Source organism: Protopterus annectens, chromosome 9.part0 (genome assembly GCF_019279795.1).
Source record: "Protopterus annectens isolate FY-2018-M chromosome 9.part0, PAN1.0, whole genome shotgun sequence".
In the NCBI taxonomy this organism is placed as follows: domain Eukaryota; kingdom Metazoa; phylum Chordata; order Ceratodontiformes; family Protopteridae; genus Protopterus; species Protopterus annectens.
The window spans coordinates 1,723,678,804-1,723,750,892 of NC_056743.1; positions in this window are offsets into that span (position 1 = coordinate 1,723,678,804).

Below are 72,089 nucleotides of genomic sequence, written 5' to 3' on the forward strand. Positions count from 1 at the left end.
TATGTGGCACACACATACCTCATGTGTGCATTGACATTACTGATATAATCTATGTCATACAATATTAAAAGCAACACCCCACACACATGGACAAACTGTGTGACAAAAATACACATGGCATCTGTAGGATTCAAACCCCTACCTAGCTATGTTATGACACTTGAGAGAGACACATTAGCAGAGTGCGCTATTGGCATTACTTGAAGGTTTCTCTTCTCCTGCTATACTTATAGGGTGCTGACGTTATCAGTGTTTAGAAAGAGGAATGTGCATCATGTAGTGTGTTCTTCTAGTTGCCAAAAGGGACATTTCTTTCATATAGAATTGCCCACACACTAACCCCCCTCATCCAAACGCACACATACCGAGCATTTGCAGGATTCAAACCCCTACCTAACTATGGTATGACATTTGAGAGAGACGCATTAGCAGAGTGCGCTATTTGCATTACTGGGAAGTTGCCCTTCTCCTGCTGTACTTATAGGGTGCTGACATCATCAGTGTTTAGAAAGAGAATTGTGCATTATGTAGTGTGTTCTTCTAGTTGTCAAAAGGGACATTTATTTCACACAGAATTGCACACACACTAACCCCACACGGAGTATTTGCAGGATTCAAACTCCTAATTAACTATGTTATGACACTTGAGATAGCCGCATTAGCAGAGCGCACTATTTGCATTACTGGGAGGCTTCCCTTCTCCTGCTGTACTTATAGGGTGCTGACATCATCAGTGTTTAGAAAGAGGAATGTGCATCATGTAGTGTGTTCCTCTAGTTGTCAAAAGGGGCATTTTTTTCACACAGAATTGCACACACACTAATCCCCCTGACCCAAACATACACTGAGCATTTGTAGGATTCAAACCCCTACCTAGCTATGTTATGACACTTGAGAGAGACTCATTAGCAGAGAGCGCTATTTACATTACTGGGTGGCTTCCCTTCTCCTGCTGTACTTATAGGGTGCTGACATCATCAGTGTTTAGAAAGAGGAATGTGCATCATGTAGTGTGTTCTAGTTGTCAAAAGGGACATTTCTTTCACACACACTATCCCCCCTCACCCAAACACACACACTGAGCATTTGCAGGATTCAACCCCTACCTATGTTATGACACTTGAAAGAGACACATTAGCGGAGCGCGCTCTTCGAATTACTGGGTAGCTGCTCTTCTCCTGCAGTATTTATAGGGTGCTGCATCATTATTTATAAAGAGGTATGTACATCTATTACTATCTGTCAGTTAGGGGGATAGCATATATATGCATTAACAGCTGCCTACTTCAGGGTCAGATATGCACATCAGCACTGCCAGGTTATGTTTTATACCATGCTTCATGACCACAGGACCTGTAACACACAACACAACCAGTTCAGACCACCCCTCCCATATCCAGGACACACACTTTGCTTCCCTGGGAACAGTGTAGGATATGAAGGTGTTCACATACACCATTACAGTGGTTAACGTCAGGTACAGGTATATTGTGTGGGGGAACTACTCAGGCCTCAACAACATCACCCTACAGCCACTACAATTTGTGAATCCATGTGCTAAAGCAGGACCACTCACCACAGCCACAAGGGGGAATACATATTGGACCTGACCATCTGCAACATGGGGACTCTATGTTCCACACCAGAGGTAGACCACTATTGTTAATATCTGACCATACCCAACTTTCCCTGGACATCCATATCCCATCCCCACCCCCAGGCAAGGACGTCACTGCAAACAAAGTATTTATCAAAAGCAGACTTTGCACTTGTGAAGACTGGGGTGAAAGACTTCAAAGGACCCATGCTGGGGGATTATACAGGCCACTCTGCATAATCCTTGACAATTGCATTCTATGAGCATCTGGAAGGTTTGCATTGATCATGCTATCCCAAATAAACCCATGACTCCTCCACAACAGGAGACCTGTCTGGTGTACACCAGCCATATATAAGCTGTACAACAGAAGGAGGGAGCTAATACATTACAGAGCAATATCCCACAGAGGGAGGACGTCTCTGAACAGTATTGGAACGACACTTCAATCCCTCAAAATCATCACGTCAAAGTGTTGACAGTGAAATTGTCCAGACACTGCAGATAAGGCTCCCCTCAGTCTGTAATTGACGCTCAATTACTGTTATAAGTCCTCACCAACCCTCTTCCAGCAAACACCAGCCACATGGATGTGACATTGCAAATTCAACCCCTGGGATCTCCACTGTGTCCCTGCTTGATGGAGGCACAGCACACTAGCCTTAAACGGTGCCTTCTGTGACCTACTTTACAGAGGCACAGTAGCCAACTGTACTGGGGAGGCAGACGCCAAGCACACTCTGGCTAAGCTTTTATTCCCTAGGGCAAACAGCCTAGTATTGACCTCTACACCCATATGTTTAATTGTCAGATGCACAATATTTGTTGCTGATAAACTGTTTGCAGGTCTTTATTGCCATAGCATTCCCTGTTTCTATGAACAACTTGTGTATCTGTGGAAGATGTTTGAATATGAGAGGGATCCACTATTTAACTTATGTCTCTGTAGTCATTTAACTGTGTGCACTGGGCAGATTGCTGTATTGTGGTTGGTTCCTGGATTAACACATACAAATACCAGATATGTGTGGCCAACTGCTAAACTGAGACATGGCCTAAGTGTGTGAGCATGCCCAGTTCAGGCTTTCCATGGCTTGTTGCCTGACATATGTCTCATTTATCAAAGTGTGCGAGCATGCCCAGTGTGAGCTTTCCATATGTTGACATCTGCAGTCCACCACGTTTGTGGTTGTGTGTGAACTTCAACAATATTTCACATTTATAGTTGTGTGTTAGGAGTCATGTTGTGTACTTACTGCCCAACTGCTTTGTGTCTGAACCCAACAGGGATTATACTGTGCCTGCAGGGTTTCCATGGGATAGTTTGCATACAGTTGTCAACATCCTTTCATACTGACCAAACACTGTAATATTGTATAGTGTACTGGTTCAGTACTTTCACTGTGGTGGACAGTATCCTGGGTTTCAGTCCTATCACTGCTTTAAATATTCATAGTGAGCACACCAGACAGGTTAAGGGCCAGTTGTGCAGATATGACCATGTTGCATTTTGTTCAGATATGGACTACTTAAACCAGGCTTGTCCAACATTGGTAGTGTATTCCACAACTTGGGTGGACATTGACAAACACTAGCGATGTGCCCTGGGCCATTTCTAATGCTAGTCAGAGAGTGTGTTTGTCCTTCAACACACATTGTAACTGGATTTTGCCATGACATATTTCAACGTTAGTATACTGTGCCTCTGTCTACCCGTGACATAACAGTGATACCCAGGGTAAACCTACCATCTCCCATCCACTCATCAAGATTCCTCTTGAGGAGAGTCAATGAGGGACTCTCTGGCTAACCTGTACTGGGAGTTTACTCAAGAGTGGAGGGAGATTCTGGGTTACGGATCAATCACTACAGCATGTCCTATGTACGTCAGTGCTGGGGTTCAGGTCTCTCATGTGCATAGCTCACTGGCATTCAGATTGTACAAGGTGCAGCATGTTCATTGATTCCAGCTTGGACATGGCTTTATACATCAGGCACAGATTGCCTCTGGGCAGGCAGTATGGCACTGTGTGGAGCTGCAGTTTGTTTAATCAGGCAACACATGGCATCTGTTCGAGCTCTTTGATCCTCCTGGCGAGGTACTTTTGGGGTCTTTCCAGTTGATGGAGGTGTCTGCTGAGGTACATCCCACAGGGGCCATTGTACTCAATTGTGAGGCTGATGAAGGATGACTGAAGAGGCACAATGACCTCCCCTGATCTAGATCTGACTACCTTCATGATTAGGTGGGTATATGGTATGTTTCTGTAACCACTACAGCCACATGGTTGTCAAATGCAAGATATCTATCAACTTGTGCCCCCAGGTCTCTTATTACTTCTAAAGTACTTAATGGGTTAACACCTATGTGGTAATTGGTGGGCACTTACTGTTTATCCACAGGGGATGACTATACACTTTTCTGCAATTAGCTTGATGACATGGCTCTGGCACCAGTTGTCTGTTTCTATGTGGCCCTTTTGTAGGATGCTTGTGTCAGCTGGAGGATCAGATATGGTGCCCAGTTTGTAGTCCTCTGCAAACTTGTTCAGACACAGTCCTTCCATGTTGGCTTGTACCTATAGGAAATATATACCAAACAAGGGAGGTCCCAGGACCTAGCCTTGTGGGATGCCAGTTGTAGCTGGTTTGTAGTCTGACATGGATGCAGCATTTCTGACCATGTCAGTTCTGTCCTTGAGCTGGTTTGCAACCCATCTACTGACATAGGAGTTTATATTTAAGCTGGTGAGCTTATCTATAATGAACACGTGGGGTATTGTGTGGAAGGCTTTTGCAAGGTCCAGATAGGCTGTGTGGGCCACATTCCCCTCATCAATGGCCTTGATGACTGTTTCAAATGAGTCAAACATGTTTAAGGGGCAGGATCTGCCCCTAAGAAAGCCACGCTGGGTAGGGCCCAGTGTCTGTAGGTCCCCAATATCTTTATTTCTGAGGTCCATGATGATCCTTTCCATAGCTTTGCAGACTAAGCTTGTCAGGATTCTGGGGTGATAGTTTGCAGTATCCATTCAGGCACCACCTTTGTGGAGAGGGACCACTGTTGCTGTACACTGCTCTTTAGGTACATATCCTGTGGTAAGCTGAAATTGAGCAGTAGTGTTATTTGGCGTTCCATTCTTCTTGGAGTCCATGTTGGACACAGCCCAGGACACTATCTCGTACTATTGATGCTGTGTGTTTTGCTTTGAAGATGCTGGCTGTGACCTCAGCATCTGCAATGTCAGGGGGCCAGCACTCTGCTGGGATAGATATTTGGCATTTTGGGGGGGGGGGGTTTGCACTGAACCTATCAGGTTGGATGTTGGCAATGTGTGTGTGTTTGGTGTATTGTTTGTAATATTTGAGTGATTCAGAGCATATCTGTGAATTCCCAACAAGGTTCCTACCATCAGTTAAGAAAGCCTTGTGATTATCCTTAGTGTCCTGTACAATTTGTATCTTCATAGGTTCATAGGTTCATACTAGACTATCTGCCCTAGGGCATTTATAAGCCTAGCCAGAGTGTGTGTGGCTTTCGCCACCCCTTGCTATGTGAATATTATGCCCATTTAGGGTTTACTTTACTGTGCCTCTGTCTAGACGTGACACAGTGAAGACCCCCAGTGTGCATCTACGATCTCCCATCCACTTGGCAAGATTCCTGTTGAAGAGTGTCAGTGAGGGGCTCTGCCTAACATGGAGTGGGATTCTGTTCCGGAGTGTAGGGAGCCTCTGGGTTATGAATCTGTCCCTCCAGCACATCCTATTTATTTATGTGTTGAGGTTGACATCTCTCACTCTCGCAGCTCTGATGGATTTGGATTTTCTGAGGTGGAGCATGTCCATTAATTCTGTGTTGGACATGGCCTTGTACATCGGGCATACATCGCCTCTGAGTAGGCAGTATGTGACTGCATACAGCTGGGGTGTCTTCTGCCAGGCAGCATATGACATATGTTTGAGACCCTTTATCCTCTTGGTGAGGTACTTTTGAGGTCTTTCTAACTGCTGCAGGTGTCGGGTAAGGTACATCCCAAATGGGGCATTGTACTAAATTATGGGCCTAATAAGAGAAGAGTATAGGGGCACAATAACCTCTGTTGATATAGATGTGAATCCTTTCATGATAAGGTGGCCAATATAGAAGGTCTTCCTAACCACATCGGCAATGTGAGTGTCACATGAGAGGTTACTGTCCACTTGTGTCACTAGGTCCCTAATTACTTCTTCCATACGTAATGGATTACCACCTATGTGGTAATTTGTGAGTACCTTGTTTGGTATTTGGTGAGACATTCATACTCTCCAGTGTCTTCAGGAAGGCTGAGTGGGGTTCCTGGGTTTGAGAGGGTGGTCTGTAGCATGCTATAAACTGTACAGCAGTTTTGCCTATGGTTAGTTGCACATGGATGGTCTCCGATGCTTCGTGCATTGTCAGTAACCTGGACGTGTGGGTATCTTTGCTGAATATGGATACTCCCCCTCCTTTTGTGGTTTGGTCCAGGTTTTGGGGCCAAAAAGCATGATATGAGGTATAACCTGGTAGTGCTGGTGTGCTCTCAGGAGCCTTGATGCAGGTTTCTGTCACTGCACAGACATCGATGTTCTCCATACTGGGGAGGGCCTCGGAAGTATGCATCTTGAGGTTTAGACTTCTGGCATTGAGCAGCATTACCCTTATGTTTTTTCCACTTATGTTTTCTAGGGTGGTGGGTCTGTCTTTTCAGTCTTGCCTACAAAAGGCACTATGGAGGTGGCAAGAGCCTTATCCAATATCCAGACGCCCAGGGGTGACAGGTGCAAGCCATCCCTGGCAAAGCAGCGTGGCTTGTCAAGCATGACATCCCAAGCAGACAGACATTGGATCCCCTTGGAATGACAACAGTAATTGAGCCAATTGTTAAAGCTGATCATTCTGTGTTTGTACTATGGCATCATTCTTGGTGAGGGTAGGATGCTGCCCAAGGTCAGAGTCATACCAGCCTGGCCTACATAATCGGAGAGCTCCTCTATGTCTCTTTTCATGTAGTCCAGGGAGGTACGTATCAGGTCATTCACACCAGCATGGACAATGACTGAGTCATATTTGTACTTGCTTTGGAGTGACCTGCATGCTTGTGTTATGTGGCAGATTGTAGCAGCCTACAGGCAGCTTACTGTACCCTTTTCCTTGTTCAGTCTGGTGAGCGGGACATCAGTGTGTCTGACTATGGAGTCACCTATTACAAGTGTATCAGGCATGTTGTTTGTCCTTACGGGCTGTGACTGTTTGGCACACCGACTTTGTGTACTATGTGTTGCATGTGCTATGTTTGGAGGTAGTGGTTGCTTGGGTGTCTGCTTTGGAGGCCTCTGTTGATGTGGTGGATTTTTAATTAGAGCCTAGGGGAATGTTTTTGTGTGTTTATGTCTTTGGTTTGCAGTTGTGATAGGCCTATCTGAGACTGGGTTTGTGGTGTGTGGTTACTTTCTCCTCCTGACTAGTTTTGACAGTACTGAGTTGAGAGAGCTCAGCCTCCAGTTTGGATAAATGGTTGCATCTCTCACATATATTTGTATTTCTTGGGGGGAGGAGGGGGTTGTCTGTGTACATGGGGCAGGTGTAACATTGCTTCAAGATTCACAGATTCTACTTGTTGTAGCTGGCCTTAGTGGATTTTATGAGTGACCATATTTTATTGCCGTAATACTGATCAGAGATTACTTCCCTTTTTGTGTTTGCTCTATCATGTAGTAGCTTCCTCATTCTCTTGCATGGTTTGGTAATGGCTGGGGTCCACCATGCCAGATGCCTGCATGTATGGAATTGGGTCTTGGTTTTATTTGGGATTGCATAATCTATGCATTCCTGAAAGTGTTCGTAGAATGCATGTATAACAGGTTCTGAGGTGTGGCCCATATTTTCCACAGGCACAGGGCCTTTAATGGATTCCACATCAGTTTGGAGGAGTGCAACATTTGCTTTACACATGTTTTTCACTGTGGTTTTCTGGCCAGGGACTGTGGTCAGGATGTGAATATCCAGTGTGATTACTCTATGGTCTGATCTTACCAGTGAGGGATACACTTCTCATCTGCCCATAGAGTACCCATGTTGCTGATTATCACATCCAGTATGGTTACCCCTCTTGTGGGAGTGGTACGTTGTTCCTGAGCATTTTGGTTTATGGATTCTAGGAACCTTTGGCCTAGGGTGTTGTAGCTAGAATAATGCTCCCAGTCTATGTTTGAGTATTTTCAGTCACCCAATATAATGTTGTTTGGAGAGCTTGATATTTTCATGTGTTCCAACATAGGCCAAGTGCAGTTCCTGGCATTAGGAGGGTAGTCTGTAGCAGGCTACAAACTGGGAGGCAGTTTTAGCCACTGTTACTTGACCATGGCTAGTCCATGCTGCTTCTTGTTGTGGTATGAACATGGGGGTGTGGTTATCCTTGACAATTATTGCTAGTCACCCTCCTTTTGTAGTTTGTTCCATGTTTTGGGGCTGTAAAGCACTGTATGAGGTGGAACCTGGTAGTGTTAGGGTGCTCTTGTGAGCCTTGACCCAGTTTTCTGTTACAGAACACTGATATCAACATTCTCCATGCTGAGGGGAGTTTAGACTGCATGCATCTTGCAGTTTAGACTTCTGGCATTGGGTAGCATTATGTCTAGGTTCTTATCCCTTGTGATACCTATGGAGGTGGGTTTGTGTTTTGAGCCTTACCTATTCAAGGCACAGTGGGGATGACAACAGCCTTTGCTGGTATCCAAAAGGCCAGGACTGATAGGTGCACGCCATCCCTAGCAGGTGGAGCATTGTGTCTTGCTCAGCATGTCATCCCAGGCTGGCACGCATTGGATCCCCTTTGACTAACAGCAATACTTAAGCCAATTATTGTAATTGATCATCTCATCTTCATATTGTGGCATCATGCTTGGTGAGGGTAGGATGTTAGTCAGGGTCATCAAGTTTGCATACACTACATGGTGTTACATTGCTTAACACATGGCAATCATGCGTCAGGTGGTGCTGCAGGGCTGTCTATGTTGGATGCACATACTACACTCCCTGTACATGTTTGAAAGTAGGTTGTGTCAACTTAGGCATCCCTTTTACTATATGTGTGAGTCAGAGAGAGGTATAATTTCCAGAGTCCCTACTGAGCCAGTGTATGTGCTATGCGTTGCCGCTTTGCCAAGGCCAAGGCATACTGGGCACGCCTCCTTCTGCCTACTGGGGCAGGCTCAGGTTGTTCCTCCTCTGTGTCACGCTCTGCCTGTGATTGGCTTGGCAATGGTGGGGGGCTGTTTGGCCCAGCCCTATGCTGATCCTGCTGCAGCTGTTTTCGCAAAATCATATTATGTAGCATAGCACATACCATGACAATTTGGGTACATGTAGTTGGTGAGTACTGCAAGGCTCCACCAGATGTGTCCAGGCACCGGAACCATGACTTGAGCAGCCCAAACACATGCTCGATTACATTTCGTGTTTGTGCGTGTGCCTCATTATGGTGTTCCTGTTCAGGTGTGTATGCATTTCTGATGGGTGTCATCAGCCACGGCTCCAGTGCGTAGCCAGCATTCCCTGCTAAGTGACTATGTGGGATTTCCCCATTGGCAAATGTCTGGTACAGCTGCGTCAGATGCCAGATATGGGAATCATGGTAGCTTCCAGGGCAGGCAGCACACACATTCATTATTATAACCTGGGCATCACACACGACCTGGCAGTTGATGGAGGGGAAGCCCTTGCGGTTAATGTAGGCCCTACCCCGCTCACCAGCTGGTGCTTTAATGCGTATATGCGTGCAGTCTATTGTACCCACTACCTCAGGGTATTCCGCTATTTGCTGGAAGAGGCGCATATTGCTGGCCAATACCTCACGGGAATTGGGGAAATATACCATGATCACAGATATGTTCTGACATGGCATCCAGGAACTGGTGCAGTACCCTGGATGCTGATGCCTGTGATATCCCCATCATATCACCAGTTGGTCTCTGGAAAGTACCTGTTGCTAGTATTCTTAGGCCAACACATACCTTGGTTTCCACTGGGATGGGTTCCCCTCTGTTGGTTCTGTGTGTGAGGCGTGGCCTGCACAGCTCAACAATTTGCTGTAGGAGGTCTCTGTCCACTCTATAGTGCTCCACTATCTCCAGCTCATGTAACCCCTGGTAGATGACCCTGGGCCTGTACACTCTTCTCCGTCTCCTCACTGTGGGTTGTCCGGCAGCATTTGCATAGTCACCACCCTCAGCAAGTTGCATATGTCTCCTTATAACAGCTATGGCAGCCCCTAGCATTTTTGGTCTGAGTGAAGCTTTTTCAGTTTTCACTTCTAATAGCTTACTCCTCTGTTGCAGTGTCTCTTGAGAGAAACATTCTGCACAGTTGTTTGCAGAGTTTTAAGTGCTGGGCTGGGCTACTGTTCTGCCTGTGTAATTGCCTTCTTCTGATTGTTTTTACCTGCTAGCTCTGCCAGTAATCCCTGCTAGCTTCCTACTATTTCTCATGCTTCCTTTTTCCCTTCTGTTTCCTCAGGGGGGAGCGACGCGCATACCAGCCAAAACACGCTCACAGCGGCTAACACGTGCGCACACATGCTTAGATGGGCTACAATCTTCTTATTCAGGTTAAAACGCGTGCACACCAGCACAAACAAACTTACAGGTGTTTAAACAGGCTCCTACATGCGTATTCTTCCTTAAACGCGCGCAATCACACTTACACGCGCGCACTCTAGCTTACTCTTGCCTACCAGCGTGTACACGCGCACATGCACGCCCTGCAAGAAACTTTGGTGTTATCCATCATGTACACCTTCCATTTCTTGGCTTTCCCATGCCTACTTGTTGACACTCCTCTTTCCATGATGTGTGACTGACATCTTTCACATGCCACTGTGCTCCAATGAGCTGCTTTTCTTTCATACATTCCCCCTGTGATGTCACCTATCTCCTACTCTGTTACTCCCCATTATCCTACTCCTACACTGCAAGGAATGTGCTCATTTCCTATGTAACAGTACGATTCACTATCCTACCACTCATTTACAAGGGATTGCCTACTAATGCTTAGTTACATGTCTTACACTCAGCTTCCCCCCTTAGCAACCCCTACTCGGTGGCCATGTTGTTTTAGCCTGCTATTCCCTTCCATTGTAAATTCATGCTTTGCATAAACCCACGTTTGTGGGTTTAATTTTTTTATTTTTTTGTTTTTTTATAGCGCAGCCTGTTTGCGCGGCGCTGCACTACATTTAAACATCGGCGATCACCGAAAAAAAAAATATATATTTTATGTTTGCATTGGGGTACGTTGCCAGTGGCCACATATTTGGCCATTGGCATGCTGCCTGGGACATTTGCAACCTTTATTTGGAGCTAACAAGGCTCCATTGTGTTATTTGCAGAACGGTACTCAGTTATCAACTGAGTACATTTCTACAGATAACACGGCTCTTACACAGGCAGGTTTCTGCTTCCTGGATCGCAAAATTACCTCATTTGCATGCCTTTCGGCTGCAAGGGAGGTAATTAGCATATCCACGCCCTGTCCATGTAAGAGCCGTTTTAGGTACTCTCTTACATGCACATTCAGGCTGTTCCTGGATCGCGATGGAAGCCATCGTGAATCCTGGGGATTGTCTATATTCCACTGTTTTCTGTCACTGAACCGACACACTGCTTCTTCTATTTTAATTTTACTCATTTGAATCACAGTCAGTCAAGTAGTACATTTCTCACTGCCTCTTAGCAATTAAAAAAAAAAAAAAAAAACTTTCATCAAATTATCTTCATGGCTAAATGACGTCTACAAAATGAAATACTATAATCCTTTTAAGAAGCAAACTGTACACATCTAGTTGCTGCTTTCTTTTTAATTTATTTATATGTAACCATGTAAGTAAATGTATCCTTAGATACCTTTTCAGTCATGAAGTGGACCATAAAGCCAAAGGTGAAAACAATATATATATATATATATATATATATATATATATATATATATATATATATATATATATATATATACACACACATGGATAGTTTAATATATATATATATATATATATATATATATATATATATATATATATATATATATATACATATATATGGAGAGTTTAATGTAGCAAGTGGCAATCATGTTTTTCAAAGGTAGGTGGAAACCACATCCATTCGTCCTCAACCTCTTTTCCCATTTTTTTGCATGAGGTCACTTCTGCAGTGACAATCTTGAGCCAAGGTTTATACCACCAGGTGGCTAGCTCTGCTGCAGTAGTTCATTCACACCACTCACTAGTGCACATACTCTCACCTACAGCCAATTTAGATTGTCCAATCTACCTACTGAATGTTTTTGGAATATGGGAGGAAACTGGAGCACCCAGAGGAAACCCACATGACCACAGGGAGGACATGCAGACTCCACACAGATAGTACCCCAGATTAGAATTGAACCAGAGAACCTCTTGCTGTGAAGCAACAATGCTAACCACTGTACCACAGTAGCTAACTGTAGAAAATACATCACTTAGAGAAAAATGTATGCAGACACTGGTAAAACATGCAGAATCCACACAATGATTGGACATGAGAACTGATCCCAGGACTCCAAAGGTATAAGACAGAGTTCTTACCACTTGAACATTAACTGCCCTTTTTCAAGTTACTTCTTGTATTAGTTTCTAGAGGATTATGATTGGGTCTTTGCTGAAAATCAATCTGTTGTGTGAATGTCAACAAAAAAATCATGGTGGATTTTGATGCACATGTTGAGAACACATAAGTTAGTTATGACCAGAGTCACCAAACATTATTCTTTGTATTACTAGTAACAGGGAAAAAAGTGTTGGATCCTTGAAAGCAGTAACGCATTTGGTGCTGCCACAGAATAAGCAGCTTTAAAACCTGTTAGACACTTCACACAGCCATACTTTCATTATTTATGTGAGAATGCAAAGTGCATTACAGCTTTCAAAGGTGCCAAAGTGCTGTTGATGACATCTGTGCAGGCTGCCCTGTGAGACGCAGCATGAGAGTGGAAGTCTATGGCTTAAAATTCACTATTTTGAAATTCAGCATTGTAAGTTTTCAGTATAATGAGACTCAATCAATGAGTTTTCAGTATTTTGAAAATTAGGTATTGTGGTTTCAGTCAAATGAAATTCAATATTTTGAGTTTTCAGTCATATGAAGTAGACCCATATATTTATATGGGCCTATTGTGTATAACTGAAATATCCTAATGTCGAATGCAAAACACTGATAAAATGTTTGAACATACCCAAAAGCAAACACAAGCAAAAACGAAAATAAGAATATCAAGATATCAAGAGAGGAAAACTATTTCCTCTCCCGTTATTAAAACTAAACCCCCCTGTAACATTAGCCTTAAATTTGTTTGAATAGTAGCAGATGTATGTTGCGGAAAGGTTTTAATGATGTAAAGGTGTAGAATTAGGGTTGGGGGAAGGGACAGCTTTAGGGTTAGGGTTAGCACCCATTACTAAAGAGGGCAGAGGGCTCAGACACACACACACACACACACACACACACACACACACACACACACACACACATATGCACGTGCATGCATGCACTCTCAACCCCAACCCCACTTACCTGTAGTGACATTCCATACCATCGACATATCCACCATTCAGTCATCCTTAACATCGACATTAAATCACACCACTGTGCTTGTCAGACAAAAGTATGTTCTGTAAAATGCAGGAGACCCATATATATATATATATATATATATATATATATATATATATATATATATATACATACACACACACACATTTTATATATATATATATATATATATATATATATATATATATATATATATATATAAATATATACATTTCTGACAACATGCTGCAAGTCCTGCAGGAGGTCAGAACACCTACTATTAGGAAATCCTACTTATCCAAATGGAAGAGATTTTCTATTTGGTGCCTCTCTCATAACCTGGGCCCACTTACTGTAATGATGATGATATATTGAGAGAGAAAGAGAGAGATCTATATAGAGATATATATAGATATAGCTATAAATATACAGATATATCTATAGGTATGAATAGATATATGTTTAGTACATGGTCATGGGTGCAAAATGCTGTTATATACCAACTCCTGTGTGTTTGGGCACTCAGTTTTTGCCTTTATAACCCAACATCAGCAATAATGAGTACATAACCACATAACCCACGCAATAACCTTGTATTAATAATGCTATAATTATCCATGTCAGGGGTGAGTTTTAGTTCCAGATTTTCTCTCTCCTTGTCAGTGTGTCTGATCCCTCTGCCCTCACCACTGGGATCAGACCTATTCAGTTACGGAGTTAACGCTTCCATAAACTTCTCCCCTGCCAATTAGCCCCGCAATTGCAAGATATAGCTTATGTTAATTATGTTGAATTAAAACTTTCCAGGGGCTAACATAATTTTCCTATGAGGAACATCTCCTCTACAACTCCATCAGGAATATTTATTTTTTTCAATTTTTCATTGGTTGTATTATCAAATGCAGAAAGAAACAGAATCAAACATTATGCATATTTGAAGTAATGTTCATGCACCATATTAGTTTCTACATAAAACAATAATAAAACTAGTCTATGTAAATATTTGTGTCCAAAAATAACTGTAATGTAATTATTTACATCAGATGTAAGTAACCAATTAAAAATATATAAAATAAAAGTGCACAGAGTTATTCTGAATGTTGGAAAATAAGATGAAAAGCATCTTATGTAACCACTAGCAAATGATCGCCTATAGTGAACTTCTCCATTAGGCTTGACACTTTAGACACCAGTTTAGAGTCTGTTCTGTTTATGAAGATGCAATTTTCTTGTTTTAATTTAATTTTAGCTAGGAGATAACCCCTATGATGAGCTATGTCTCCTCATATTTATTTTAATATTCACTGCAACAAGCAGCTAAAAACTATTTCCAAGATATGGAGATGGTTGATTGCAGACATCTTAAATGAACCATAAGTAAAAATGGTTAGTTGAATTTTAGAAACAAAAGAAAAAAAATGTTGCTTGTTGTTGCCTTTATTTGTGTAGGCTTTCACAACTGTATACAATTCCCCACTTTTAGTAAAACCAATGATCCATATAGAGGAAGAAATACTTCACTTTCTGTATATCCATCTATCTGTCTATCTATCTATAGTATCTCTCTCAAAATATCCAAAAATCCCTCACCTTTCTTCCTGTCTGTGTAAAAAACTGTTTACTTTAGGACTATATGATGTGATTATGCCAAATGCTGACTCTTTTTTTCTTGTTACTGTCTCACTTTCTATTACCCAGGTACATTGTATGTACTTCTCTGGACATAACTTAAGCTTTTTTGTAATACTTTTTTTGTTTTATTAAATGTTTTTAAATCGAAGTAGACCTCCACCACAGTCATCAACATGACAATAAAAGGATTTATGATCATACATTTACCAAAGAGGTAACCATCATCTTTTAAATAGATACATTTATTTATTTATTTATTTATTTATTTATTTTTGTTTACTTGGGTAGTCCACTGTTCAATACTGACCAATTGTTTCACAAGCAAAAAATACAGAAATACAGGCAATAACAGAGCAGTTAAAGCTAATTACATAGAAACAACTGTGTATACTCATTCTAGTTTAACATAAAAAGACCAACAACCTCAGCAATGTGCTATATCAATTTAATATAAGAAAAGAAGCAAAGCATTCAGGGTCCTACAAAAACCCTTCCTCAGTGCAAAGTAAAAAGTACACTTAAACCATGTTTAAATACATTCACCTATTAAACACAGCCAATTGAATAGCACAAACTATTAACAACAGTAATAATCAATTTAAAAAAAACACACTTTGTAGAGTTTGTAGTCTCCCATGTATGTCTATTTTTGCGCAATAAAGGAGATTGTTATTCTCTGCGAAACTGTCTCATGTGAAAGTTATTTGACACCTTAACAAGAGTAGATGGACTGGAGACATGGGAGTTGTTCCCAAATCCTAGCAGGACATATCTGGCAAAGGAAGTATTTGATACAGAAAATGCATGTACTTTACACAGTTCTGTAAACATATGAACAGAAGACCAGGTGGATGCTTCTAGAACAGATCTGGAGTGAATGCACAAGTGAAGGAGACTCATCTGGTAAAATAATCCTTCACAAGTGAAAATAGTGACTTACAATGGTATGAAAAACATAAATAAATGGATATTGAGATACATTTGGAGAATGTCTTCTTAGAGATGGGTTGTCCAGTTTGCCCTCCTTATTTTCTTAAAGTCTTTTGACTTATCTATGTTGAATCTATGTTATCTGTTCCCATCCAGGGAAATGAGAAGCATCTCAACCCTGTTTAATGGATTTGGAAAGAAGGTAGGCAAATGAATAACCTGCCTAAGTGACAATTTGTTAACCACCTTAGGCATTAAACAGGGATTAGCCCTTAGCAAAGCCCCATTCTTATGAGGCTATAATGGCTTGAAGCTCAGAACCTCTTAAGAGAAGTGAGGATGACAAGCAAACTGTTTTCAAGGTATAGAATTTTAAGGATGCATAAGCCTGTAGGTCAAAAGGTGGTACAGTAAGTTTTTCCAATATAAAGTTGAGATCCTGGGGGGGTTCATACCTCTGAAGTATATGGATTTTTGCTGCATATTATGGGTCTGTTCCTCATAAAAATGTTTTATTTTCTAGCAAATCATTGAGGAATGAAGTCACTAAATAATGACAGATATTTGAGATTTAGACCTCATATCCTCCAGAATATGTATATCAACACAAAACCTGTTGTTCTACTAATGTTCTAAGTTTAGAAATTCAGTAATTAAAATCTGTCCATATTTTTGGCCCTTTGTCCCTCATTATTTTTGGCTTTGTCCAGATTTCTTACTCTAAGAGATTGAAAGGCATGGGGGAATAGCTCCCCTAGATAAATTCAAGTGAAGAATGCCTTTTAAAAAAATATTGACCTTGAATCTGAAGATCAAGGGGGATTTAAGGACATGCAGGCAAAGATAGCATATTTTACAATCGCATAGGTAGGCAGAGATAGCATAACATACGATTTGGCAGAGCTTGGAATGCGACCTCAGATCAGACGTGGTGATCCACTGATTTTAAGCATATTACTAGCGTTGTTGCATCACAGTAAGACGTTGTCCGGTTTGATTCTCAGCTAGAGCATCGTCTGTGTGGAGACATGCGTGAATGGGCGTACCTTTGTTGAAGGTTGTGCATCAGAGCTGGCAACTCGGCATGTAAAAATCTACTGCCAATCATTAGTGGACCGGAGTTCTGCTGTGGCGACCCTTAACTGGGAAAAGCCGAAAGACACAACAACAACAACAACAACAACAACTAAGTGGAGGAAAAGAATCTAACCACGATTCCCTCAGTAACAGTGAGTGAAGAGGGAAAGGCACAGTGGCGAATCTCTGCCTTGGTGATAGGTTCAGGGAAATGTGGCATACATAAGTCCATCTCCCCGGCACAGCCCAGGGGGCCAAGTCTTTGTGATCGAGACTCAGCCAGCAGACGGTGTGCGGCCAGTAGCAGCTCCTGGCATAGTGGGATCAGGTCTTCGAGAGTCGGGTTGTTTGTGAATACAGTGTAAAGTGACTGGTAAACTCCGTCTAAGGCTAAACACCAGCATGAGTCCGATAGCATATAAGTGTGGCTTGATGGAGGAATAGGCTAGCCCACATTTTAGTAACTCATACAAATAAGACAGAATAATAGGAACACTGACATGAAGGAGGCCTCATTCTTCTTAAGACACTAGACTGAAATCCTTTCTATATGGAGATGTAAGATTTTCTAGTTGTAAGTATTCTCAACCACTGGAGTATCTGAAGCACATCCTCAGAACACTGTCTGAAATGAATTAAGATTCTGTCATCCAAAATGTCAAGATGACAAACTTCATGTTGAGATGATCAGAGGGCCCTTTACAATGTCAACAATTCCACTTTATTTGATAACTTTTAGTGATGGTCCCTGGCTAGGTATAAAAATGTGGGACCTAGTGCTACCAGGGCCAGCAAGGAATCACAAGCAAGATTTTTGGTTTGTCCTTTTGGATCTTCAGAAGACACCTTGGGCAGACGTAGAAGCAATGTATATATATATATGTGTGTGTAGTTTTATATATATATATGTGTGTGTGTGTGTGTGTGTAGTTTTATATATATATACATATATATATATATATATATATATATATATATATATATATATATAATATATATATATATATATATATATATATATATATATATATATAGATAGATATATATGCATCTGTAGGGATACTCCTTCTATGACAGTCAGGGGACGTATGGTCCTGCATATAGTATATAATAGTTTAATATCATGTCTGAATCTCTATAGGTACCTTTAAAACTGTATATACTTAGGCTTGACTGGTGTTCTCTTGCTTGGGTATCTCTCTTAGATTTTATCATTTATGTTTTCACTGTCTGCTCCTGATACAGATGTAAATAAATGTGCACTCCTATTTAGATATGCTATAGCATGTTCTCTTTAAAGGAACATGAGTTTTATTGTCTGTATATCAGTCACTTTCCATGACACTAGAAATAGAGAGCCTACCCTGATGAAATTATGAGGAATTTTGGTTTTAGTCTTGAGTTATTTGGTCATGTTAAAATGAATAAGCTTATTTGAAACATTTGGCAATCTTCTATTAAGGCTTGTTGTTGTTTGATATTTTGGCATTTCTGAATACTGTTTCAGTCTAACAGCAATGCTGCATTTTTAAAGTACTCTCATATGAACGTAAATGTCAGGGCCCCTAAGGGGCATTTTGATTTTCTTACTATGAATATTAGGTATGAGTGGGCTTCCCAAGAACATGTTGCTAAAATGATCCAGAAATTTGACATGTCTACCCAAAATGTTTTAAATGATGTGGTTACCTGTGGTCATTGTGAACAGTGCAGTCATGTAGTAAGCAAAAGATATGAGGTTGCATACCCTATGACAGTACATTGCTTTGATTTATTTGTTTATGCAATTGCAATACCAAAAACAGTTGTATATATCATACATTGGAAAACAGATCAAAAAATTCAAATATGGGGAGCAATGGTATTGTAATGATACTAAGAAAGGTAGCAGTAATAAAAATGCATTGCTCATGCATATTCATTTAATTGTTGACAATAATTATTTCAAGTTTCTTGGGAAATGCAGAGCTTTTAATGTAAGAAGAGGTGGGCACATGCACAATGAGACATTATATTTATTTATTTATTTTACATTTGTTGACCAGGAATGTCTGGCTGGGCTAAAAGCCCTTTTTCAGCAGAGGCCCAGGAGAAAAGCTCCAGGTAATACAAATTTTACAGTTCCGGGTAATCTTAGAAGATATGAAATAATACAATGTGCATTAAAGTGAAAAAACAATCATCAGTAATTTGTTACAAATAAGGATACCGATACATAGGAAATAACATGTAAGCAGTAGCAAAAAAATATTATATGACTATCGCAATGTCTTAGTAGGTGATAACATAGAAGAAAGGAAAGTGTAGAGAGGAAGGGAAGTATGGATTAGGTAAGAAGTAATAGGGTTGGTTATAACAAGGAACAGTGGAGAGAGAGGAGAAAGAAGGTATTTCTGTAAGAAGGATACATTCAGGGAGGGTTCATAGGTTGGTACTAGGCTATCGGCCCTAGGGCCTATACAAGCCTAGCCATAACAATTCCCTGGCTATTTCTTCCCAGACTATTTACTTCCCTGGACCCCTGTCTAGCAGGAAGACTGACGTGATCCCCAGGGTGAATTTCCTTTCTCCCATCCAATCGTCATGGTTCCTTTTGAAGAGGGCCAAAGAGGCGCTCTGCTTGACATGTATGGGCAGTCTATTTCAGATCCTGGGGACTCTCTGGGTCAGGAACCTATCCCTCCACCATGTTTTGTTTATTGTGATGACAAGGTTTAGATCCCTGGAGTATGTGGCTCTGAAGGATTGGGATTTATTTAAGTGTAGCATGTCCAATAGCTTTGGGTTTGACATGGCCTTGTATGTTAAGCAGAGATCGCCTCTGAGTACACGATATGCGACAGAGTATAGCTGGAGTTCTTTAAGTGAGTCAGTGTAGGACATCTGAGTGAGAACAGCAACAGGTCCATTGTCTTTTAAAGTATTCTTTTGTAGCTGATTTAAATTGTTTGGGATGTGTGAGAGTTCTAATTTCAAGTGGGAGTTTGTTCCATGCTACACAGGGGTGATAGCCATATGTATTTCTCCCTGATTTAGGCTTAGGTTTATAGATATATAATAGATCTTGGTTTGAGCTCTGGAGATTTCTTGTAGGGGAGTAGTGGGAGATGAGGGAGCATAGTGCTGGACAATAGGCTGGCTGATATAGAACTTAGTGAATGAGCTGGAGCTGTGAGAAGAGAAGTAGGTGAGGTAGTTCAAGCCAGTGTAAGTATTTTAGGGAGAGACAGTAGTGCGAGTTATACGTTTGTTGAGCTGTGAATCTGGCTATCGTGTGATAGGTTGACTCTAGTTCAGTAAGTAGACAGGAGTTTAGATTTGTGAGAATTTGGGATTAATAAGTTAAGCAGGGTAAAAGGTAAGCATGAGTGAGAGTAATCCTGGCTTTGGGGGTGAGAAATTTTTTATTTATGTACAGAAGTCCTAGTTTCTGGTGGGTTTTCCTGATGCAACTGTTTATGTGCAGGTCAAATTTTAGCTGATCATCTATGGTAACTCAAAAAGTTTTGTGCTAGATTCGACTTCTATACAGGTATTGTTGAGGGACTTTATGGTAAAGGAAGGTTTGATGTGGTTAACTGTTTTCTGGAGAAAGCGTAATAGCTTTGTTTTTATTAGGGCTGAGGGTAAGTTGGCTATTGGAGAGCCATGTCTCAACTGAGTTAAATGAAGACTGGGTAGCAGATTAGAGTTCTAAGGTAGAATTAGCAATGTTTATGACTGTAGAGTTATCAGTGTATTGGACTATTAATGACTGTGGACAAGAGGAATGGAGTAAGTTAGTGAAGATGTCAGAGAGAAGTGGACCGAGAATGGATCCTTGGGCTACACCCATTTTTACTGGAAGGGGGTAGATAGAGCAGAGTGCCACCTCACTGATTCCAGTCTGTTGGTGAGATAGCTGGAGAACCATACAACTGTATCTGAGGTGAAGTTGAGGTCAGACAGTTTGTTCAGTAGGAGATAGGGAGAAACAGTGTCAAAAGCCTTAAAGAGATCAAGGAATAAACAAGAGATAAGTTTATGATCTTCTCTGGCTAAAGAAATAGTGTTAAGGAAGGACACTAGAGCAGTAGTGGTGCTATGTTTAGGTCGGAAACCATGCTGTGTAGGAGTGAAGAGTTTCTCTTGTAGGAGATATTGCATGACTTGTTTATGTACACATTTCTCCAAGACTTTAGAGAGAGGGGAAAAGATAGCAACAGGTCTGAAGTTAGAAATTTCAGAGGAGTTACCACCTTTGTGAATAGGTAGGGTATAGAATTGTTTCCAGATTGATGGGGCTTTGGATTCTGAGCTGGAGCAATTGATTATGATGGATATGGGCAGAGCAAGAGAGTGAGCAGCTATTTGGAGAAAGTGTGATGGGATGTTGTCAGCAGATACAGAGCATGGTTTTAGCTTAGTGAGTAGAGTTTTGATGTAGGTAGTAGGAACAGTTTTAAGGGAGAAAGTATTTGGAAAGTTAGCAGATGAAGAAGGTTCAGGGCAGTTGAGAGTACTGGAGTTCGAGAGGTTAGGGCTGGGGTTAAATAATATGAATATCGTTCAATTCTCGGATGGAGGGCCTTCTGTGTGGAGTCTGCATGTCCTCCCCGCAGTCGAGTGGCATTCGAAAGACATGCATGAATAGGCGTGCCTTCACTGAAGGCCGGGTGTCGGGCTGGCCCTTCAGCACCATAAAAATCTACTGCCAATCATTAGTGGACCGGAGTTCCGCTGTGGCGACCCCTAACCGGGTAAAGCCGAAAGAACAACATTATTCTATAAAATAGGTGTTGAAGGTGTTGGCAGTTTCTTCAGCTGATTTGTGAGGACATGGGTTAGGTGAGGTAGGGTTGGCAGGATGTAGTATTTGGTTAATTGCAAACAATGTGACATTTACTTAATAATCATGTCAGCCCTAGTCCCAGTGAGAGGCTTTCATTATCAGTTTTGAAACACAAACCACTATTCTTGTGCAATTAAGTTTTAAAGATGATATTGTTCTTTTCAGTTGTAACCTGTCATTGTTTTGAGTGTATCAATGTGTTATAAATGTCTGATTCCTTGAAAAAGTGCGATACTTATGGTCAGTGCAAAATATGCATTGTTAGTGATCAGTATCAATTAAATAAAGTTTATGACTCTTGAGTTGCTTCAGTTGCCAAGTGAAATTTATATTATATATTCATACTTCACATATCTTTTTTGCTGTCATGCTGGTTTCTGTTTCTCTCCTTAAAATTAAATATTTTGAATAGAGATAAGGTACCTCTTGGCTTTATTTTAAACAAGGTAAAATTAATGAACATCCCAAAATGACATCAAACAAAATAAATGAAGTGATGATAATTATTCTTAATGCCTTTAGTTTAACTCACACATACATGTTAACACTCACATGAAGGAGGCTGTGAAATTTGCCTGTGCTCACAGACTGGATGGTACTCTCTGGAGCTCTGATTACAAGAATTTTTAAATGTGTGTAAAATTAAATTGAATAGGTAAGGCAGCTTTTGCTTTATTTGATCAACTTAAATCATTTTCTCACATTTAAGTTTCTTAATCACAATACTGAATACAATTAATTCAATATAATGGCTAAGGAAGTGTGGTGATTCTCCTTACATTTAGAACAGATTTGTTTTATCTTAACATTGCACATGTATGTTTTGCATGTTGTACTTTACCTTTCCATGTTAAAGCCAAAGCTTAATTCAGAAATGAAATGTTGTGCTTGCCTTCCCTGTTTGTCATACCTCTTGACCTCTTAGAGCAAGAAATATGGACAGAGTCACAAATAATGGGGGGGGGGGGTGCAAAGGCCCAAAAATGGGGACACTTTTAAAATATTGCTCTTACAAACTTAGAAAATTGTTAGACTAGCAGGTATTGCATTAGCATGAATTTTCTGAGGGATATGATGTCTGAAACTCACATGTCTGCCATTATTTTCTGACTTCAGTCCTCATGATTTCCCAGAAATTTGCCCCCAAAAAAATCACAATTTTATGAGAAAAAGACTAAAAAGTTGTTGTTTGTCTTTTCGGCTTTTCTCGGTTAGGAGTCACCACAGCAGAACTCCGGTCCGCTAATGATTGGCAGTAGGTTTTTATGGTGCCAAGTTGCCAGCCCGATGCCCAACCTTCAGCGAAGGCACGCCCATTCGCGCATGTCTTTCAGAGGCCACTTGACCACGGGGAGGACATACAGACTCCACACAGAAGGCACTCCAGCTGAGAATCAAACAGGAGAACCTCTTGCTGTGAGGCAACAATGCTACCGCTGTACCACTGTGGCTGTAGAAAATGACTAAAAAGTATGAAGCAAAAATCTGGGCATTCTGTGAAAATCTGGACAGTTTAGAGGTATGGTGACATTAGGTGGTAGCAAACACTGGAAAGAAGTAAAAACTTTAATTGGGTTAGCATTTTGTAGCAAAAGCAAGCTTAGCAGTGATGCATGGCTGCCAGGACTTTGGAGAGTACCGAGTGGAGAAAATCCACCTGTAAATCTAGCTTTCTCTGTGCCAGGAGTTGTCAGCTCAATGAGCTAAATAAAAAAGCAGAGCTAAATCAGGGCTCAAGTCCAGTGTGAAAATCAGTTTACAAAGGGTGTCAAATGTGAATATCATTATTAATTTTGATCATGACTTTAAGAATACATATGAATAACTGTCCTAAATATGTTAATTGCCCAAATTGTGTTAGTAATGCCTACTGATATAATCTTTCACAGTTATTGCACATCATCCATGCTTCAACGGAAATTGTATAGAATACGGTGGAAGGAAAAAAACTCACCACATTTTGCAATAACACTTGGAATGCCATTTAACATCACGTACTACACTTGCTCAATGCCAAATCTCATGCAAATGCTGAGGACACATTCACAGCAAAGACACTTATAAAAACAGGCAGTAAGAGTTTCACCTAATGCTGGGTACGAAGAGGTATAAAGAAGAAATATTAAGATCATAGACTTCTCAGCACACCACAAAGGAAATCATACTTCACACATTTCAAAATCAAACTTTTGAAGGAACAGTGATAATATATTCAGCCAACAGAAGATGTAGGTATTATTCTTCAGCAAAGTCATGGCAGCATGAAAATGTCATAAGATGACAGTTACATCCATAAGCATAATGAATGGTCATCAGTACAAAGTGGGCAGAGAGAAGGGATGATGACAGAGCCAGATAGACACATATAAAAGGGCGGTGTTATGGCTCTTTAATACACATCTTTATGGTGTGTCCTCAGTATTCATCTGTCATGCTCTGTATCAGTAACTCATGACGCTGGGGATCAAGAATCTGTAAGATATGCAAAACCTGATTAAGACATGAGCAGAATAAGGGTGGTTTACTAAATCTTCCTTATGGTCATGAATGAGTTTGCAAATGCTTTTTGCAATGTCATTCAAAAGTTGTTAATTAAAGATTGCGACTGGATAAAAATTAAGATATGTGCCATGAAGCATACCATAGAAATACAACACCACAGTAAGAAATAATGTGACATACATTTGGAATCAAACCCTTGATGCTGTGGCCAAAAATAATTCTTCAGATGAGGGATTCATGTCAACACTCTCAGAGGAAGTTGCACTTTGTTATATCCAGTAATCAAAGAACAGTTAGAGTAACTGTTGCAGATGTTGCCTTTATTCTGCCTTTACTCTATATTCCAGTAGCGCAGCATGTTTAAGCACCTTAGCACAAGGATAACCAAAAAACGTCAGGTGACGACAACAACTGACCAGATTTTGCCATAGGACATGAACCACCATTTATCATCACTCAGCACTGGTGAGTGATGCCAACATCTATGCAAATGCTGAGACAAAAAAGTGAAGGCTTTCTTATTGATCATTTCTGGCAGTGTGTGTTGTGTGTCAGTCTATTTCTGACCAGATTAAACATGCAAAAAAGGGGTTGAAATGAGGGGCAAGCACAGGGGAGGACACAAGGAAGGAATAGAGAAATTTGCAGGAAGGTAGTAGGAGAGAACCATAGCTACCCACTTCTTTACAAGATAAATGTAGAAGTGTAGACATAAGTTGCTGAATTTGGACTATCACCACTCCAACAGTAGGTGACAACAACAGAATAACATTGTAGAGAACATTGTATCAAATCACATGTATCAAGAAAAGACATATATGAGGTGGAGAGCTATGCATGGGTCTTTATTTTGTTGTGGGTCAGGTGCCCTTTTTTTTTTTTTTTTTTTTTTACTTTTAAAGAGAGAGTAATGTGTGGAAGGGGACTGGGAATGTGAGGGTCAGGTAGGAAGATTAGGTGAGGAAGCAGGTGCAGACACACAGGACAAACAAGACAGACAGGGATGGTGATGGACACAAAATGTTGGGAGACATCTTGATTGGGGAAAGGTATGGGACATTGGAGGCGTACCCACATTAAGCCTGAGAACAGTGAGAATCTAGTCCTCACCCTCAGAACTGTCATCACTGTCTCTTGTCTCATTTTCCTGTCTCAGTGCAGGGTGTGGCATCGTCTTTGCAAAATGACAAAGCACCTTTTCTACACAACCAATTTGGGGTACTGAGGCCCCTTTCCATGTGATACCACTCACTAGCCTTGTCAGCTCTTGATGAGTGACAAAATCACCACATCCATAACTACTACTACTGGTCAGTACCAGTGCAGCAGCCTGTGGGGCAGAACTACCTGATGCAGGTGGAGCAGGTAGGGCAGGTGTTGTGGATGCAGTGCTGCTAGCATGGGACCCTGAATTGCTGAGTGTCAGTGCTGCAGACTGTGGCGGGATGTCAAGCCAGTCTTCAGTGGCTGGTCTACCTCTCTGTTACACATAGTTTTGGTAAGCAGAAATTATGAGAAAAGAGCATTTTTAAGAGAGAGAAGGGATGGGAAGAGATAAAAAGAGACAGAGAATTAGATCCATGACATATGACATGACTATAAAACATCTAGAAATTATTTAGTTTATACACCTTTGTCACATCCAGATATAATGGGAAGTTCTTATTCTGTAGTAATCAACTGCACTGCTATGAAATTATAGATGCAACTATTTACTTCAGTACTGCCATAGTGAATATAATTACAATTGCGATAGGCTTACAGGAAGACCTGATGCATACATATCCTGTGCCTCTTTGAGGCAATTTACCCTCTCTTTATGTACCTCCCTGTTCACTGCAATGTCTTCAGCAGCTGCATAATACAGAAGAGACATGAGAACATAATGAATAAGAGCCTTGCCTGTGTAGTGCATTCTATATCATTTAATGCTGATGAGTCAGTATACTTACATAACTAAGGGATGTCAGCAGTTCTAAACTCATCTTCCCATCAACTAGGGAGGTCCTTCTTGCAACATTTCAGGTCACCACGGTGGTGATGTCTAGTGTGTGGGATGTCAGTTGCATGGTTGACAGCCATGTGTAATCTGTTCCAAGCCACAGTCTTATACTGAGAACCATTATAGTCCTCCTGCAACAATCTATGGCTGTAGTGCTTCAAGAGGAGTGCTATAAAAGTCATGGACTCCTCAAAACCCTACTTCTGTGCTCTAAATTCAGCACTATCATCTCCTACACCAGACATTCTTGAAGAGGTCAAGCAACAACTCTGTGCCTGAAATGGCACCAAATTCCAATCTCACATTTAACAGCTAGTCAGCAAACATATATAACCATGCCAAGTGTATTTGCATGATGGAAAGCAGAGAGAGAGCTATTGGCAAATAAAGAAGAAGGTATTTTATCAAACTGCAATGAAGGTGTGAAACATAGGTTCATAGGTTCATAGAAGGTTACTAGGCTAATGGCCTTGGAACATTTATAAGCCTAGCCAGGTTAACCCCAACTATCTCCATTTGTTTTTTTTAGGAAGTTCGCATAACAAATTTATGAACTGAGCAGGTCTGTGATCAACACCGGCTACCCCTGTCCATGAGGGACATGGGTGCCACCCCAGGGGTGAATCTGCAGTCTTCTATCCAATTACCTAGGCTCCATTTGAATAGGGTCAGTGACAAGCGCTGTTTTACATGAATAGGAAGTCTATTTCAGAGAAGCAGCAGTCTTTGGGAGACATATATGTTTCTCTAGCATGTTCTGTTAATGCCACAGGCTAGGTTTAGATCTCTAGAGTGAGTGACTCTTGTCCCATTTGACTTGCAAATGTACATCATTTCCATTAGTGTAGTTTTGGAGATTGCCCTACAGGCCAGGCACAAGTCGCCTCTCAGCAGCCTATATGATACAGAGTAAATTGAAAGGGCTTTCACCCTGTCCACATAGGACATGGCTTGGCATCCCTGTATTTTCTTAGTGAAAAACCACTGAGGTCTCTCCAGCTGCTGCAGATGTCTGGTGAGGTACATGCAAAAGAGTGCATTATACTCTAATAGTGCTCTGATGAGGGTCAGGCACAGTGGAGTTATAACATCCCTTGACCTGGATGTTATGCCATTGCTTATGAGGTGTGGTACATAGAAGGCATTCCTTACTACTGTAGAAACTTGGTGGTGGACATTCAGATTGTATTAACCTGTGTTCCCAAGTCTTGCACTACTGGGTTGAAACCCATGGCGGGTGCTGTCAATATTGTAATTTGTAGGGGATTCTGCTTTGTCAAAGGGAATAATAATGCATTTTTTTTTGCATTTAGTTTTAGACCATGGCTTTGGCACAAGTACTTCATTTGTGTTAGCCCTTCTTGTAATATGTTGACATTGTTAGGAGACTCAATGATTGCTCCCAGTATGCAATCATCAGTGAACTTGGAAAGCCAGAAGCCATCTACTTTGGCCTGGACTTCTGAAAAATAGATGCCAAACAGTAAGGGGCCCAGCACAGACCCCTGTGGTACTCCACTGGTGATGGGTCTACTGGTGGAAGTGGAGTCACCAATTCCGACAGAATGTGTTCTGTCAGTGAGCCAATTGGCTACCCATCTAGTAGTGTAAGGGTTAATCCCCAGCTAGGAGAGTTTCTCAATGATGCCAGAGTTGGGGATTGTGTTGAAAAGCTTGGCAAGGTCAAGATAGGCTGTGTACAATGTCTTACCTTCATCCATGGGTTTGGTAACATTTTCAAAGAAGTCTACTAGGTATAATACGCATGATCGACCCCTAACAAAGCCAAATTGGATTGGTTCCAATGTTATAAGTCACCTATGTCCTTGTTGATAAGGTCCATGATAATTCTTTTCATAGCCTTGCAGATGAGGCTGGTTAGACTTATGAAAGTGTAGTTCCAGGTTCAGTTGTTGGCACCCCTTTGTGCAGGGGATTGCTGTTGCTGTTCTCCATCCTGCAGTAACAAAGCCATTATTGAAGCTGAGATTAAAAAGAATGCCAAGTGGATCCTCTAGGTCTTGTTTTATATGTTTAGTAAACCTGGGATGTTATCTAGGCCCATTGAGGATGTGTTTTTGGCCTTGGTAAGTAAAGAGATGACCTGTTCTCTAGAGATACCAGGCAGAGGGCTGGTGTCAGGTATGCTTTAGGATATGGTAGGTGGGGATGGGGGGTGAAGTTTGCACTGAATCTGTCAGTTAGCAGGTTGCTGATACCTTCCAGTGTAGTATGAGTGATCCCATCTGCAACCAGTTTAGCACATAGCTAGTCATTCCCTTTTAGACTTCAGACATAGCTAAAGAATGCCTTATGATTATCCTTGGCTACGGGTTTAATTTTAGTTTTGTAATTTGCTTTAGAATACTTTACAAGATTTCTGATTTTCTTGTATAGGCTTGGAGGGAACTCTTCTTCTGCAGAGGACAACAGTTTCTTCCTCTTGTCATATAATCTGTTTATACTTGAGGTCCACCACACTGGCTTTTATTTCAAGGCAGACCTGTTTTTGACCCTGTCAGGTACAGCAGAGTTTATGCAGTCACTTAAGTGTGTGTACAGGGTATTTGTGTACACTTCTGCATAGTGATCATTGATGTCTGTGATTGCAGGTAGTATGAAGCTTTTTATACCATCACTGTAGTTAACGTTGGTAATTTTTTTATAATTTTTGTTCCTGTGAAGGTATCAGTTCCAGTAGTTACTTCAAACATGACTGATTTGTGGTCTGACCTACCCACGGTGGGCATCACGCATGGTGAAGTACAGTGAACCTCACCTTGTTGGTGAGTACTACGTCCAGAACATTAGAGCCCCTAGTGGGGGTTCAGACTATCTGTTCCAGAGCATTTGTGTTAAAAGTCCAGGAATCCCTGGACAAGCATGTTTTAGCTCATGTATGTTGTCCAATCTATGGAAGGATAGTTGAAATCTCCCATGACTAAGGTGTTGGTCTGTATGGTGAGAATTTTCAGTAAATCAAGGTAGGTGGTGTCCTTTTCCTGGTTCGTGGTGGGCGATCTATAGCTAGCAATGTTGTGGTATGGTACTTTCCCAATAGTTAATTGGACTTGGAGTAGTTTGTGAGAATTGTGACCAGTCTCAAAGTGTATTTGGTTTTAATGAAGAGGGATACACCTCCACCTTTGGTTCCTTCATGCTCATTTTGAGGTCTAAATGTCTGGAAGGTATTGTAGTCTTGTATGGCTTGAGTGCTCTCAACAGCCTTGAAGCATGTCTCAGTATCTGCACAGATGTCAGCATCCTCCAAGATAAGGAGTGGTTCCAGAGACTGCAGTTTCATGCTTAAACTCCTAGCATTAAGCAGCATGACCTTGAGTTTGTTAAATAGCCATTGGAAATTCCAACAACAACTGGGAAAAGAGTCCAACTGGTAGTATAGAAAACTCAGAAACAAATAAAACCGCAGATGGCTTGTGCTCCAGAAGATGAGCTGCTTAGTCTAACTTTACATCTGACCCCTGAAAGCAAAGACAACACCTTTAAGATCTATTTATGCTCATTGGAGATATGCAAAAGACCTTGGTGGGGATGGTGAGTCAGAACAACGTTAACACTGCTATTATTAATGAACAGCTAACAGACTTCACTGATTCATTTGATGGTGGTGAAATGGTGAATGAAGGTTCAGGGTCCAACACATTAACGAATGTTTCACTGTGTTTCAGAGAGGTCACAAGTTTTTTGCACTATAAACATGATCCGTTTTTATCTTTGCACCAACATTCAGATGAAAGTTTAGTTAAACAAAATATTAAGGTTCAACTGGCAGACTTGGATAAGAACCTTAAAAAATTCCAGGTTATTTCATTAGAAAATCAATATTTTGAAAAATGCATTAGACTTGGCCTCGTTCCTAAGGGACTACATTTCATTAAAATACCCAGTGGAGTTTACCATTGGGATCCATTTTATCAGGAGTTGATCAACTTTTCTAATAATGTATAGATAGAATTTTTAAAGCAGCTTATCAAGAATAATTGTCAAATTCTTGAGAAGTTAAAAACTGACATCGAAATTATGGACACCAATATTACTAAACTGTTACATGAACAGCCCATTCTCCGAGAAGAATGTAATAGCATTTTTATTACTTTAGACCACTTTGAAAAAACAGTGGTCATATGTAAACAGAAAAAATTATCTTGGGACATTGCAGTTTATAATTCTAAAACTGGTTATGATTTTAACCAAAAGAATTCAGGAAAATTCCAACTATGGACGATTAGTGATGGTCCTTCTCAATATCCTAAAGAAGCGGTCCATTTAAGATCTAATGATGAAGTTGCACATACTGATGTCACTATGACTAGAAGAGAAGTTAGACAGGCAGCAAGGACATGGGAAACCACTGGGGAAAACCATTTTACTTTGGAAGACTTTCCAGAACTTCCTTTGTACTCCCCCATGAGAAATTCTCCTTTTAGTAACCCAAGATTTGATGTGTCAAAAAACTTTTGCTGAGGGAGAGGTAAGAACTCCAACAACTGTTATCAAGGGAGAGGCAGAGGGAGGAAATGATAGACATTATGACAAATTGTGAGTGCCTATCCTAAAGTTTTCAATCTCTCTGACTTTCTACTAAATGATTTACACAAAGGAGTTCTGGAACTTGGGAAGAATTTTATACCTAGTTATAGAGCCGATTTAAACAAAACCCTACTGGAACTAACATTTTTTATGAGAAAGCTCACTTGGAATTCAGTTATGAAAGATGTACAGATCAGTAAATATTTAAAAAAAAATCCACATTTAATCCTGTTTTTCATCACACTTTCAAGACTTTTGAACATTTTTGTGAGAGGGATATCAAACGAGCACTGAATAAAAAAATGCTACAGACCTTATTATGATTTAAACAGTGGTGACAAAAAGGTATTTATGAGCTTATTAATTCTAGAAAGCTTAGGTTTATGAAAGTGGACAAGGGGGGGGGCTTGTTATAATGAATACTGAAGCATATAACATATCTTTTGAGAAAACGTTGGATAACAAAGACAAATATGTAGAAGTTTCATTATTTGAGATACAAAAAAATCTTTAGTCATATAAAACACTGGAGAAATGAATATTGATTTGTTAAATGTTATGTTAGTTGAACATCCCAAGATATGAATACTTTTTGGAATCCCAAAAATACATAAAAGCACTATCAATCCCCCCTTTTCTGCTTCGAATGGATGTAGAGAAAGAATGCCATTGTTTTTGGATTCTGTTTTAAATCCTGTCGTTTAGCATCTTCCCTCATCTATACAATATTCTTGGGACTTTTTAAATAACATTAGACTCTTCAATGAGAGTTACATTTAATAAGAGAAGAAAAAATTAAATGTAACTGTGGATGTAGTATCCCTCTTCACTTCTATACCTCAAGAGGGAGTAGAATACATTTGATCATTTTTAAATAAGTACACTGATATTGACAATAATACTATCAATTTTGATTGTGCTTTACTAGAAACATTGCTTGAAAATAATATCTTCTTGCTCAACAAGAGATATTAAAAGAAAAAGGAGAGTGGTGGTATGGTTTACAGTAGCCCTCGCTTTTGCCAGCCTGGTATTAGACTGGTGGGAAAAGGAAATATTATGTAACCCGAGTTTTGCAAAAAAAAAAACATTTTTATAGAAGATTCATGGATGAATTGTTTTTTATTCTACAAGATAAAAATGGTGATGTTTCTAATTTTTTAGATAGAGCTAACTTACATTTTTTTTACATTTATTTTGTTTTTGGGGGGGGGGGCAACTGGTTATGTTTTTTAGACATTTATTTAACATGGGATTCCCTAAACAACATGTTTGTAAAAATACATTGGTAATGCACCTTTTCCAATAGTTTCCTCCATTACCAAAGTAATCATCTTTCATTCATCAAGAACTACATTCCAAGAGGTCAATTCATTAGGGCCTCTAGGATGACCAGTGATGATAGTGAAAAAATAATTATATTACCTCTTCATTCAAGGTGAGGGGATATGATTCAAAAATCTTAGAGAGCTTGTCTAAAAGGTGGGACCAGTTTTGACCTATTTTAATCAAAAGGTTCAACAAACAGTATGCTCCACATTTATCAATAGTACCACAATGCTCTATAAAGATGTCCATTGATAGCTTTGATATTAGAAATATAATTTCTAATAATTAGAAAATCATTGAAGGCAGCAGGGGTCTCATACATATCATTAGTAGCCAACCTTCTCTTGTATACAAAAAGAACTGTAACATCAAACAATTGCTACAACGTGACAACACTGAAACTTCTACCCCTTTAACTGAAAAATGTTTTGGAACGTTTAAGTGAAATTTTTGTACTGCCTGTTGATTCATGCATGAAGGACTTCATGTATTATTGGAGCATTTAAATTATACTCTTCCATTACCAGGCATGTTCAATTGCCAGTCTAAAGGGGTATTTACATTGCTTTATGTTCAACTTGCCTGAGTTATTCTATTGGCATGAGCACCAGGTGTCTTAATACTACAATAAAAGAACATGTTTGTGAAATTAAAACAAAGAAAAGTAGTGCTACTCTTTTCAGACACACTACTAGTTGTAACCAATACAAAAAGTTTATGTTTGCAGTCAATAAACATGTGCCTATAGATCTGACAGTGGGCAGCTATAAAAATTCCATTGAAAAAGAGAAACTGAGTAGAAGATAAGACTAGGTGTGGATAAACTGCCTGGATTAAATGAAACCATTAATATCCAATGGTCTCTCAGTGACCGTAGACTAGTCATTTTGTTTTTACACTTTAAGGGTTAACACAGCATCTTGTTTTAATAATTAATATTGTTAACTGGATTTTCAAATTCATTAGACAAAGCTTATTTAAATATGTATATAAGTGCGTTTTTTTAAATGGTACATTTCTGAAGAAATAAATTTTTGTGATGAAAGTGAGGAATACAAGTTTTTGGTACTCTAAAGTGTTTCAACTACTTGTTTCGTCTGGCACCATTACGTGGTTTTCTTTGTTTCATGGTTAATATTGGCTCTAGTGGTTATTAGCCTAGTATACACCTATGAAACTATAGGACATTATTGACTGTATCCACTGGAATATGGGACCAAACCTTTGCCGAGTACTCCCATCCCACTCTGAAAGGCTGCAACAGTGAGAGGTGTGCTAGCATATCCTGGGCTGTCAGTGTAATGGCTAATATGCCATAGTTTGATTCATAATACCTTTGTGAAAATGGGGATGGTCTTTGTGCTCCCCTCAGCTTGATTCATATTATCAAAGTAAAATGTGGGCCTAGTCTTCAAGCTGAATAATCAACAAAGTACAATTTATAGCTTCAGCACTTTAATTTGCTTACTTATTTTATCCTGTACATATTTATTTTTATTATCCACCTGCTGAAGACAAAAAACACTTGTTTGTTTTAGTTGTTGTACATTTGTTAGTTTAAGATCCATTTTTAATATTAAATAAATAAGCAAGCAAATGAACCAACAAATACATAAACCGTGAAATAAAGATAAATTACTAGTGGATGGATTCAATAAAGCCTGCACGATAAATTTTACCGTGTGTGCATTGCAGCGCAATGCATACATGTCCACAAAAATGTTTAGATTCAGCAAACTCTGTGCAGCCAAGCTCACTCACGTGCAAAGATGAAAAGTAGTAGAGAATCATCAGACAACCTATGTAGAAGATTCTATAGGAATGAGAAGTGTAGTAATTGGTTCTCTGACAGAGTAGCTGATGCATGGAACGGACTACCAAATTACATTAAAACAAGCACTAGTTTACATATTTTTGAGAACAGCCCAGATACCTATTATGGGAACAAGTGTTTTGGTATATTGGAAAGCTAGAAGGGCATTAATGCCCATGCTTGAAATATTTGTATGTATGTATGTATGTATGCAAACACGAAAACCTTAGTTGCATGCAAATGACTGCATACGTAGCTGAATTTATGATAATGAAGCCAACCAACACATTGGAACAATTCAACACCCTGTAAAGCAACAGTAGAGACTCCATGTTCGTGTTTGCAATGTATTCCAAAAATTTCCGAATACACCCACAGAAAGAAGTCTACATGGAAACAATAGCAAGTAAAAACTCTTACATGTGTACATAAATGCAAAACATGTAACACCACACATATTCCAACCTAATTACATAGGGTGGAAGCTAGAAAATCAGTGTAATAGTAATAAAAATTAATTCTCAAGTGCCACGACAAACCCAGCTTAGCTCCCCCACCCCCAAATGAAGAATATACTTGTAAATAATGCAGGTTGCTAAAATGCTTAAACATCCATGAAAGAGAGTGTTATACTGTATTGCAAGCATATGCAGTATGTAGTTGATGGATTACAGTCCCATTTTGTTAAAACCATTATTCTTTAGTGCAGATGTGTAGGGAAAGCAATACTCCACTTCTGTTTACAACATTAGGCTTGCCTGCAGTTTCCATGCCTACATGCTTACTAATGATGTAGATTCAGATCTATCACCATGGTGAGGATGCAAATTAGGTAAAAACTCATTAGAATTGATGAATCCCAAAAAAGAGTAACAGTGTAGGGATGTACACTTTACTTTGTGTAGGCACTTCCACAGTATTTTTGTTTCAAATGGATGTCCACAGTGAGTGATGATATTGACATCAGGAGGGTGTGTCAGATTCTACTTTCAGAGGTGTACATGTAGGTCTGTGAAGGGTGAAAGTGCATGTAAGCCATCCACAATTAACAGGTTGTGTGACGCTCTCAGAATTTACTTTCAAAATGTGTTCTCTGTCAATTTTAAATAATTTTTTGTACATTTTTTTGTCCTCTTTTGTGTTATGGAGTGCTTAGCACACCCACGGGAAATGGAGGAATGAATGTCAGTTTTTGTTGTGTTTGTCATTTGGCAGCATGTCTACAGCTAGAGTATAGATGGTCCTGTCTTTGAGTACAGGTTGTGTAACCATTCCTTTTTATGTTCAGTGTTTGCTCAATATCAGGAGACAGGAGGAAAGTATTAACAGTTTTACCATTCTTTATGTGTAGCTGCACAGGAGTGTGCAGAGGTGTGCATAGTGCACTGATGAGCAAGCAGAAGGTATGCTTAATAGATGTTAATTATAGTATAAACAGGTGAATTGCATTTTCATGAACCAATCCAACATGGTGCAGCTATTCATCAAGGTATAAAGCATCCATGCATCCTCCATTCTTGCTTTTCTTGAATATTTCAATACCATTGGAGTACACCCAAGAACATTTTAACTGTAGACAATGCTAGGGGGTGCTGCAGCTTTGCTCCATACCTAAGTCTTACAGACTGAATCCAGTGCTGCTGCTGGTGATGACAACAGGCCCAGGCTGAGAAGGAAAAGAGTGCTCAGACACAGGGAAACTTTTCATATGCTAAATAACCTGGAGATTGTAGAATACTACAGGATGGGCAGGGACACCTTACAAGAACTCTTGAGTTCTACCACCCTCTACTCAGAACCAGAGCCAATGGAGAGGAACTCATTCCAGCAGAAACTAAGGAATGTGTAGCCCTTAGAATATTAGCTAAAGGTACTTTTCAAAGACCAAAATGATGGGTGTGTCACAGGCATCAGCATCCAGGATCCTCCACCAATTCCTGGATGCTATGCTCCTACATGCCAGTGAGCAGCTATGTTTTCCCCTTAGTTCTGAGGCCAAGGCCAGCAATATGCTACAGTTTTACTTTGTAGTGTACTACCCTGAAGTACTGGGTGGCATAGATTGCACTCATGTACACATCAAAGCACCACCTGGTGAGCAGGTGAGAATCTACATTAACTTGAAGGAATACTACTCCATCAACTGCCAAGTCATGTGTAATGCCCAGGGAATTATTATCTTTGTGATGGCAACTTTGGCAGTTATCATGACTTCCATATCTGGCACACATCACAGCTATAGCAGATGTTTGTTAGAGTGGATATCCCACAGGGCCATTTATTGGGGGACGCTGGCTATGACCTGGAACCATGGATGATGACACCCATCAAAAGTGCACACACATCCATGGAGGAATGCCATAATGAGGCACACGCACAAACCAGAAACATCATAGAGCATGTGTTTGGGCTGCTGAAGTCACTGTTCTGGTGCCTAGATATATCTGATGGAGTCTTGCAATATCACCCATGGACATGCACACAAGTCTTCGCAGTATGTACTATACTACACAATATGATCTTACAGAAACAGCTGCAGCAGGATCAGCAAGTGGAAGGGGCACACTCCCCCCTCCAATGCCTAGGTCACCAAGGCTACAGTCAGAGGAGGACTTAGAGGGGGATCTGTGCCTGCAGGCAGATGTAGGTGTGCTCAGTATGCCCTTGCTTTGGCTAAGAGACAATGCATAGCACATTCACTGACCACCTAGGTGCCTAATACCTTTCTCCTACTCACATACATATAAGTAAAATTGATGCCTGGCAACTTAAAGAACCTTTACCTCCCCTTGTTGTGGCTGTGTACTGCTTGCATCAGAGTCAGCCCTGAACTCAAAATGAGTCAAATGCTACATTTGTAAGGTAACTCCTGAACCTACGTGTATTCTTGTATAATATTATGGCATATCCTTGTATTTTGGAGGTTGTTACAGTAATTAAGGAAATAGTGTGTGGACTTCTACAAAAAGTATTTTAACATGTGACAGCAGTTTATTTCACTCATATGTGTACATTAGTAACTAGTAGGCCTCAGGCGTCAAAGATTCACACAGCCATACCTGTGAACATACTGATGCTCACTACATGGCCTCAATTTTGTACCTTACCTTTGTAGTGGTAAATCTGTAAATGCAGCAGTTAAAAAGTAATGATACACATTGCAGTTTCTGACTTCATAACCCTTTCTAATATCAAACATCCAGGAAGCAAAACAAGGAAGGTAACAAGAGCACATATCCTTGTTTTTGTGCCATAGCAGTAGCACCTTTGCTTACCCCTCCCCCCAAAAGAACAGGTTATGTCTGTTTCTGACATGAGTACTTGAGCTTTGTCCCCGTCCTCAAAGAACGGTGTACCTTTTCTTGTGAAATAACAGTAACTCAGCACTTGTCCCCCAAAAAGAACACTATATGCCTGTTTGTGCTATCCAACCTGGACTTCACTTGCTGGCAAATGCATGTCATATAACTCCCAGTTAATATCCTCAGACATTTTAAGGCCAAGGATATTGAATGTCTTACACATTGCATGCCATGCAGTACTGGTCAGATAACTGATGAAGTACCAAGAAAGACAGACATGTAAGACAGAGCTGTATATTTGAAAGCATAATCCTAACAGGTTGTGTGATCAGTAAGTGCACTCCCTCCAAATATAATAAAGAGATTAAAAGTGCAAGTCACAGCTGATGATTTGATAGCAGTGTACATTATGATGAACTTGGTTGTGTGAAGAATGACTTCAGTTCTTTGCTGCAAAGCTGTTTGTGTGGCAAAGAGGAGTAAAGCATCCATCCTGTGTTTTGAATCTCCACTGGTGTGAAGGTTCAAATCCAGAACAATGTAGAAATATCTGATGTGTACTATCATTTTGTAGTGTGTATGTCATCCCTTGCTCTTGCTTAATTCACTATCTCCCTTTTCATTTTTTCCTACTTTTCTTTTTCTTTTATTCCAGTGTTTTCACAATGTGCCGCATACCACAAATACAAACAAATTCAGGTTTGGCTATGCTTATGCGGCTTTTGTGAAGAGCATCATTGCAGAAACTGGACCACCGAGGAAGCAGACATGCATACACAGGAACTGGATACATTCAATTAATGCTTTTGGCCATCACAAAAATCCAGAGTGGAATACAGATGGTAGTTAGATACTATGAACTGTCACACGTTAGCAATGTGGCATGTGTTTGCACAATGCTTACCTATGTGCAAACAGCTGTATCTCTCATGCATGTACTCCTAGTTAACCATTGTGCAAATCAGCTGCCCAATGCATATTTTTCAGTTGTCTAGATTTTTGCAGAATGCCCAAAATTTTGCCTCAGATATTCATCCCGTGTGTCACAAAATTTAAGTTTTCTGTAAAATTATTTGCAAATAATTGAAAATTGAAGCCATAAAACAATGACATACATTTTAATTTCAAACTGCCTACCTTTCAAAAAATTCACACTAATGCAAAACATGTTATTCTATCAACTTTATAAGTTTGTAAGAGCATCATTTAAAAATTGTCCCTATTTTTTGGCCTTCTTCTCCCATTATGTATGGCTTTGTCCAGATATCTTGCTCTAAGAGGCCGAGAAGTATGGCTCAATGTGCTATGGTTATATATATGAGATGCTGTCTTATTTCACTTCATGTATTGGCCACACACCCAAAAGCAGTACAACCCTGGGGTCTCAGTATTTTTTCCAAGCATATATCAACCACACAAAAAAGTATAGTTGCTCACAACCTTGCTCTGCTAAACTCAAACATCTAACTATGCTCAATAGGGGTACTTGTGTTATTACACAGCTAGGCTTCTAAGCAGCCTGGTGTTATTAGTCTAGTAGTATAATATGACACCATGAAGCTATGTGCCTATGCAGAACCATGTAAGCCTCCCAACTTATTGTCTCCCACATGGCCTGCTGATATCATCTACTATAAGAACACCTGCACTCCTGGATAAGTCAGACTTGGAGCTTCCATTAAGTACTGTGTTCTGTAGTATGTGCATTTAAATAGGTAGGGGTTCAGTTCTCACTTCAGCCGAGTGTGTGTGTGTGTGTGTGTGTGTGTGTGTGTGTGTGTGTGTGTGCGTGTGTCTCTTGTCAGCAGAGTAGACGTGCTATCCTACAGTTACTTCTCCAATGGCATGGTTTGACTGTATTTTGATAGTTGCTTATGCCTACACGTCCATTTCATACAGGCCTCCCAACTTCTTGTCTCTCACATGGCCTGAAGAGGTCATCTACCATAGGTTCATCTGCCTTCCTATATAAGTTAGACTTGTTTCATGGTGCTTGTGTTAAGTACTGTGTTCTGTAGTCTGTGCACTTAGCTAAGTAGGGGTTCAGTTCTTACTTCAGTTGACTAGGGGTGTGTATGTATGTGTGTGTGTGTGTGTGTGTGTGTGTGTGTGTGTGTGTGTGTGTGTGTGTGTGTGTGTGTGTGTGCATCTAGTCAGAAGAATCCACATGCAATCCTACATATACTTCTCCAATGGCTTGGCTGGAGAGCATTTTAATAGTTGTTCATGCCTACACATACACTTCATACAAGCCTTCCAACTTCTTATCTCCCACTTGGCCTGCTGATGTCATCTACTATAAATTCACTGGCACTCTTGTATAAAAGTCAGACTTGATCCATGGTGCTTGTGTTAAGTTCTGTGTACTTAGATATGGCTTCTAGTCTCACTGCAGTGAAATGGGTGTGTATGTGAAAGTGAGTTGTTATTTAACATTAGAGAGAGGGTTTTACACCAGCAGGTGGGACACTTATCTTGGCCAAAACAGACAGTGTTGATGTCATCGGCTATAAAGTGCTGGCAGACAAACTCCAAGTTAGACTTGTTCCATAGCACTTGTGTTAAGTTCTGTGTTCTGTAGTCTGTGTACTTAGATAGGTAGGGGTTAAATTCTCACTGAAATCAACTGGGTGTCTGTGTGCGAATGACCTGTTACTTGACATTACAGAGAGAATTTTATACCAGGAAGTAGGGAACTGTTATTCTCATATGCTCAACAGACAATGCTGATGTTGTCAGCTATATCAGAGTATTGTATATGCAGGCATTCCACCGGGTCATACTCAGACAGTGGTCTAGATTTTAGGCAGATGTCACATCATATGATACAAGACAGATTACAGTGACATGCCTTTTTATTTGTACACATACATCATGATATGGCTTGTAGGCCCTGTGTTATCTTAATGAGAAAGCCCTGTGTTCTGTCATGCAGACACATGTGTCTGGTGAGGTACATGCAACAGAGAGCATTACACTGCACTGTTCTGCTGAGATTTCACTACAGTGCTACATACAATCCAAAGATCTGAATGTGATGATACGATGGCCTGACTTATTATGTGCACCATACATTTGCAGTGGTAAATCATTAAAGAGAACAGTTAAAAAGCATTGAGACACATTCCTGTTACTGATTTCACAACCCTTACAAGAGAATACACAGTAAACTAGTGAAATAATGCTGCTGTCCACTGTACAACTTGGCAAGGCAAATATAATAATTCGTAATAATGTCACAGACTAGACCAGTGTCACTTGAATATGTCAATACAACTCTGGGGTCCTTGTCCTGTCTAACTGAAGTTGTTTGTGGACATTCATACATATCCTTAGAAAAATATGGCTTAGCTAATGGCCCCTTTAAAGATCAAACTTCTTGTACTGGATTCTCAATCTCACTATGGAAATAACCTCTACTCAGCAGGTCATTGGTCATATTAACAAGGAATTCATCCAATGCATCATCACTACCATGCAATCTCATTACTCTTAAAACTGACCCTTCAAAACATCTTTATTAACATGTCTAGTATGCATATTTCACTTGTGTAATATATAGTTCTTTTTGCTTGGTTTCCTATACAGTCTTGCCCCTAAAGCGCCTAAAAATATCTGTTTACTGTTATATCTAAAGAATCAACAGAAGACCTGGACCATTTCTAAATAAACTTAAGAAAAGTGGCAGCTTTATATATAAAACCAATAAATCCATGCAAGCTCTGTGGTGACCCTTTCCAAACCAGGAAGATGTCATCCACAAAGTGTCTAGAGTAACTAATAAACCTAGCATGGGGATTGTTATTCAAGACTTGATCAAATTCCCAATACGCTAGCAAAACATTAGCATAGCTATTCGCACAAACTTTCCCCATGGCAACACCAACCTATTGTAAATAAAACTCCTTGTCAAAAATAAACACATTGTTTTCCAAGATAAGTTTAAAAAGTACATATATCAATATAATTTTGCTGTTAGAAACAATTAGTGTGACTAGACAAAAACAGACTGACTTTCTCAATTCCTACCTCGTTTGGTATCACTGTAAAGAGTGAATTAATGTCTAAAGTTAAGAAACTCATTTCTTCACTCCTATCAAGCCCCTTGGACCAATCAAACAAATCATTCAAAACATTTTTTTGCATCTTTAAGAACAATTCTAACATTGTCTAAAACAGATTGTAAGTCTTTTTCAACAAAAATTGATAGCGGTTCTGTCAACCACCTACGACTTGACAAATCAGTCACATGGGTGGTTTCAGTTTATCTTTATGCACCTTAGAAAGTGCATACAAAATCAGAACCACAGGATGCTCAACAGTGAAATAATTACAAAGGTCTTAGGTAATCATGCCAGTCACAAGCAAATCATATATATAAAAATTAACTTTACTAATCAGACCATTAACGTGGTACTTATATAGGCACAAATAGGTAACATTATCTCTTAAATTTCCAACACCTGTTCTAAATAACACTGTCTGTCCATGGTGAATACACCTCCACCCTTGTCAGCAGGGTGTATCACCAGAATGGAGGCATCACAGATCTCTCAAAGCCTCATATTCATTTGGGGTGAGATTATTTAAAGAAAAGAAGTGGGGAAGACAGGAAAGTGGTGAGAGGATGAGCAGGCAGGGGGAAAACAAAGTGAAAGAAAGGCAGGAATGTGCAGGAAGGGTGTAGCAAAGAACCATAGCTATCCATTTCTTCAACAGTAGCAACTGAGGACATTTACAGAAGCTTAACTGAATTTGGACTGTCACCTCCAGAGAGAGGAATGGTAACAACATAATTGTGTTGTGAAACCAATTGGACTAAATTAAGTGTGTCAAGTAGACACATGTGAGGAATGGAGAACTATGCATGAAACAAGGTTTTTTTTTTGGACAAGTGCCCTTTTTTTAAGGTGCAAGAGAAATGTTGGGGGAGGGACATCGGCATGTCTGGGGCAAGCAATTTGGAAAACTGAGGAAACATTTGCTGACAGACAAGACATACAAGACAAGACAGGGTTGGTGAAGGACACAAGAGGGGGGTGAACACTGCGGTTGGGATGAGGGTGCCACCAGCTGCAGTATCCGATGTTTGAGTCTCCTTGTTTTATTCAGGACAATGATGGAGAGCAGTGTCTCCACTCACTGTAGGTGTGCACCAGTTGTATGGTGCACGATCCTGCGCACCCTACCTGGCAGTTCAGTTTGGGTGACAAAATCACCCTCTCTGCCTCTGCTCCCAGAGGGAACCACAGGCCTATCCTCTGAGGCAGAACTACCTGAAGGTCCAGTTAGGGCAGGGGCAGCAGGGGGTTTGTGGCCAGGCTATAGCCCAGAAGTGCTGGGTCTTGCTGCTGTAGATGGTGGAGTAATTGTAGGCAGATCATAGGGAACCAGACTACCCTGCTGTGCTGTAGTAATAAAATAAAACATTAAAATACAATAATAAAATAAAACATAACCTGAAAAAATTTAAATAATAAAAAAATGACAACAAATATAAATAATTATTAAAAGCACAATTAAGAATAACACATAAAAAATAGGTAACAAAGAAATACAAAATTATATGTAACAAAAAATTTAACTAAAAACAACCATAATAAAAAAAGAAAGAAGAAAAGGGGTGAGGTGAGAGAAAAAAAGGAGAAAAATACTAACATCATGCATGACATACCATGCACATGTATAGGTTCATAGGTTCATAGATTCATAGGTTCATACTAGGCTATCTGCCCTAGGGCATTTATAAGCCTAGCCAGAATGTGTTTGGCTTTCGCCACCCATTTTAAATTAATTTTGCTATGCCCTTTTTTGAGGTTAGTATACTGTGCCTCTGTCTAACAGTGACACAGAAGTGATACCTGGGGTAAACCTACGATCTCCCATCCACTCATCAAGATTCCTCTTGAAGAGAGTCAATGAGAGACTCTGCCTAACCTGGACTGGGATTTTATTCCAGAGTGAAGGGAGCCTCTGGGTTATGAATCTGTCCCTCCAGCATGTCCTATTTATTTCAGTGCTGAGGTTCAAGTCTCTCGAGCGTGTACAATTCGATAATCTATTCATACCTCTCCACTACTTAGTGCAAGACATCTAGACAAACGCTGATAAATGGGGGGAGTAAGGTCTAAAGATAGAGACATATTTTAAATATTACTCCTATTAACTTAGAAAGTTGTTAGAGTAACAGTGTTTGTTGGAACATACAATTTTAGTAATGATTTGAAGTGTGAAACTGAAATGTATGTCATTATTTAGTGACTTTTGTCCTCAGATAACCCCAATGATTTGTCAGAAAACCACACATTGTATGTGGAACATACCAAAAATAAGAAATACAAATCTGGACATTCTGCAAAAATCTGAACAGTTGAGAGGTATGATTCTGCTACCTTTACTTTTAACGCTACCAACTCTTAACAAATAGCTTTTACACTGTTAAGACAACCAGAGTCATAATAGATGCACAGTATATTACTGATTGCATCAAACAATCAATGATATTTGCATATATTGTACATATGCATCTTCCAGTTATACTGATGACAATTTTCAGCAGGCTATTCTTATCACTGGTTTATCAGTCTTGCATAACATTGCAATATTGATGTAAACTTAAACAGTATTCTATAGTTGGGAAGTGTGGTTTTTGAACCAACAGCCTCTGATTACTCTGTAATACTGAACTGTTGTTTTATCCTACAATCGAATAGTTTCATAAGTTCATAGGCTAATGGCCCTGGAGTCTTTACAAGCCTAGCACATAGAAGTGCTCTGGCATCATGCCACCAGACGTTAGTTCCCAGTGTCTCTATCAAGAAGAGCCACTGGAGTGATCCCCAGGATGAACTTTCTATTTCCCATCCACTCATCAAGATTTCTCTTGAAGAGAGCCAGTGAGGTGCTCTGCTTGACATATATGGGAAGTCTATTCCAGAGCATGGGCAGTCTTTGGGTTATGAACCTGTCCCTCCAGCATGTTCTGTTGATTGTGGTAATGAGGTTGAGGTCTTTGGAGCATGTGGTGCGGAGGGACTGGGATTTTTTTAGATGCAGAATTTCTGACAGAGCTGGGTCAGACATGGCTTTGCAAGTCAAGCAGAGATCACCTCTAAGTAGGTGATATGAGACAGAGAATAGTTGGAGTTTTTTGAGTTTGTCTATATAGGACATGTGTTTAAGGCCTAGGATGCTCTTTGTGAGGTACTTTTGTGACCTTTCCAGCTGTTGCATGTGTCTAGTGAGGTACATGCCAAATGGCGCATTATACTCGATGATTGGCCTAATGAGGGAAGAGTAGAGAGAGATGATTACCTCTTTCTTCCTGGATGTAAAACCCTTGGTAATGAGATGTGCCACATAGAAGGATTTTATGACCACTGTGGCAATGTGGTGGTCGAAGGAGAGGTTGCTGTCAACCTGTGTCCCCAGGTCTCTTATAACGCCTTCAGTGTTCAGTGGTCTCCCATCGATGTGGTAATTAATGGGAACTGAATTTTTCCCAAAGGGGATTACAACGCATTTTTTGGCATTAAGTTTAAGACCATGGTTTTGACAGCAGCCATTGATCTCAGTGAGGCCTTTCTGTAGGATGTCTACATCACTTGGAGATTTAATAATATGGGGGTGCATGCCTTTGTATATGTTTAAATGGTTATATGGGGGTGCATGCATTTGTATATGTTTAAATGGTTATATGGGGGTGCATGCATTTGTATATATTTAAATGGTTATATGGGGGTGCATGCCTTTGTATATGTTTAAATGGTTATATGGGGGTGTATGCCTTTGTATATGTTTAAATGGTTATATGGGGGTGCATGCCTTTGTATATGATTAAATGGTTATATGGGGGTGCATGCATTTGTATATATTTAAGAGGTGCAGTGGAAAATAAGACTGCAGATTAAGTGTATTCACTTTCACAAGTGTATTACAGACACGTAATATTCAGCCTGCCATGATTTATTATAGTTGTGAAGGCTGTATGTTCTAGATATACCAAATAGCCAATATTTCTGTTTTATGTATACAATAACCCATGGAGTTTATATCATTTTAGTAAACTGGCTTCTTTGACTGCTGAAGCATCATTTGTTCTGTCCTCAGAACTTTCAGCCTGTTAAAGCTGTTGTACTTTATTTTTGGTACTGTTACTCACTATGGTATCTGTTATGCTTCTTTTTGTGGTGTTTTATTGATTAGTTTTGGTTTGGAAATAACTTCAGTTTTGTGAGCTGTAGGAGGAATAAACATGCAACAGGCTGGAGGAATGGATTGTGAATGAGGGACTGGTGCACAGCTGTCAACACGGGGTTAAAGAGGTATAAGAAAGTTTAATGAAGGGAATCTTGGAAGGTTTTAATACAGTAACTAATTTGTCATATGCATGAGGTACCATATTTTTTAACAAAGGTGGTTTTAGTGTAAAGGTTGCTGCAGACATCTATGAATGTATGTATGTGTGTATGTTTATATGTATTTACATATATATGTATGTATGTATGTATGTGCATATGTATCTATGTGTGTATGTATGTACATATATATGTATGTATATATGTATGTACATACGTACGTACATATGTATGTATGTATGTATCTAGCTCGCCTAGCTATCTATATGTCTATCTATAGTTCTCAAATTTGTAACTCAAGAATTAGGAAAAAAAGCTAAAAATAATGGAGGCTGTATAACAGAAGGAAGACAGTCATGGCAAAAATTAGGAGTTGCAGCATCCAGCAGGATAAAAGCGCACTCAAACTAAACAACTCGGAGGACAAATAAAGTCTACCAAAGCCAAATTTGAGGTATGTTTGGCCTCTCAGGCCAAGGACAACCACAAGACATTATTTAGCTATGCCCGTACCCTCAAAGGCAATACACAATTGTGTGCAGAGTGCATTGTAAATGGAGCCATCTATACTGAGCCAAAAGATATAGCAAACCTCCTTGCTGATAAATTCAGCTCCAACTTTACCCCTCTCTCCCCCTCAACCTTCTCTCAGGCAATACCATACTGCAGAGATAAGTCTTCAAACCAACCTGTAGATACATGTAACAATGTGCTGTGTAAAGTATTCAGCATGCACCATAATGACTGAGCATTTATTTCATGTAAATTGGTAAGCATTGATCCCACTGTACCATAGCTCCACCCCTTTCTAGTTGGTCACACCCCTTCCCATTTGCCCCATCCATTCAGCTGTCTCCTGCAGCCCCCCTTTGATTTGAAGCCACCAGCCACCACTGAGTCTGCATGATGTTAAATAGTTTATCTTTAGGTCTACTTTGGCATGTTTCCATAGCATTCAGCAGGCAGCTTTAAATGTATGTGGCTACAGATTGTAATGCACACCATCAATGAAACAGTGAGCAATGAAGTAGAAGAAAACACTATCAGAATAATGGATATTTCAGGCTACATTGTGTCAATAGGTGTCAAGCTCTGGAGATTAGTCACAAAGGAAGGGCAGACTACATGTAATGCATGACTGGTTTGTAGTTTCATATTAGTATGTAGTATTTTCCATTCAAACACGTATTATGAATCAACAAAGCATTAGAAGGCTCATTAGGTTTATGTATTTATGCCGTTCCTCATTTTTCCTGTGCTCACTTATCTGAAAATATTTATTTACTTCTGAGCCATTATACTCATTCCAACTAACTGACCACATAACAACCCTTAACGTTTTGTTAAAATGTTGAACAGCATAAAATGATATGCACATTGTAAGCACTGTGTGAATACCATGTCCAAAGCATGTGAAAAGAAAGTCCTTGCCTCTGTAATATTAAGCAATGCAAAATAAAATGAGTATAATACTCACAGTCTCAAAGTTAGTAATTTGCTGAGAATGTTAGCATGTTAGCTCAGGTGTTTTATATATATATATATATATATATATATATATATATATATATATATATATATATATATATATATATATATATATATATAGATATATATAGATAGATATATATATATATATATACAATGAATCTGATGGAAAACAGCTCAAATTAGCTCCATTGTTCTCTTCTTCATCATCATCATCATCATCATCACCATCTTTCATATCTGGGAATGTCCTATGATTTTAGTTTTGCATCCAGGAAGAAAGAGGTCATTGTCTCCCACTACTCTTCCCTCATTAGGCCAATCATCGAGTACAATGCCGCATTTGGCATGTACATCACTAGACACCTGCAACAACTGGAGAGGTTGCAAAAGTACCTCACAAAGAGGATTCTAGGCCTTAAACATTTGTCCTATATAGACAAACTCAAAAAACTCCAACTATTCTCTGTCTCATATCGCCTAGAGGCGATCTCTGCTTGACTTCCAAAACCATGTCTGACCTAGCTTTGTTAGAAATGCTACATCTAAAGAAATCCCAATCCCTCCACACCACACACTCCAGAGACCTCAACCTCATTACCACAATTAACAGAACATGCTGGAGGGACAGGTTCATAACCCAGAGACTGCCCATGCTATGGAACAGACTTCCCATACATGTCAAGCAGAGCACCTCGCTGACCCTCTTCAAGACAAATCTTGATGAGTGGATGGAAAACAGAAAATTCACCCCCAAGGATAACTCCAGTGGCTCTACTCAACAGAGGCACTAGGAACTAAGGTCATGTGGCATAATGCCAGGGTAATCCTATGGCTAGGCTTGTAAAGGCCCCAGGGCCATTAGCCTCGTACACACCTATGAACTTGATTCAGATATTTTTTTTTATTTACATGTTTTGTTAGGCTACATTATGCCACTTGTTCCATTCATGAGTCAAAATGATTAACAAAACCTCAGAATAAAACTAGTTTATTTTTTTACTGATTTTGCTAACTTAGTATGCCATGCAGGATGCAAATTCAGTTGCATTTTGTGTTGTATTTAAATGCAAAAGCCATTGCCCAAAGAAACCCCTCCTCAGACTCTGGTTCTAACTGAGTTCTCCTAAAATTTCTAATTCACAAAAGCAAACCACTACTGATCACTACGGCATATCTACTGCCCCCTGATACTCTATATGCGTTCAAATCAGTCATCACTAACATCTTAAATAATTGCCCCAAAAATAATAACAATCATTTTAGGTGACTTCAGCCTTAAATAGCTTAGCCCCATTTCATCTGACATGGATATTTTCCTAACATACCTAAGTCTCCCTCAACTCATAAAAGAGCTAACAAGACCTAACCTCAAGTCCTCCAAACACTCTACACCCAATGTGATTATTGCAAACATACCAAACTCCATCGGCAACAAACATTCTGCCACCATCTGTAAGCAACCACTGCCCAATCACCATTACATGTGTTAACCATCCTATAAAACTACCACCAATATTAAACACGTTCAGAAACCAGAGTAGCACAAATATAGACAAACTCAGAACCTTTCTCAAAACCCAAAACTGGAAACATATACTCTCCTTACATAACACTAATACAGAAGCTAGAAGCCTAACCAACTTTCTACTCCAGCTGCAAGAGAAATTCTACCTACTTATCCACAGGCTTTGTAAACCCAACAAAACTGAATGTCTATCTACTGAACCCAAACATCTTTTAACTCCAAGGGATGAAGCATGGCAGAAATGGAAACAGACCCCAACAGCTGATAACTGTACCCCCTTTATATTCTCATGCAACCTAACCAGGAAGACAATCAGAAGGCACAAAAAAATCTCCAAACAAATTACCCTCTTACATTCAACAAACTTTTGGAAAGAGGTTAACCTACTTACAGGAAGAAAACCTCATGATACCCTGTCTACAAACACCATTCAGTGCAGTACAGCAGGACTCTCTCAAGAGGATTTCCTTAAAGAATTTAACAATCTCCCATCAATAAACTCCACACCTCACACAGATCATGCACTGCCTACTCCACAACTATTCATCCTCTTCTTCCACTTCAAATGCATACGTCCCAAAGAATTCTCTACCCTACTTGGATCTGCCAATCGTTGTCACCTCACAGTCAGACGCTGTCCGGTTTGATTCTCAGCTAGACCATCTTCTGCATGGAGACATGCGTGAATGGGCGTACCTTCATTGAAGGTTGTGCATCAGGTCTGGTAACTCGGCACGTAAAAATCAACTACCAATCATTAGCGGACCGGAGTTCCGCTGTGGCGACCCCTAACCGGGAAAAGCCGAAAGACACAACAACTTGGATCTGACAATATAACCCCATGGTTCACATATCACTGCAGAGAGCATCTATGACTTCCTGTCACCCACATATATAGTCTTTGTCTCACAAAACATCATGCAGTAGATTTGAAAAACTGCTCTACTTAAGCCCCTCCCAAAGCAATCTGATCCAAAAGATGCCTTTCACTTCCAAATGATATACATCCTCCCAATTCAGGGCAAACTTCTTGAAAAGATAATCTACACCTAACTCTTCATCTATATCCAGTAGTAACACCTGCTTTCCTCGAAACAACAATGATTCTGTCCTGGATGAAGTACTATGATAGCACTTTAGTCCCTAACTAATGACATCCTGCTAAACTCTGATAGTGACCTCCTTGCAGGTGCCCTGTTTATAAACCTAACAAAAGGACTTGACCTCATTAACAACTGTCTTTTCCAAAACAATCTAACTGAAATTGGCATCAGTCCAGAAGCCACTGCCTTCTTCAAAAATGTCCTCACTAACAGACACTTTAGTTAAAATAAGATCCTGACAGTCAGAATTTGCACCTGTTGCAAAAGGTGTACCTCAAAGATCCATTCTTGCCCACTCTCTTCTTCTTCATATTTATTAACAAACTTTCTTGTGAACTCCCTCATCTTCCAATAATCCTTTATGTTAAGGACATGGTCATTTACAGATCTGGTAACTCTCACACCAACATTCAATGCCAGTTCCAGTCAGACTTACATGAACTGCACCAATGTCTCATTAACAATAAAATATTTCTCAACCCCACCGACCAAAACTATGCTTTTTGGAACTCCACAGAACATTTTCCAAGCACCTGACTAACTATCTTTGACATACAAAACCATGCCATAGGGACATCCTTCATCTTCAAATACCTAGGACTATTTATGGCTTGATCAGTCACTTAACAGCCATTTCCACATAGACAAAGTTAAAGCCAAAATAAACTCCCTTCTCTTCTGGGCCAAAAATATATCCCTTTTCTGTCCCAACCAGTCAGAGTGGCTACTGGCAAAGGAATTCTCCTTTCCCAACTTGAATATGGGTGTCCAATTTTTGCTTCTTCCTCCAAGAAAAACATGGCCACACTCCAGACTGTCTCTACCAGCATCTGCCAATTCATTACAAACTCAACTTTCTGTGAGTATCATGGTATCTCTCTAGAAAAAGCCAAATGACTACCCATAAAACAAAGATCTAACCTACTTTTAGGATTCCAACTCTATAAACTACTCCAACTCCATATTTACTCCCCTTGCAGCTAGACTTAACAAAAAAACTCTCATATAACACAAGATACTACTCACGAGCCATGTCAACTTTCATTACCCAGAAAACCAAACTCTGCAGCACTGCATATGTTTTCTCATCTCAGGTACCTATTCTTTGGAAAGCTCTCACCATCGACAAAGAAATTGTCACTTATTCCAAATTCAAAATGCACCTCAAAAAGCAATTTTTCATCCAAGCTAAATGCTCCTGATTCAACACAGTGCATATAACCCAACCTATGTCCTTTCTGAATAACTTCTCCTCTATCAAGATTCGTTAAAGACTGACCCATGTTAGAAACTAATGCACATATTGTACAGTGCACTCTGCTGATAGTATATTGCACTGTACTTGTTCACTAGAATGTATAGATGCAATTTTTTTCATGTAATTAGTCTGAGCTAGTCTGTTATTGCTTACATTTCTGTATTTTTTGTTTGTGAACTGTTTTGTATTTCACTCGAGCAGAGCCTGAAATTGGTCAATATTGATTAGTGCACTATCCTAGTAAACAAATATAAACAAATAAATACATACATTTAAATTTAACTGCTTTCCTTGGCTTCTACATAAGCATTTTCAACACATTTTTACTGAAAGTATCAGATAATCCATGGAATCACATTTTGCAGCAAAGAATTAATATATTGGTTTCTTATAACTGCCCCTCAGAATATATACAGTAAAATAAAATATTCACTATGAAGCAGGAATCCTTATTACAATACTGTTTATAAATGTAATACATGACTTGAGCAGATTAGTAATGAACTCACCTAAAAGCAGAATGCAAAGCATTTTATCTACCTTTATCAACTCAAACCAAATATAACGTCATATCAATAAAGCCCACAGCTTGTGCTCACAACGATAATGTTAAGCGTTCGAGTTTCTACAGCATAAAATGAAAGCTGAATGAAAACCACAAAGTTCTTCCATTAGTCACATACTGACATAGCAGAACTGGTGTTAACTCTTTCATAGACATATGTACCACTCAGTTGAAACTATACTCTCATCTACAACTGACTTAAAAGCTATATGAAAATATTGCTTTTGAAAACATTTATAGTCGGTCTTTTATTTAAAACCAAGCATTCTAAATAATTTTGAAAGTATTAACTGATTCTCTTTCCAGTAGAGAATAAAGCTAGTGTTCTTGCTAAAATATGATTGCATAAATTAAATAAGTAACTAGTTTACTCACTTTCAAAAGTAACATTTGTATTCATATTTTTACCTCAGACTGAGGAAACAAACTTCTAAGCTAACTTATAGTGCATTTCATGAAAAGGATTTATTGCATTAAGGGCAGGGTTTACAGGCAGCTTAAAAAAGCAAGTTAAATAGTCATGAGCGCCCCATTCTGACAAACAGCAAAGCAGAACTACTGTGCCTACATAAAAAGAAGTTATGTCTTACCATAATGTTCCATCTGTGTTGTAGATCTTTGTACATTCATTACCATTAATTACTATTAGGACTTCGGTTCTATCCTCGGAACCGATACGGCCATTTCCAAGCTCGCGCCAGCCAAAAACTCTCAGCTAAGACCTACCCATAATGCCCCTCTCCTAGTTACTCCAGATCGAGTTTGCCCACCCTTATATAATAAGTAGTAATAGAAAAAATAGTAGAAGGCTCTGTTTGAGCAAATACCCTAACCAGGAGTTCCTAAAATCCACCAGGAGTCCAGGCAGGGGGAAGGAGGGTGGGAAGTAATGAATGAACCAAGATCTACAACACAGATGGTAAGACATAACGTCTTTATTTGATGTTGTAAATCTTTGTTCATTAATTACTGTTAGGACCGAGTCCCCAGCTACTTGAGTTCTGGGTGGCCCTAAGGAAGGATATTCCTGAGCACCATAGAACCAAAAGATGCTCGTCCCCTGGAGGCCAAATCCAATTTGTAATGAGAGATAAAGGTATGACGTCTTGCCCAAGTGGCTGCTGTGCAGATATCATCCAAAGAGGCTCTGGAATGAAATGCTACAGAAGTAGCCATAGATCTGGTAGAATGAGCCTTTATTCTGGAAGGTAGGGATAGCTTATTCTGTTGGCAAATAAAGGTAATGATGTTTCTAAGCCAGGAGGATAAAGTCACTTTGGAAACAGGTTTACCTACTCTGGGTCCTGCAAATGGCCACAAACAATTAATCTGTTTTCCTGAAAGATTTAGTCCTGTCCAAATAACAACAAAGCTGCCGATGCACATCAGGGGGTGTGCAAAAGGTACTCCCCACTATCAGAATGCTGAGGGAAGAAAACTAGCAGGTCAATAGATTGGTTAATGGAAAATCCAGAATTGACCTTGGGCAAGAAAGAAGGGTCAGTATGAAGGGACACCCTATCTGTGTGGAAGATCAAGTAAAGTCTCTTGACACTCAAGACCTGTAGCTCAGATACTCTTCTCACTGTGGTAAGTGCTACTAGAAGTAAGATTTTCCATGACAAAAATTTTAAATCACAAGTCAAAGGGCTCGAAAGGAGGACCTGTGAGAGACTGAAGTACCAAAGTCAAGTCCAAGGGTTCTAAGGGAGACTTGACTGGAGGTTTAACATGTAATACTCCTTTCAAAAATGTCTTGCATAGGCAGTGTGACATAATCAAAGAATTATCAAGTCCATTATGAAAATTGGCGATAGCTGCTAAATGTACAGTGATCGGCAATGCTGAGGCTCCTGCATGTAAAAGAGTAATCAGGTATTGTAGGATCTTTTGAATAGGCATAGAGAAAGGGTCAAAGTTCTGATCTTTGGCCCAAATAAAGAACCTAGTCCATTTACTAGAATAAACTTTCCTGGTGGAAGGTTTGTGTGAAGCCAGAAGAATTTCACGAACAGGAGATGGGATGTCAGGCAGCCTGGCATTCATTGGAAGTGGAGTAACCAAGCTGTGAGCTTGAGACTGTGGAGGTTTGGATAAATCAGTCCCTGAGGATGAGATAATAGGTCTTGGGAATGATCCAGGATCCACGGGCTGTGAATCAGATGAGGCCATAATAATGGGAACCAGACTTGATGGGGCCAATAGGGAGCAATGAGGAACACTTTGCTTCTCAACCTCTGAGCTTTCTGGAGAAATTTTGGAATGAGGGGAAATGGGGGAAAGGCATAGAGAGTACCTGGGGGACAATCGTGTGTTAGAGCGTTCCTCAGTAGTGCCCCCTGAGGGAGGATTGGGGCAAAATAGCTTCTGCATTTGTAGTTTAGGGGGGAAGCAAACAGATTGCAGCAAGGCTTTCCCCAGAGTTGGAAGATCAGATCTGCAGTTACAGGGTTGAGGGACCACTCATGAGGCATCAGGATGTTCCTACTCAGATTGTCCACAATAAGGTTGGGACTCCCGTGAATGTGCGTTGCTATAAGAAAGTGGTTGGAAGCTATCGCCCAGTGCCAAATCCTCATGGCTTCCTGACACAGGGGGTAAGACCTGGTTCCACCTTGCTTGTTGATGTACCAGACGACTGACGTTGTCTGACTGAATTGCAATGGTCCCAGAGGGTAGGTATAAATGGAACACTTGCAACGCTAAGAGAACTGCCCTCAGTTCCAGGACATTTATGTACAAATTGGCCTTCATGGGGGACCAGGTGCCTTGGCCAGTCTTTCCCTGGAAAGGACCCCCCCCAACAGGGAAGCATCCATGGTCATCATGGCCGTGGGCTGGGGAAGACAGAACGGTCGACACCAAAGATTTGTTTGTGGCTTCATCCACCATAACATTTCTTCCTTGCAACGGTTTGTAAGATGTATCATGTGGTCGAGTGGGTGAGTTAGAAATGACCATTGTGCAGAAAGGAGCCACTGCAGGATTCTCATGTGCAGTCTCACCAGTGGTACTAACATAATGGCAGCCACCATGAAGCCTAAGAGTTGCAGTACAAGATGTGCTGGTACACAGGTCTAAGGAAGAAGGTCTTGGATTTGGTGTCTTATTTTCGAAAGCCTGTGAGGGGGGAGAGAAGCTTGACAGGATGTTGTGTCAAAGACCACTCCAATAAATTCCAGTGTCTTCATTGGGGACATTTGAGATTTGTCCTTTATTGTAATCCCCAAGCTGAGAGCAAGACCATGAGTGTAAGAGAGGCTGTGGACTAGGAGATTCCTGGTCAGAGTGGTAAGGAGTCAATCATCTAGATACAGAAACACCTGGAATCCTTGTAGCCGACGATGAGCTACCACAACTGCCACACATTTAGTGAACACTCAGGGGGCTGTTGAGAGACCGAATGGCAGTGCCCTGAACTGGTAGTGATTGGCTCCCAGCTAGATGTGAAGAAACCTCCAGGAGCGGTGATCCATCTTTATGTGGTAGTAAGCATCCTGAAGGTCTATAGAGCACATCCAGTTGTCCCTCCCTAGGAAGGAAGAATGGACTGTGCCGTGTCCATCTGGAATTTTTGAGGATTGATAAATTTGTTCAATAGGCTGAGATCCAGGATTGGTCTCCAGTCCCCTGTCTTTTTTTGGTACTAAAAAGAACCTCGAGTAACACCTGGATCCTGTCTGGTCTGGTGGGACTGGTTGGATGACTCTTTTTCTTAGCAGCTTTTCTATTTCTAAGGCTGCTAATTCCCTCTGATTGGGTGGTACATCGGGGATTCGTTTGACGGGTCTGGGAATTAAATTGAATGGTATTTGGTAGCCTCTGAATATTATTCTCTGCACCCAAACATCAGTAGTAGTAGTAATAAGATGCCAGGCTGGTAGGTGCAGAGAAAAACAACCCCTGACTGCTTCCAGAGGAAAGCAATCGGGCTGTTGCTCAGGAGCACTGGTAGGGTTTGCCAGAGAAAGAATCTCTAGTGCCCTGGTTACATGGACCCCATCTACCATGAAAGGGGATCTTCCATATGAGTTACCCCCTCCGCCCCGGGGGGGGGGATTGTTCACCATGAGTGTCACGAAAAGATCCTTGGAATTTCTTGAACCACATTTCTCCTCCCTTCTGGTTCCTGGAGTAGGTCATCTGGGGGTTGGAAAAGCATATACCCACAGCAGACAAGGTCTTTTCATCTTTCTCACTATGTGCAAGTGTGTCTCATACTTTGGGTCCAAAAAGTGCAGATTCGTCGACAGGTGCCTTGAGGAAGGAAGATTTAAAGGGGTCTGTGAAGTCACACAACTGCATCCAAGCATTATGTCTTATGACAATGCCTCAAGCTGACCCCTAGGTGGTGTGAGATATCAAATGCATCGAGGAGTTTGAGATGGATTCAAGGGTAGCTAGCTGCAAGGCAACAGTATCACGCACCTCATCAGGCAGTACCCCCACCAAACAGGAAGACATTTCGGAAATTAGGTCTCAGAGGTAAGTAAAGCATGCCAGATAGTTCAGTGACTGAATGGCAAAGGTCGCTGAAGCATAGGTCCACTTCCCTAGTCTGTCCATGGTTTGGGACTCCCTGTTTGGAAGATGGACAGTGGAACTGCTTGGACCAGTGGGGCTGGTCTTCAGGTGTAGATAACATTTTGTCTGGCCTCTGGGGGACAGGTTCTACTTTGTCCGGTGCCTTCCAGGCATGCTGCACAATGAACTTAAAAAGGTCATCTGCTGGTGGGGTCACCCAGGAAGTAGATGGCTGGGCATGGAAGGCCTGCAACATCACCAATTCCTCAGAAGGGTGAGAGGACATCCAGTCTCCCCGCTGCTTGAGGATTTTGAGGATGTCTCCGAATAAGATGTCATCTGGGGAAGACCTTGGGGACCCTTCTCCCTCATCACAATCAGTGTCTTTCATGATAGATTCCTCTGGGGAATCAAGCTGCTTCCTCTTGCACAGTTTCTTCCAGGGTGACTCCCCAGTGGAATCTTCTGAGGAGGACTCCAGAGAAGGGGTTCCCTTCAAAGGGGGTTCTTGTGACTCCCATGCCTGGGGTCCTGAAATAGAGGGTTGTGAGAGGTGCATGCTGGGGGGGGTTCTGATACTGATGTCACTGGTGCTGACTGCGAGCCTTCAGAGTGAAGGACCCTCTCCATCACCTGGACAGCAGATCAGCCCGAGGAGGGATGGGAGCCCGGAACAGGGAAGGACAACCTAAGAACTGGGGTCACACCCCACACTGAGGAGCCCATCTCCAGGTGAGGAGCTCCAAGAGGACTGGAAGCTGTCAGAGCCATTTACATAGACAGCGCCAGTGAGAAAATAGTTGCCGAGCTAGGTATTAAGGTACGGACGGTCCAAGCACTGCTCTGAGAGAGCATCGGCTTCACCGGAGCTGATGCAGCAAGGGTGGCTGACAGGGGAAAAACTGCTGTCAGAGCAGAGACAGTATGCACCGGAGTGGACATCGGTACTGAGATCTCCAGGATCTGCGTAGAGGCTGGAGGAGGATAAACAGGGGAAGATGTAAAAGATTCCGAGCCAAGAGGGATGGAAGATTTAGCTGGAATGGGCAATCCCTAACTGCCAGAAGTTGGTCCACAACCCGCACTAGATCTAATTCAGTTAATCTAAAGGAGGCTGCTGGAGGAGTATCAGGTCTTTCTAGAAAGGGGCTAAACCTCTGCACCAAAACAGAGTCGTAAGTTGGAGATTATCTTGTCCTTGGAAGATATTACAGTTTTGAAGCCGATGGAGCCAAAGAAACTGTCGGCACTGTGGCTGGGAATGGTGCCAAAGCAGGTACAATCATCGGAGCCAATGTCGGATCCAAGGGTGGCACCGAAGCCAGTGGTGCCGAGATTGGAACCGAAATAGGGGTGAATATCATGGACGGCACCGAGGGAGAAGATACAGAGCCTGGTGCTGAAGAGGTCTGCTACTAGAGAAGCACGGAGCTGACTCGGTTCCATAACTGATGGAGATGCAGGAACAGAGTGATTCCATTTTTCCTTATTTTTTTTGTCTTTGGAGGGGGTGAGACCTCCGACCCAGATAGAGCCAACAAAAGAGGTGTCTTGATTAAACGTTTTAAAATAAGCATATTTTTACATTCTGCTAGTGTATGATTAATAAAACAAGCACAAATGTCACAGTCAGCTTTAATATGATCCACACCCAAACAATAGACAAAACAAGCATGTGTATCTGAGTTAGGCATCTTACTCCCACACTTGTCACACTGTTTACACCCCAACTAAGCTTTGTCTGACATAGTAAGGCAACAAGGCTATCCTATAGAAAAAACAAAATGAGGGAAAGAAAAAGGTGAGAAAATACCAACAATGGTATTTAAAAAAAATACCACAAGTGGTATGGAAGGGCCTTTCAAAGGCAGGAGAGAGGGACAGTACCAATAATGGTAGAAATTAAATTACCAAGGTAAAGGGTAGGGAATAGAATTAGGTTATAGGCGACAGTGAGAAAAGGCTAAATTGACTAAAAAATAAACACTTTTGAAGAGAAACTGTCTTAAAAATGACAATTTTCTACTTGGCTTTGAGAAAGATGGCTAGCACGTCTGACTAGGAACGTGGCAAACTCGATCTGGAGTAACTAGGAGAGGGTCATTATGGGTAAGTCTTAGCTGAGAGGTTTTGGCTGGCACGAGCTTGGAAACAGCCATATCAGTTCTGAGGATGGAATCAAAGTCCTAATAGTAATTAATGGTAATTAATGAACAAAGATTTACAACATCAGATGTACATGTTTATGCTCATTAGAAATCATGCCTCGGGGGGCGGAGACTAGATGACTGAGAGCAGTGAATTTTGAGAGCTTCATAAACTAGTATAATAATATAGGAAAATGTTATTTTCAAGTTTAAAATGTCAGAAATCTACAGATAAACTACCAAACTACATAAATATCAATTTTGGTGGAGATATACAAAAATGTTCCTGCAACTTGGAGATATGTTGAGTCACTGAATATGAACAACAAGGAATTCTCATCCAGATGCTGCTTTGGAATAACTGCAATTGATGACATCTAGTTTACAGGAACTATCTTTGAAGATGGATGGCTTTAAAAATGACTTAGAAAACCTCAAATAAAATTCTCAAAAACAGACTGATACTCTTAAGGAACTAATACAGCAACACCATACAAAAATAAATATAGAGACTTCTCTAAATGATATTGTAGGGAGACTCAAAGAGGAAGAATTCCAAAAAGAATTTCTGCTTAAACAGAATACATGACTGCCTAGCAAAATAGATGACTTAGAAAACAGGGAAAGAAGAAATAACATCAGTATCTTTGGTCTGCCTGAAAACACTGAAGGAGAAGACATTATTTCATTCTCAACAACCTGGATTCCTGAATTTTTAGACATGAGAAGGATTTTCATTTGGGATTGAAAGGCACATAGAGCACTGAGGAAACCTGCTTCCAACTCAACAAATACTACACCCAGATCCATAGTTATAAAATTTCTTTCATTTCTGGACAAGGAACTAATATTAAAATCTGCTTGGAGAAAATCACCCTTAAAATACAATCAAAGCCTGATAAGGTTTGACAATGATTATTCTTCCAAAATACTAGAACAAAGGAAAAAAGTCTGGTTAATAATAAAACTGTTGAAACAAAACAACATTAAAGCACAGCTGGCCTTTCCAGCCATGATAAAAATACTTTTTGCTTATGACATGAGAACCTTTAATGACTTAGAAGTTACTATATTCATCAAAAACAACATAGTGTTTATCCCAGAAGAAATGGAATGGATGGCTCCTACTCTTAAAAGAATAAAAGAAACAGATCCTTGGACTGATACTAGAAAGAAGAAACAAAAATTGATTCCAAGATAGCTGTCCCAAAAAATACCTCTTACAACTACATCTCTCAAAGTATCAACTAATATTGTACATCACTTGTCATCTGTTTTTATTTTTAAAAAAAGAGGGAATCTTAAACAACTGATAAACAGTAATGATTTATTCAGAATGTTCAAAGAGTCCAATAATTCTTCACAAAGGTAGGTCAAGATGGGTCACTATTTACATTATATATAAGCCAAACAAAGCAAAATATAATACAAACATAGAAGTTTCTATTCCCCTACTTGAACTCAGTGAATACTTATCTTGTTCATTTTTCATTGATTTTACTTATAATAATTTAAGTAATTAACTAATTCAACAAGGTACCATTCATCAGAGTTCAGACTCAAATGTAACAAATTAACATCATATATCATTGCAGTAACAGTAGAGTGTTTTGAAAAAAAATGCTGTCATGGAGATTAATGCCTTCTTCAGTTGATTTATAAATGTCACGTATATCCTGGATAAATAATAGTAGCAAGCTCTTAGTACAAATGCCATCATTATTCTGTCTAAATATAGCTAATATCAATTATGGCAGGCATCATAGCTTTGAGTGCTGTTTGATCAATTCTGATATGGTGTGCGTGGATGTGGCTGTGTCTGGCAGCTAGTGCGGGTGTCATTGTTGTTCTGTCTGGGCATGATTGGTGCCAGTTATGGTGGGTATCATAGCTTTGAATGCTGTTTGATTGGGCCTGACACTGTCTGGATGCGGCTGTGTCTGGAGGCTATTGTATGTTGCCGTTTTCGTCTCCAGGAAGATGTGGGTTGTGGTTTGTGATCAAGGTTTGCTGGTGCTTGTGTATTGAGGGGGAGGTTTGGAGTTTTGGCCTGGATCCAGGTGAGGGGGGTGGATGGAGCTGAGGTTTGGGATATTTCAGCAGAGAATGGTTAGTTTGTATGTCTGCTGAGTGAAAGGTGGGAAGGCAGGAGCAGTGTGTTGTCTCTTGTTGTGGCGGCTTGTTGGGAGTTTTTTTTATTTTATCTGTTTGCTCTCTGTTCTTTTCCTGGCTGCTGCCTCGCTGAAAGGGTAGGAATTTAGGTTTGAAGTTGCAGTGAAGTGAAGCTTTGCTTCAGGTGCATCATGAGTCTCTGGTATGCAGTACACAGACACATTAACAGAAACAGACACTCCCAGGTTGCTATGGTAATGGAGACAGTGTGACAATAATGCTTAATGGCTCTGTGGAGCCTCCAAGATGATTCTCAGCAATGACGTTTTTGGTTTAAAAAAATTATATATATATATATATATATATATATATATATATATATATATATATATATATATAAAATAAAAGGGCTGTTTTAAACCTCATGTACACATATTGATGGTCTCCCAACACTTCATTTAGCTCATTAAGTTAATTCTTGATTAAAAAAACACATACACAATAGTTATGTAATGTATGATTTTAGTAAATCTAGACATAAAATATATAATTATCATATAAGATGAAGCAGTCTCCTGAATTTAAATATTAAAGGCAGGATTTAGTAACATGGGCTTGTGTATAATAACACTACTGTCTTAACTTGCCATAAATGACATTCAACTATATTGAACATCAAGGGGAAGCATGATGATTTTCTCATATAAGTAAATGTACATAACAAGTCATGCAATTGCTTTAACTTGAATTGTGGTTTTGTAACACATCTTGACCATACATAATACTTAAGCTGTTACCAAGGTTACTAATGTTTTATACATGACATCATAATGTGGAAGACCGCTGGATAACAAAGTATACCAACAAATGCAAGCTGGGGGCAATCACTGAATCCTCCAGTGATGCAGATATTCTTCTGGAGGATCTAGATCAGACAAATTATTGGTTCAAGAACCATTACCTAAAACTAAGTGTGAAAGATGCATTATCATACACTTCAGGATGTTAAATACCCCTGCAAATTACAACATCAATAGCACACCCCAAAGAGTAGACTCAGAGGTGAGAGATCTAGGTACACAGATAGCTAGTAGCCTGAACTTTGCCATGTATCTACAGTGGTGAGGAAGTATATGGCATAATTTATAAATAAAGGTATGACATCCAAATCAAAGGAAATGATAGTCTAGCTGTACTCAGCCCTCATTAGACTAATAACTAAGTGCAATGCACCATTTGGCATGTACTTGACTAGGCACTTGCACCAGCTGGAGTGACCTCAGAGGTTTCTCACAAAGAAAATACAGGGTGTAAACAACATGTCTTATGCAGATACACCAAAAGTCCTATCCCATTACTCTGTCTCCTACCGACTATTAAGGGGTGACCTATGCCTAACCTACAAGGCATTCACAAATCCACCCCTGATGGAGCTACTGCACATTCGCAAGTCAAACGGCACAAGTGTCACCTGATCTAGGGATCCAAACTTAGTCAGGAATGTAAATAAAACATGATGGAGAGACAGATATGCATCTTAGTTTGGACAGGCTTCCTTTGCACATTAAGCAGAGCCCTTTCCTGGCACTTTTCAAATGCAATTTGGATCAATGGATGGGGAATTGCAAATTCACACCTGGGGTAGTGCCTATGTCTCTCATGAACAGAAACAATCTGTGAGTTACTCAAGGCATAGTACAAATCCATGCCATCCTCATGCCCTTAGGGGCCATATATGCTGGGTAAAACTGGGTTATACTGGCTAGGCCTGTAAGGCTTCTTAAGCTATTAGCCAGTAATTTCCTATGAACCTATGAACATAGGTACCAAACCAGTGATGAATTTCCTGTCCCACATCCAATTGTCCTAGTTGCACTTGAATTAGATTAGGGAGGAATTCTATTTCACAAGGATGAGGAGCCTGTTCCAGAAAAGGGGTAGTCTCTATGATAATACCTGTCTCTCCAGCAGGTATTATTTATATCACAGGCAAGGTTTAAGTCTTTAGACTAAGTAATTCTGGTGCTGTTTGTTTTGAGGATATACAAAAGATCCATCAGGGTGGGTTCTGTAAATGCCCTGTATGCCAGGCATAGATCTACCCTCAACAATCTGTAGGATGCAAGGACAGGGCCTTGAGGTGGTCTGCATAGGACATGTTACTTACACCCTCTATTCTTTTAGTGAGGAATGTCTGTGGATGTTCCACTTGTTTGGATATACCTGGTTAGGTACATAAGAAAGGAGGCACTGTACTCATTGAGAGGTCTGATGAATGCCAAATACAGTGGAACAATGACTTCCTTGGGCCTCGATGCCATACCTTTATAAGTTGCACAACACAGAATGATTTCCTCACTACTGTAGACACGTGATGGTCAAAGGCTAGATTGCTGTCTGTGTGTGTATGTGTGTCCCTATGTCCCTGACTAATGGGTCAACTCTTAAGGTTGTGTTTTCAATGTGATAGATACTGGGAGTGGATGACATCTCAAAGGATATAATTATGTATTTCCTGGCATTTAGTTTTAGTCCATGGTCCTGACACCAGTTATTTGTCTGTGTCAGCCCTCTCTAGAGAATATTTGGGTTGGTGGGAGATTCTATGACTGCTCTTAATCTGCAATCATCTGAAAATTTAGTCAGCCAAAAAGGAGCAGTGACAGGACCAATCCCTGAGTTATTCTGTTTGTAACTGGTCTCCTTGTAGAGTTGGACTCCCCAATTCTAATTTCCAGGGGTTGGGTGACATAAGGGTTTATACCTAAGCTCTTGAATTTCTCTACAATGCCTGAATGGGGTATTATGTCAAATGCTTTGGCCAGGGCAAGGTAGGTAGAGTGAAACATTTTGCCCTGTTACATTGCTTTAGAGACCTTTTCAAAGAAGTCCACCAGGCTGAATAGGCATGACCTGCCCTTGATGAAAATAAATTGGATTAGGTCCAGTGTCTGGAGGTTGTCTATGAAATTATCAATCATTTCCATAAAAATTATTTCCATGGCTTTGCATATGAGACTATGGTTCTATAATTCCCAGGGTCTGTTGATGGTCCACCTTTGTGTAGAGGGATGACTGTTGCTGTTCTCTATTCATAAGGCACAAAGGCTGTTTGGAGCCTAAAGTTAGTTAGCAATTACAAGGGGCCTGATGTTGATGTCAGGACTGTTGTGTGCATTGCTGTACTGTCTAACAATGGCAGCACTGTTATTTTGTTAGCATATATTGGAATATAGTAGTTTAGGTATATATTTTTCTTGTGTCTGTTGCTTATTATCACAGGTGATCCTGACAGTGGAAGTGTGGGACTTCTACCACCTGCTGTCAAAGTATCAGCAGACTCTGATGATGATAGTGGCCAAACAGCAGCACAGTCAGTGGCTGCAGAGGTTGAATCTTATAGTATGCCTATCCATTCCAGTAAGCCTACAGATATTGGACAGGTGAAGTGTGAAAACATTTATCAGAGAAGTGTGGTTGCTGTGGCTTCAGCGTCTGTTGCCTCTGGCTTTAGCCAAAATGTGGGTGAGGTGCCAAGCAGAAGGGTTGTTAGGAGTGCACAGAGAAGGCTGCTGTCCATCCTCCAGCTGATTCAGGTCCCTCTTCTGTGCCACTCAGTGTATGGTTAGGGCCATCATGGAGGCACAGGCACATTCCTATTGGTGCGCCAGAGAAATGTTTTGGGTTGTAGATGTGGCACAGGCTGACATGCATGACTACCTCCACCATATTGCTGATTCAATGGTTTGGAAGAAAGATACTTTAGAACAAGTGGTGTCTGTGCTGGAACATCTGCTGGGAGAGGAATGGCATCCTTGTGAGCATAGGTCAAACATATCATCTGTGTTAGTCAATGTGGTCTTGCCTGATCTTGCTCCCATTGTGGCAGTACTTGCACTGCTTCGTCAGTTCGTAAGCTGTCCACACCCAGACATGGCAGGCCATGGGGTCATGGTCCTAGGTGTACTTGTGAGTGGAGCTCATCCAGCAGACCTCAGTCATGTTTAGCTAGCAGCAGAGCATCTTACTGTGGGTGTGGACATGCTAGTGCACCTCCTGACAGAGCCAGTTCTCATGGTCGAGGACGACAACAATGAAATGCCACCTCTACCATGCACGTCTCACACCTATCTGATATACCAAGATGTAGAACTAGCACAGAGCTTAGCTGTGTTCATGCGGACACTTACACATCAATTCACCTGGAGGACCCCTACAGACACACACACAGCAGTTACATGGTTCAGCTGTGCAGCTTAAAACTAATTTTTTCTCACTGGTCATTTGTTGCTTTATCCAAATGTCTGCCTGTTTCTCTTTCTTACTCAAACGCACTCACTGACCTTTAGGGTCAGCCTAGGTGGAACCCCCCCCCCCCTCCAACACCCTGTACAAGTGATAATAACTGAGGCATATCCCTGTTCTGTATCTTTTGAATTCAGGGATACATAAGCTTTGAGTCCGATGCTCAGGGTGCATAGCTGACTTGGTGTTTAGTATATCTGCATTTGTGATGTTGTAATTGTACCTTTGACGTATATTGACTGGTGTTAGAGAATTAGACAGGTGATAACATCAACATTTTCCCAGCTTTATTGTAAATGATCTAGGGTTGTGAAGTCTGAAACTGCAATGTGTATCATTACTTTCTAACTTCTCTCTTTAATGATTTTCCAGTACAAACATATGGTGCTAAATTGAGGGCATGCAGTGACCATTACTACTTTTGAGAGGTATGACTGTGAATCTGATGCTTGAGGCCTACTACTTATTATTGGACACAAGTTTCTGCTGTCACATGTTAATGTCACTTCTCTACAAATCTCCCACCTTTTATTTGATTACACTACCAAGTAAAAACATCTAAGGATATTCCAGTCATTCATATTACTACACAATGTACTCCAGGTTCAACACTTACCTTGTAAATCACATAGGGCAGGATTCACGAAGGCTTGCACGGAGTCTAAGAGTAGTGTAAGACTCCATGCAGCCTTCGCGATCCAGGAACAGCCCAAAGTCCGTGTAAGAGACAAGCTAAAATGTCTCTTACATAGAGTGGGTGTGGATAAGCTAATCACCTCACTTGCAGCCGAATAGCATGCAAATGAGGATGATTAGCGATCCAAGAAGCCCAGAACAGCCTGTGTAAGAGCCGTTTTAGCTACAGAAATGTACTCAGTTGACAACTGAGTACGTTTCTGCAAAAACCGCAATGGAGCCATGTCAGCTCCAAATAAAGGGTGCATATGTGTCAGGCAGCATGCCGATGGCCAAATATGTGGCCATTGGCAAGGTAACCTGATGCAAAAGTAATAAAAATATATATTTTTTTCGGCGATCGCTGATGTTTAAACCCAGCGCAGCCCCACGCAAACGGGCTGCACTGTATAAAACATAAAAACGAAGGTTATAAACCCACAAATGTGGGTTTTATGCAATACATGGAATGTCAATGCAGGGACCAGCAGACCAAAACCAACATGGCCACCGTGTAGTGGTTGCTAAGGGGGGAAGCTGAGTCTAAGAGATGTAACTAAGCATTAGTAGGCAATCTGATGCAAATGAGTGTTAGGATACTGAATTCCACTGTCACATAGCAAATGAGCACAGTCTGAGTAGTGTAAGAGTTACAGAAGGGGGAGGAACAGAGTAGGAGATAGGTGACATCACAGGGGGGAATGGTAGAAAGAAATGCAGTTCATTGGAGGTCAGAGTTACATGACAGATGTCAGACAGATATCATGGAAAGAGGTGTGCCACTAGATAAGCATGAGAAAGTCAAGAAATGGAAGGTGTACACTGTTGCCTACACCAAAGTTTTTTGCTGGGCATGCATGCGCACGTGTGCGTGCCATGAAGCGCGAGTAAGACAGTGTGCGTGCATGTAAGGCAGACTGAGCATGTGGGAGCATGTTGGGAGATGTTTAACACTGTTTGCGCTCGCATTTTAATCCGAATAAGCAGATTCTGAACCGTGTAAGCATGTGTGCGCGCGTGTAAGCCACTGTGAGCGTGTTTTTGCTGGTTTGCACACGGCTCCTCCCTGAGGAAACAGAGAGGAAAAAGGAAGCAACAGATTTAGTAAGAAGCTAGCAGGGAATACTGCTGGAGCTAGCAGGTGAAAACAATTAGAAGCAGGCAATTACACAGGCAGAATAGTAGCCCAGCCCAGCACTTAAAACTCTGCAAACAGCAGTGCAGGATGTTTCTCTCAAGAGACACTGCAAGACAGGAGTAAGTTATTAGAAGTGAAAACTGAAAAAGCTGAACTCAGAGCAGAAATGTTAGGGGCTGCCATAGCTGTCATAATGAGACATAGGCGACTTGCTGAGGGTGGTGACAATGCAGATGGTGCCAGACAACTCACAGTGAGGAGACGGAGAAGAGTGTACAGGCCCAGGGTCACCTACCACGGGTTACATGAGCTGGAGATAGTAGAGCACTATAGAGTGGACAGAGACCTCCTGCAGCAAATAGTGGAGCTGTGCAGGCCACGCCTCACACACAGAACCAACAGAGGGGAACCCATCCCAGTGGAAACCAAGGTATGTGTTGGCCTAAGAATACTAGCAACAGGTACCTTCCAGAGACCAACTGGTGATATGATGGGGATATCACAGGCATCAGCCTCCAGGGTACTGCACCAGTTCCTGGATGCCATGTCAGCACATGTCGGTGATCATGTATATTTCCCCAATGCCCGTGAGGTATTGGCCAGCAATATGCGTCTCTTCCAGCAAATAGCGGAATACCCTGAGGTAGTGGGTGCAATAGACTGCATGCACATACGCATCAAAGCACCAGCCGGTGAGCAGGGTAGGGCATACATCAACCGCAAGGGCTTCCCCTCCATCAACTGCCAGGTCGTGTGTGATGCCCAGGGCATAATAATGAATATGTGTGCTGGCTGTCCTGGGAGCTACCATGATTCCCACATCTGGCATTTGACGCAGCTGTACAAGACATTTGCCAATGGGGACATCCCGCACGGACACCTAGTGAGGGATGCAGGTTATGCACTAGAGCCGTGGCTGATGATACCCATCAGAAACGCACACACACCTGAACAGGAACGCCATAATGAGGCACACGCACAAACACGTAATGTAATAGAGCGTGTGTTTGGGCTGCTCAAGTCATGGTTCTGGTGTCTGGACACATCTGGTGGAGCCTTGCAGTACACACAAACTACATGTACCCAAATTGTCATGGTATGTGCTATGCTACATAATATGATCTTGCGAAAACAGCTGCAGCAGGACCAGCATAGGGCTGCAAGCCTCCTGACAGCACACCAGCACTAACAGGTTATACCACATATCATGTGTCATGGCCCCAAAACCTGGAACAAAACATAAAAGGAGGGTGAGTATCCATATTCAGCACAGACACCCATACGACCAGGTAACTGACAATGCACAAGGCATTGGAGTCCACCCATGTGCAACTAACTGTAGGCAAGACTGCTGTACAGTCTGTAGCATGCTACAGACCACACTCTCACACACAGGAACCCCACCCAGCCATCCTGAAGACACTGGACAGTATGAATGTCCCACCAAATACCAAACAAGGTACCACAAATTACCACATAGGTGGTAAACCATTATGTATGGAAGGAGTAATCAGGGACCTAGGGACACAAGTGGACAGTAACCTGTTATGTGACACTCACATTGCCAATGTGGCTAGGAAGATTGAATACATTTGACACTGTATCAGGAAAGGATTCACATCTACGTCAACAGAGGTAATTGTGCCCCTATACTGTTCTCTTATCACACCCATAATCTAGTACAATGCCTCATATGGGATGTACCTTACCTGACACCTGCAGCAGTTAGAAAGACCTCAAAGGTACCTCACCAAGAAGATAAAGGGTCTCAAATATATGTCATATGCTGCCTGGCTGTAGACACCCCAGCTGAATGCAGTCACATACTGCCTACACAGAGGCATTGCATGCCTGTTGTAGAAGGCCATGCCCAACACAGGAGTAATGGACATGCTCCACCCCAGAAAACTCAAAGCCATCGGAGCTGTGAGAGTGAGAGATGCCAACCTCAACAAATAATGAAATAGGATGTGCTGGTGGGACAGATACATAATCCAGAGGCTCCCCACACCCTGGACCAGAATCCCACTCCATGTTAAGCAGAGCCCCTCACTGACACTCTTCATCAGGAATCTTGCCAAGTGGATGGATGATTGTAGAGTTACACTGGGGGTCTTCACTGTGTCATGTCCAGACAGAGGCACAGCAAAGCAAATCATAAATGGCCATAATATTCACATAGCAAGGGGTGGCAAAAGCCACACACACTCTGGCTAGGCTAACAAATGCCCTAGGGTGGATAGCCTAGTATGAACCTATGAACCTATGAAGATGCAAATTGTACAGGACACTAAGGATAATCCCAAGGCTTTCACAACTGATGGTAGGAACCGTGTTGGGAATTCACAGATATGCTCTGAATCACACAAATATCACAAACACACACACATATTGCCAACATACATCCTGACAGGTGCAGTGCAAACCCCCAGAATGCAGAATATCTATCCCAGCAGACTGCTGGCCCCCTGACATTGCAGATGCTGAGGTAACAGCCAGCATCTACAAAGCAAAACACACAGCAGCAATGGTATGAGATGGTGTCCTGGGCTGAGTGCAACATGGACTCCAAGATGAATGGAATGCCAAATCACACTACTGCTCAATGTCAGCCTTACCACAGAATATGTACCCAAAGAGCAGTGTACAATAACAGTAGTCCTTCTCAACAAAGGTGTTGCCTGAATGGATACTGAAAACTACTATCCCAGAATCCTGAGAAGCTCGGTCTGCACAGCTATGGAAAGGATCAGCATGTACCACAGACATAAAGATATTGGGGACCTACTGACACCGGACCCTACCCAGTGTGGCTTTCTTAAGTGCAGATCCTGCCCCTAAACATGTTTGACTCAATTGAAACAGTCATTAAGGTCATTGATGAGGGCAATGTGGTCCAAACAGCGTAGCTGGACCTTGCAAAGGCTTCTATACAATACCCTACGTGTTCATTATAGATAAGCTCACCAGCTTAAATATAAACCCCTATGTCAGTAGAGGGGTTGCAAACCAAACCAAGGACAGAACAGACATGGTAAGACATGCTGCAGCCATGTCGGACTACAAACCAGATATAACTGGCATCCCACAAGGCTTGGTCCTGGGATCTCCCTCGTCTGGTATATATGTCCCATAGGTACAGGCAAACATGGAAGGACTGTGTCTGAACATGTTTGCAGAGGACTACAAACTGCTCACCATATATGATCCACCAGCTGACACAAGCATCCCACAAAAGGGCCACATAGAAACAGACAACTGGTGCCATAGCCATGTCAGCAAGCTAATTGCAGAAAAGTGTATAGTCAACCCCGTGGATATACAGTAAGTGCCCACCAATTACCACATAGGTGTTAACCCATTACGTAGTTAACATGTAATGAGAGACCTGGGGACACAAGGTGATAGATATCCTGCATTGGACAAACATGTGCTGTAGTGTTTACAGAAACATACCATATACCCACCTAATCATGAAGGTTGTCAGATCTAGATAAGGGGAGGTCATTGTGGCTCTGCAGTCATCCTTCATCAGCGGTACAATTGACTACAATAGCCCCTGTGGGATGTACCTCAGCAGACACCTCCATCAACCGTAAAGTCCCCAACAGTACCTCACCAGGAGTATCAAAGAGCTTGCACAGATGCCATGTGTTGCCTGTGTTGCTGGTATCAATAAACATGCTGCACCTTGTACAATCTGAATGGCAGTGAGCTATGCACATGAGAGACCTGAACCCCAGCACTGATTTTCATAGGACAAGCTGTACTGCATGATCCATAACACAGAAGCCACCCCCACCCATGAGTGAACTCCCAGTACAGGCTACCCATAGAGTCACTTATCAATTTTCCTCAATAGGAATCTTGATGAGTGGATGGGAGATGGTAGCTTTATCCTGGGTATCACTGTCATGTCACAGGTAGACAGAGGCACAGTATACTAACCATGACATATGTCATGGCAAACTCCACTTACAATGTGTGTTGAAGGACAAACACACTCTCCAACTAGCATTAGACATGGACTAGGGCACATCGCTAGTGTTTGCAAATGTACACCTATGTTGTGGAATACACTACCAATGTTGGACAAGCCTGGTTTAAGTAGTTCATATCTGAACAGAATGCAACATGGTCAGATGTACACAACTGGCCCCTAACCAGGCTGTTGTGCTCACTATCGAAATGTAAAGCAGTGATAGCACTAAAGCCCAGGATACTGTCCACCACAGTCAAAGTACTACCAGTACACTATACAGTACTACAGTGTTAGGTCAGTGTGAAAGGATGTTGACAACTGTATGCAAAGTATCCCATGCAAACACTGCAGGCACAGTATAATCCTGTTGTGTTCACAAACAAAGCAGTTGTACAGTAACTACACAACATGACACACAACACACAACCATAAACGGGTGATATTTGTTGAAGTTCACACTCATCCACAAATGTGGTGGGCTGCAGAGTTCAACATATGGAATGCTCACACTGGGCATGCTCACACACTTTGATAAATGAGACATATGTCAGACAACATGCCATGGGAAGGCTGAACTGGGCATGTTCACACACTTAGGCCAAATCTCAGTTTAGCAGTTGGACACACATATCTGGTATTTTTACGTGTTATTCCAGGAACCAACCACATTACAGCAGTCTGCCCAGTGCACACAGTTAAATGACTACAGAGACATACGTGATATAGTGGATCCCTCCCATATGCAAACATCTTCCACAGATGCACAAGTTGTTCATACAAACAGGGAATGCTATGGCAATAAAGATGTGCAAACAGTCTATCAGCAACACATAATGTGCATTTGACAATTAAACATATGGGTGTAGAGGTCAACACTAGGCTGTTTGCCCTAGGGAATGACAGCTTAGCCAGAGTGTGCTTGGTGTCTGCCTCCCCACAGGATGCACATTCCCCTTTCTAAACACCGATGATGTCAGCACCCTATAAGTACAGCAGGAGAAAAAAAACCTCCCAGTAATGCGAATAGTGCGCTCTGCTAATGTGTCCGTCATAAATGTCATGACATAGTTAGGTAGGGGTTTGAATCCTACAAATGCTTAGTGTGTGTGTGTGAGTGGGGTTGGTGTGTGTGTAAGTCTGTGGGAAAGAAATGTCCCTTTTGGCAACTGGGAAAACACACTACAGGATGCACATTCCCCTTTCTAAACACCGATGATGTCAGCACTCTATAAGTATAGCAGGAGAAGTGAAACCTCCCAGTAATGCAAATAGCGTGCTCCGCTAATGTGTCCGTCTCTAGTGTCATAACATAGTTAGGTAGGGGTTTGAATCCTGCAAGTGTGTGTGTGAGAGAAATGTCCCTTTTGGCAACTAGGAGAACAGACTACAGGATGCACATTTCCCTTTCTAAACACTGATGATGTCAGCACCCTATAAGTACAGCAAGAGAAGGGAAACCTCCCAGTAATGCGAATAGCACACTCTGCTAATGCGTCCGTCTCAAGTGTCGTAACATAGTCAGATAGGGGTTTGAATCCTGCAAATGGCAAGTGTGTCTTTTTGGCTGAGGGGGGGGTTAGTGTGTGTGAGGGAAATGTCCCTTTTGGCAACTAGGTGAACAGACTACAGGATGCACATTTCCCTTTCTAAACACCGTTCAGCTGAAGGCCATGGCTCTGGCACAAGTTGTCTGTTTCTATG